The sequence below is a fragment of the Antechinus flavipes genome, chromosome 1 (genome assembly GCF_016432865.1).
Source record: "Antechinus flavipes isolate AdamAnt ecotype Samford, QLD, Australia chromosome 1, AdamAnt_v2, whole genome shotgun sequence".
Classification (NCBI taxonomy): Eukaryota; Metazoa; Chordata; class Mammalia; order Dasyuromorphia; family Dasyuridae; genus Antechinus; species Antechinus flavipes.
In genome coordinates, this window is record NC_067398.1 from 562,856,763 (window position 1) to 562,928,851 (window position 72,089).

At 35.8% G+C, this 72,089-nt stretch overlaps 1 protein-coding gene across 4 annotated transcripts; it reads left to right on the plus strand.

Annotated features, from left to right (window-relative positions):
* Positions 1 to 12,613: 12,613 nt before the first annotated feature.
* Positions 12,614 to 47,975, plus strand: ECI2 (enoyl-CoA delta isomerase 2). Of its 4 annotated transcripts, none has more exons than XM_051970744.1 (10): positions 12,614 to 12,994; positions 25,589 to 25,751; positions 28,100 to 28,198; positions 28,430 to 28,609; positions 31,422 to 31,491; positions 36,951 to 37,053; positions 38,288 to 38,408; positions 45,311 to 45,400; positions 46,431 to 46,574; positions 47,678 to 47,975. In XM_051970744.1, the coding sequence occupies exons 2-10, from the start codon at positions 25,638 to 25,640 to the stop codon at positions 47,831 to 47,833; spliced, it is 1,077 nt and encodes a 358-aa protein (XP_051826704.1). In that variant the 5' UTR covers positions 12,614 to 12,994; positions 25,589 to 25,637; the 3' UTR covers positions 47,834 to 47,975. The 4 variants fall into 4 exon arrangements, with proteins under 4 accessions (XP_051826704.1, XP_051826703.1, XP_051826706.1 ...); XM_051970743.1 differs by lacking the exon at positions 12,614 to 12,994 and adding an exon at positions 13,001 to 13,132; XM_051970746.1 differs by lacking the exon at positions 12,614 to 12,994 and adding an exon at positions 13,174 to 13,189.
* Positions 47,976 to 72,089: the final 24,114 nt, after the last annotated feature.

Below are 72,089 nucleotides of genomic sequence, written 5' to 3' on the forward strand. Positions count from 1 at the left end.
GGTAAAATCATACCAAAAACAGGCAAGGTACATGCATTTTTATTAATAAACAAATCAACAAATAGCAAAATAATAGGAAAACAATCACACATTTATTAGTGTGAATGCAAACCTCCCCTCTCATTCTTAAGTATTTATGAAACAAGCTTCTCTAACATTCATAGCCAATGTGGAGTTAACTATCCTTCAGTACAGAAAGCCTTGCCACAGTGGCTTGAAAATTGAATTGGACTGTTGTCTCCTCCCTTTATCATGTTCCATATCTCTGTGGTTCTCAGGTTGGCTACCCATTACCCTACTCTCAGTCATCCCAATTTCTTTCTCTTCCCTTAACATCTATATACTATGTGTAGAGAGCTACATAGAGAGTGAATCAGTGGTATTTTAATAGTCTTGATATGCTGTGGTGACCAGTTTTCTTGGAGTTAAAAAGCCTGGGATCTCAGGCAAAAGCTTCTTGCTTCTTAAACCAAGAGGCTTAAGACCCCACACCTGAAACTCAGATATCTCTAATCCGTCTTCCACATCACTCCTCCAGTGACATCATGAGCCTTAGGGGACAGTGTGTCCTGTTAACTCTGCTAATAGACTAATAGCTCACAGACACATCCAAATTGTCCTTAGGCTAGAAGCCAAAATTTGGTGAGAGCTCTGCTTTAGCCAAACCTTACAGAATCAGGAGCAGCTGGGACCCGAGAAGAAGCAGATTTAGACTTGATATAAAGGGAAAAATCTCCCTAACAAAGATAGTTATCCAAAAGTAGAATGAGCACCCTTGGATGATTTCTTCTTCCTGAATTTCTTTAAGTAATAGAGACTGTAGAGAAACTTCTTGTTCAGGAGCTAAAAGAACAGAGTAGTTTCTGAATGTCTTAATGGGAGATTCTGGATGTGATTAGGATTGTGGAATTTTAATGTGTTCATGTTCCTCTTGGTTTAACCAGCAGGTGTCACTGTAGAACAAAGTTGGCTGAACACATCCTTTTATTTCCACTCCCAAGGAGAAAAGGGGATGGAGATGAATTCTTCCCAGACCAGGACTTTTTCTCCATAGTGGCTCTCCCAGGAGTGTAACTTTCCCTTGAGTCACCATCTCTACCTCACCACCTTGTCTTCAAGGCTGGAGTTAGGCTTCAAATACCTGGGATCCAAGCACCCTAACCTGGCTACAATAATGAGCTCATTTTAGACTCTATGTATAATGGGAGATACCCAGACAGGCATCCAAAGACTCATTGGTTCCATGCACTTAGAGGTACAGTTGAGGAAGCAGAAATACACACTCTAAATAGGCATGTATACAGTTACACCAGCAAAGGAACATCTTCTGAGAATGTGGCCCTTGCCTAATCAAGAGCTGGACTGGGGAGAGAAGCAGATCCTGGAAGCCCAGAAGATGAAAGCTACAAACTGATAACAAACCTCTAAGCCCTACAGTGCCAGACTTGTGAGGTACCACATGTAATCTATACGTTTGTCCCACCTTAGTGTCTGATCCCATGCTGGCTATGGAAGCTGTGAGCCCCAGGTATATGGGGGAAATGTTTTATTTTTGTAGGTTATATATTTTCATATGTGTGTAATATATATAATATGTGACAGATACCATCTGGGTAATTTTTTAAAATTCTGATATTTATGTCTGTATTGATTGATTTTGCTAAAGGCTAATTGTATTTAAGACAGCTAGGTAATGCAGTGGATAGAACATTGAATCTGGAATCAGTGAGACTCAACATCATGAGTTCAAATGCTGCCTCAGATACTTACTAGCTGTACGATCCTGAGCAAGTCGCTTAACACAGTTTGCCTCAATTTTTTCATCTGTAAAATGAGCTGGAGAAGGAAATGGCAGACCATTCCAGGATCTTTGCCAAGAAAACCCCAAATGGGATCTCAAAGACTCTGGATAGGACTGAATTGACTGAACAACAATTGTTTCTGCTGATTAGTAATGGAAAGCACAAAGAGTTTACAGACTATAACATTAGGAATGTAGAACTACAGAATTAACTGTAGAGTCCAAGATAATAGCCACCCTATGGTGCAAGAGAAAGTTGAAGGAATAATCTCAAGTAGAGGGCTACATAGATGAAATATGTACATAAATAACCATAATACAAAGTAGAAAATAACAGCATAGAAAAGTACCAACAAAGTACTATAAGAACCTTAAGGGAAAAGAGATAGCATCCAGTTATATAGAGCTGTAAAGAGAAAGTATCTCCAGAGTATTAGAGAAGGTAACATTTGAACTGAGTCCTAAATAGATTGAATGTAATTTTAATGAATGAAGAGTAGAGATAAATGTATTCCAAGTATACAGAAAAATATGAACAAAGACAAAAGTGGGAAAGCTTAGGATAGATTTGTGAAATGATGTTAAATTCAATTTGATTAAAGTATAAAATTCAAGAATGGAATAATTTGAGAAGACCAGAAAGCTAGCCTGGAATCAGGTAATATAAGGACTTTAATGCTAGGATAGAATTTAGACTTTATCCTACAAATACCAAAGAACCACTGATTTTTTTAAACATGAAGTAAAGTGATTAGATCAGTGAAAAGGATTAGCTTTGTGTACATAGCTATAGAATACATTATAGGTATTATGGTTTCTATGTGTATGATATATTATAGAGAGAGGAAAACTAGAGGCAAAGGTAGTCTAGCAATAGTCTAGGGAAAATGTAAAATCAGAGACACCAACAAAGGTCCATATAGTCAAAGCTATGATTTTTCTAGTAGCAATGTGTAGCTGTGAGAGTTGGGCCATAAGGAAAGCTGAACATTGCAGAATCAATGCTTCTGAATTGTGGTGCTGGAGAAGATTTTTGAGAGTCTCTTGGGCAGCAAGAAAATCAAATCAGTCGATACTTAAAGAAATTAACTCAAACTGTTCGCTGAAAGGATAAATACACATAATGAAATGATGGGGACTCATTGGAAAAGATCCTGACATTAGGAATGATTGAGGGGGGAAAGGAAAAAATGGGATTGCAGAGGATAAGATGGATAAGTGGTACCATGGAAACAATGAAATTGAATTTAGACTTCAAAAGATAGTGGAGGATAAAAGGGCTTGATCCATGGGTTCACAAAAAGTCAGAAAAACTGAACAACTGAACAACAACAAAAAAATGTAATTAGGAGCCAGTCAAGAGTGGTTTTCATTTGGATATGACTCTTTGTGGGGGTTTTTAGCAAAGACACTGGAGTGGTTTGCCATCTCCTTCTCCAGTTCATTTTACCGATGAGGAAATTGAGACAAAGTTAAGTGACCTGCCTAGAGTGACATAGTAAGTGTCTAACGCCAGATCTGAAGTCATAAAGAAAAGTCTTCCTGACTTTAGGCCTAGTGTTCTATCTCCATTTTGCTTAGCTGCCTTTATTCAAGTAAAAGAAAAGAATAATCAGAAACAGATATAGTGAAGAGACCAGGATAAGGATTGATGACACAAGGTTAGCTCGTGAGCTAGAAGCAAACCAGTCAGATGAGTTTTGGTGAATGACTTGAGGCAATATATTTGGTCTGCAAAGATTGGTATTTACACAATGTCAAATATTTTCAGAGTGTTCATGAATGACAAAAATGCTAAAGTATTGAAGTGCATGTTGGTGTTTTAAAAACTGCCTCTCTTGCTTCAAATTTTGGCTAAGAAATCTAGAGAGATCACGACCTGAGTAAGCTGGAAGCAATATTTTTTAAATTACAAGATAACACAATTGAACATAGCTGGAAAATAATATTTACTGTTCTTGTTTAACTGCCAAATGTTTGTACATTTGGTTCATGGTTTCTTTCCATATTGCCTAATCTTTCTGGTTTGTTCATTCCTTGATTTTAATCCTAACTTTTAAAAAGCTTAAAATTTGTTAAGACAGGAGCTGATTCATTCACCCCATCATTATAATTTTAGATTACTTTGTTAAGGAGGACATATTTTAAAACAACTTTTTGAGGTTCATAAAATACTTTAAATATGTTATTTCTTTTGATGCTTGTGATGACCACGTATTTAAAATCAGCTGGAGTCAGGAATTCAGGTTAAGGGAAAAATCTTCAATTTTTATTGAAGTGAAGAGGTGAAAAAGGATTGTGATAGCAATATGGGCAAGAAGGATTGCAATAGCAATATGGGCACCTGCGACAGGAAGCCAGCTAGCAGAGGGGGATTGGAGATGAAGAATTGCCGCGATAGCAATGCGAGCAGCTGTGACAAGACACCAGCCAGCAGTCTCTCCTTCCCCTTCCCTTTCCACCCCCTTGCCTCCACCCATCAAAAACATCATTTCCTATACAACACATCAGGACTTGCACAAAGAGTGGGTGGGAGCCATTCTTTCTTCAAGCATATATATAAATAGAGTATGATCCAATTACTATTTAGCCTCACATGCTTAGGACCTCAGTGCATCAACTCAAGCCTCAGCCCATTACATCTCCCGCTTTCTTTTGTTTGAGAACACAGGTGGTCATGCCATCCCTGACTCCTCAGGGAGGTCAGAGCCCCAAGGGGAGGTAATCACACCCTTCCTGACTTCTCAAGAAAGGAGGTGAAAGCACCAAAAAGGAGGTGATCACGACCCCCCTGACTTCTCAGGAAGGGAGGTGAAAGCACTAAAATCACGCCCTCCCTGACATCTCAGGAAGGGAGATGAAAAGCACCAAAGAGAAGTGGGTGTTGCTAGTGAGTCTCTGGGCTGAAGGGTCTTATTAGAAACAGGTATGCACAAACCCATCAGCATGGGAGGTATTACACAAGCACATAGCAATAATGCAGAGGCTATTAGTGATGACTCTCTCCACAGTCAGTGCAGGCTTGATGTAGTGTAACAAACATGAATTGTACACCCAAGTAATGGTATAACAAACAATATAAATCAACATTGTGTTGTAAAAGATTGCCAGAAGTCCTAGAAGGAGAGTATGTAAACAGTAGTCACACATACACCTTCTTCAGCAGCCAAGAGGTAGTCCAAAACCAATCTATTGTCCATTGCTTCACATATCAGGGAATCCAATGATCCCCCCAAGTTTTTGAAGTCCTGCAAAAGTTCTTTTTATGTCTTAGGGAATCCAATGATTCCAGCAGATTTTGAAGTCCTATAACAGTCTTATCATTTCTCAGAAAAGCCAATGATTCCTGAGGGCTTTCAAGCCTTATGTCTCAAAGAATCCGATGATTCCTGAGGGATTTAAAGTCCTACAACAATCTTATGTCTCAGAGAATCCAATGATTCCTGAAGGTTTTGAAGTCCAACGATTTTCTATGTCCATGAGTCAAACGCCATAACTGCCACACTCTTCCAATGGTGAGCACAATCAGCAACAGAACACCTGATGTTTCTTGGGTCTTTTCCTTCGTTTCAAGGGTCTGCTCCGTCTCTCTGCGATGGACAAGGTGAATACGGCTCGTTGGCACCCATCTGATTCCTTCTCCACCTGTAGAGATACAAGCAAACCCTCTCCCCCAAGCAGTTAGCCTATCTGGTCCCTTCCATTCACCACTTTCTGGGTCTCCACATCACCTGATGATTCTCTAAAGATAGTGGAGCTGTTTGCACTGGACATTGCCCTTCTGGTGGGTTATAAAACCTGTCTGCCGGAGCTAGTGCATCTTTGTCAAAAATCAAGAAGTTAATAGTATAAAGGGTTAGATTTAGTAGTTCTCTAGATTACCTGTGGCTCCCCCTTTCTTTTGTTTTTGGAGCAGCACCTTAATGTCTGTTTCTCCTCTCTACTATTGCCTGTCCTTGAGGATTAAAGGGTATGCCAATGGTGTGTAAAATCTTATACTATGCACAAAAGTGTGCAAAATGTCTGGAGGTGTATGCAGGACCATTGTCTGTTTTTATTGCTTGTGGCACACCCATAATTGCGAATGCTTGCGTGAGGAATTCAGTGACCACTCGGGCTGTCTCTTTTGCTGCTGGTATGGCAAAAGTGAATCCTGAAAAGGTGTCTACCACAACATGGATAAAAGACAGATGACCAAAAGATTTATAATGGGTCACATCCATTTGCCAGATTTCATTGGGTCTCAAACCATGAGGGTTCTTCCCTGGAGGCAGTGTAGGAGCGTGGAAAGGAAGACAAGCTGTACAGCTTTTTACTATGCTCCTAGCTTCCTCTTTTGTTATCCCAAATTGTAAATGCAAAGCTCGAGCAGCCTGATGGTATTTAGAATGGGATTCCTGGGCCTCCTGAAATAAAGGCGTACTGGCTAATATAGTTAAAAGGCTATCTGCCTTTGAATTCCCATCAAAAATAGGACCTGGGAGTCCACTATGTGAGTGAACATGCAAGATATAAATCTTACCTGGATGTTTTCTCACTTGCTCCTGAAGTTCCTTAAAGAGCTGATATATATTAGAAGCTGCAAATTTTATTTGGGCTGTGGCAATTCTTTGTACCACACCTACTGAATAGGCTGAATCAGATATTATATTTATGTCTCCTGGGTAATAAATGAGAGCTAGCATGATCACATATAATTAGTTCTGCTGAGTGGACTGAAAAGGAGTTCTGACTACTCTCTTTATAGTTAAGTCATGAGATTATACAGCACAAATACTGTGTTTGGATGCATTTTTAAAGATAGTTGGTCCTTTAAGAGAAACTTTAGAAACTTTTTCTTCAAGAATCCATCGCCAATTATGTAGAAGTCTGGTTATCTTTAATGGAGACCCATGTGTAAAATTTGGAGCCATGGCTAATAAAATTTGCCACTCTGGGATGGTCTCACAGCACACATTTATTTGTGTATTGGTGTAAAAGGTGTATATCTTATCAGGTCTTATCCCAAATAATTGTACTGCTCTCTTAATGGCCTTTAATAAAATTCTAGCCACAAGCACTGGGTAAGGAGTAAGGCTTTGTTCTGGTTGTGCTGGGAGGTTCACCCACTCTATCACACTGTCTCCTTGATGAAGGACTGCTGTGGGTGCCTCTTGTGTGGCAAAAACTGATATTTCCAATGCTTTTTGAGTGACTCCTTCAACCACATTGGATAAAGCCAGTTCAACTTCTCTCAAAGCCTCTTGAGTTTCTTTTGTAAGCTGGCGTGGTGAATTTAAAGCACTGTCTCCCCTTAAAATGTCATATAATGGTTGTAACTGATAGGTAGTCAAGCCTGACACTGGTCGCATTCATTGGATATCTCCTATCAATTTCTGAAAATCATTTAAGGTGTTTAGCTTCTCTGTTCTTAAGGACAGTTTTTGTACTGTAAGCACCTTAGTGTTAGCATCTTTACAAACTGCTAACTCTTTAGAGTTGATAGATTATTGATCTGATCTTACAAGAAGATGTTTTAGGTCAGAACCTGAAATAAGGTACTAAGTAGAACTAATTGATACAATGCTTGTGTTTACACCTTTAGTCACTGGAGTTCACAAGTATGTGAGATTCACAAAGTAAACTGTAACTTTGTGAATTCACACCTCCCTTGAAGCTCTTAGGGCCAGAGAGCACTATGGGAGAAAACCCATAATCCCTCTCTCTCGTATCTCACAATTCCTCTCTCGTATAAAAGAAACAGACAGAGGTTCTCGGACAGAATTCAGCCAAATTACATGAAGAGAAGAGCATCAAGTCAAAAGAAGCCCCGAGTGAGAGCTGAGTTGAAGATTGAGAAGACGCTCTCAGAGGCACAACCAGATTCATCTTCATCTCACACCACTATGGTGGCTGGGCTCCTGCACTTCCCTCACTGAGACCAAGCTGGTCTGAAAGACTTGCCAGAAAGCTAGCCGAGCCCCAAGTGAAGGAGACAAGAGATTCATTCCATCTTTGTGCTGGCTGGAGGCAGAAGAAAGCAGAGGCAGAGGCTGAAGGACAAATCTTTGGATTTGGAGACATTCGAAGGGAGTTCTTGGACCCGAGCAGAAAGATAGACCTCAATTAACCAGGCTACTTTGGAAGGAGAAAATAAACGTTTGTATTTTTACCAGCTGGCTACATTTGGGGTAATTATTGATCTGAACTGATACTAAGGCTGCCTCCAAGAAAACCTCCCCCAAGAAACCTGACCCTCTCCCCCAGAGAGAACCATTATATTATATTTAAAAGAAGAAATTCACCACATTTTGGCGCCGTATCCTAAATATTGAAAAGGAGCATGTCTTTGAATTTTTTTCTTCAGCTATGTACAATTTGTAGTATCTTAGTGTTTCTATGGTCTTTTGTAGACATGCTTCTAGCATTTGTTCCTCAGATGCACATCCCAATATATCATCCATATAATGTAATAGCATAACTTTTGGAAATGCTTTTCTTACTGGAGCAAGAGCAGCAGCAACAGATGCTCATAACAACACTGTGGAGCAGATGATATTATTATTATCATTTTAATGACAAGGAAACTGAGGGTGAGAGTGATTTCATTTGTCCAGGATCACACAACCAATGAATGTCTGGGGCAGAATTTGAACTCAAATTTTCCTGTCAAGTGAAGTAGGAAGTGCATAGGACCTAGAGTCAAAAAGATCTGAGTTCAAATCCAGATCCAGACAATCACCATCTATGTGACTCTGGGTTTGATTCAGTTTCTTCGAATGTAAAATGGGAATGATAATAGCACTTACCTCCCAGAGTTGTTGTAAGGACCAAGTGAAATGATTGTAAAGTGTCTGGCACAAAGAAAATGCATAATGAATGCTTATTTCCTTTCTCTCTCTAAGTTCAGCACTCTAGCTATTGTTATCATTTAACTACCTCAAACCAGTCTTAACTAAAGATGATAAGAAAAGATATGAGATAGTGCTATACAAAAGGCTAGACCTATGTGGAATTTGTCTTATTCTTTGTACAAAGGGTTCTCGGTCTTCTTTTTGTCAGGTATATATTAAATGAATTTTATTTTGCACTTGATACTTTCCTCTTTACTTACAAGTAAAGATAGTTTTCAACATTCATCTTTGTATGATTTTGAGTTCCAAAGTTTTCTCCCTTCCTTCTCTGCTCCCTCCCCAAGACAGAAAGCAATCAGATTTAGGCTATATATGTACAAATCATGTTAAACATTTCCATACTAGTCATGTTATGAAAAAAGATCACAAGAAAGAATAAACAAAAAACAAATTTTTAAAAGTGAAAATAGTATATTTCAATCTGCATTCAGATTCTATAGTTCTTTTTCTCTATGTGGATGGCATTTTTCATCACAAGTCTTTTAGAATTGTCTTGGGCCACTGTATTACTAAAATCTAAGTCTTTCACAATTGATTATCCCATAATGTTGCTGTTACTATATACAATATTATCTTGCTTCTATTCACTTTACCCAATATCAATTCACAATACCCAATATCAAGTCTTTGCAGGTTTTTTTCTGAAATCTATCTGCTCTTCATTTCTTATAACACAATAGAATTCCATTATATTTGTGTCAGTAATTCCCCATATAGTTTTCCACTTTGATTTCTATATGATTTTTCATATAGAATTTTTCTTCCTCTCTCTCTTCCTTCCCCAAGATAGACAGTAATCTAAGTTATACATGTACAATCATATGAAATATATGTCCACATTAAGTTGGTTGTGAAAAAAATCAAAACACAAGGGGAAAGCCATAAAAAACAAAAAACAAAATGTGAAAATAGTATGCTTTGATCTACATGCAGACTACATAGTTCTTTCTCTGGATATGGGATGACAGTTTCCATCTCAAGTTAAAGAGAGGCAGTTCTTATTAATTTGTGTGCAAACCCTTCTCCTTGAGATACACTGAGAAAAGAATACCAGTTCTAGGGATTCTGCTCAAGATAAGAAAGTTAAGTGAAGCAGAACAGCTCACTCAGCTCTTAGAAGTGCTGAATAACAATCAAGAAATCTAAGAAAGCAAAGTAAGTATAATTTGCCAGCCTGGTTCTGGACAAAGAGACAACCACAAGCTGGCAACAACTAGGAAAGGGATCCAGAATGGGAATGTAACATATGGAAACGCCTTTTAATTGATCATATAAATGTAGCTTTCTATGTTTCTCTGGGCACTTGTTTAAACTTCAAAGTTCCTACTCAACTCTGGTCTTCTAATCAGAAATGTTAAAAAAATCTTTGGCCAATGGTATCAAAATCAGAGACTTAAGGCGCAAGCAGCATAGGGACTTAGAAAATGTGTGTTCTATTTTCACTTTATTAAGCATTTCTCAACTATATTTTAATCTATACACCATTAAAGATCCTCTTTTTCCCCTGTAATTTATATTTAGTTTTGTAATTTATATATTACCTTTATAGGGTAAATTATTCTTAGTTCTAAGCCTACACTTTTTCCGATGATAACTCATTTTTAGGAAAAAAAAAAACTGCCCAGTCTTGTGAGATTCTGATAGTGATATCTTGCCAAGGGAATTACTTCTTTTCAGAGGCTTAGAACTTTTTTTTTTTTTTTGCCATATGAGCTTCATATTTTGTTGATAACATTCCTGAGACTTTTTCTTTTTGGAGTATTTTTAAGGGAACAACCAGTGGATTCTATCTTTACTCTTTGGATTTGATAGATGTGGGAAGTTTTCATTTATGATAGCTTAAAATATATTATCCAGACTTTTAAAAAATCATGCTTTTTTCATAGTCGGTGATTTTTAAACTATCTCTTCTTGCCTATTCAGTTGTTTTTGATCATCTAATAGCTTAATTTTCTTCTGTTTTAAAAATCTATTGATTTTATTCTAATGTATCTTGCTGTCTCAGAGAATCATGGATATCTGTTTGTCCTTTCCTATTTTTAGGGAGTTCATTTCTAAATTTAGTAAATTTTATCATCTTCATTTCAAGCTACTTATTTTCTCCAATCTTTTCCTCTAAAACTTTTGTTTCCTTTCTTATCTTTTGATTCACTTCTTTTTACGTATTTATGTAATCTATTAGAAAAATATTTTTTAACTGCTTGTAGTTGTTGCTGAGTCGCTTATTCTTTCTTTTAGGAGATATTTATCATCAAAATAATCTTTTTTATACTGGTTTGTGTTTTCTTTGATTTATTTCTGTCTCTAACTTTTAAATAGTTTTGGAGTTTTGTTCCATCCTAAGTCTGCTTCCCTTGCTGAGTTTCTAGGTGGAGTGGTCTCCCGGAGAGTCCCCTGCATTTCAGAGAAATCCTTTGGCTCTTGGACTTAGGTTCCCCTAGATCTTTGAATTTTAGAAAGCTGGGTCTTCAGGGCCCTCTCTGGCATCTCAGACCAAAGTGGTAGGGACTTCAGAACTCCTGGGCCTGTGTCCTGTTTCAAGCCACTCCCACTCTGGTTAAGGTACCAAGTCATTCCCAGGCTGGTTAGGCCTGCTTTCAGAGGCTCCAAGGTCCTGGGTGTGAAGGTTTTTATTCACTGTGAATCTTTTTCTTTATCCTGGGGCTTTTTCAGGGAAATCCTTCACTCTTGCTGCTCAGAGAGGAGGAAACTGAGGCAAACAGGATTAAGTAACTTGCCCAGGGTGTCACAGCAAGTGTCTGAGGCAGAATTTGAACTTATGTCTTTCTCATTCCAGGCACCTGCACCACCTAGCTGCCCACATGTGTTCATAGCTTGGGCCAAATACAAAACACGACAGAAATATAGATAAAAAATTAAGTAGGGAAATATTAATTACTTATAGCTAAAGTGGGCCTAAATCTCCAAAATGACAATACTATCCCAATTAATTTACATGTTCAATGTCATACAAATCAAATTACTGACATATTACTCTGTAGAGTTAGAAAAATAATAGCACGATTCATTGAAGGAACAAAAGGTCAAGATTCTGCACTGAAAAAGGGGAGGGGGAGGGCGAGAGAGGTGGGAAGGAACGGAACCTAGCACTGCCGGGTTCAAGCTGCACTACAAAGTAATGAAACAGACTGCCACCGTGCCAACCAGAATTTTTCTGCCTTCACTAGTACACATGTCTCCTGCCGTTACAAAATAAGTACCTGCAGGCACTTGGAGTGAAATTATTCGGAGTTTTAAAAAACAGTACAGTTTTTTCAGCGCTCCCCTCTGTTACTGTACATCGGCCGGGGGGCTGCCTACCGTGCTGACCCCCCTTCTTGGCTCTGAAAGGGAAGAGGGTGAGCTCCCCTCCCTCCCCCCACCAAAAAAAAAAAAAAAAAAAAAAAAGCTACAAAAGAAAATCTCTCTGATCGGACATGTAAGAAGTCACGGGCGATTCCGGAAGGGGGAGTTTGAATGTAGCGCTCCCAGGCAATGCGAGCTCATTGAGGGCAGGCACGGTGTTTTTGCCATTCTTTGTATCCCCAGCCTGGCTCACATAGCAAGCGATATGCATGCTTGTTGACTAACAGGGATGTAGAAGGCTGGAAAGTGGGGAGACGACCTTGACCTGGGCACTGATCACGTTAATGTGACAACTATTTGCGGCACCCTTTTTCCCGCCCCTCCCCCTAAGCCACTCACCAGGTTGGCAAAAGAGAGGACTTTGATCACAAACACACACACAGACTTCCTCTCGACTCTGCGCTCCTAACAGCAGCTTATCGTGTTGATAGAAACAAGCAATGTTCACAAAAGTATTTGCAGTATCCCCCCAACCTTCCTAAACCACTCACCAGGACGGCAAAGGAAAGGACTTTGATCACACACACACACACACACACACACACACACACACACACACACACACACACGAGACTTCCTCTCGACTACGCGGCCCTAACAGCAGCTTACAAGCACAGACTCGCTGGCTCGGGGGGACCCGCTGCAAAGAATTCTTTGCACTAAATTCGCCTCCCGCCATTCCTTTCCCGAACTCTCCTCTAGCCCCGAAAGCCCCAGGCTTAATCCTTGTTTTAAATCCGGATCGTGGCCAGCTAAAAGGCCTTCTCGCCCACGGCTCGGGGGGCCATCTCTGGGCCAACAGGCAATAGCTGGGGAACCCGAAACTCCTTGGAGCGCCTCTGCGGCTCCTCCTGCCTGTCCCTCTCCCCAATCCCGGACCGTGTCCGGGGCGGTGCAGTCGCTGCTGCTGGCAGAGGAGGAGCCCCCTCGGAGGGTAAGTGAAGCCGCACGCGCGGCCCTTTACTCTCGGTTAACCTATGGCTGCTGCTTCTTCCCGGCTCCGCGGCATGATCTCGGCCGTGACTCTGCTAGCGTGTAGACGGCCGCCTCTTCCGGGGAGTCTCTGGAAGAGGTAAGCATGGGGAGACGCGGCTGCCCCGGGACCCGCAGGAAAGGGCCAGAGAGTCAGGTACTGAAAGTTATGGCCGGGGGTCAGTCCCAAGCCTTTGAACCGCTGACATTGCCTCGCCGGCCTGGGAGTCGCCATCCTCCCGTTCTCGCCTTCCCATCTTCTCGACATGTTTTGGTGGATATTAACAGAAGCCACTTGCTTCTGACTGTCTCTACTACCCTGCCCCATTCGCTCTTCCTCTTATTCTCCGTCCTTCTCTTTTTTTTTTCTCTCTTTCCCTCCCCTTACTCCTTCCCTTTCTTTTCTCCTATCCCTGTCACTGTCTCCTCACCCTTAATAGTTACCCTTGCTTACTCTTACTAACCTGCAGAAAGATTTGGTTGATACTGAGTTATCTAGAAGATTATTTTATGGAACAACGATCATATCTTTGGTTTGGTCTCAGAAGGCAGGAATAGAAACCAAACCAGAATGTTACAAGGAAATAGATTTCAGCTCCCAGGAAAAGAATTCCTAATAAGTAGAGTTTTGGGTAATGGAATGCTCTGAATTTTGTAGGAAATGTTATGAAGTGCAATTTGGTTCAGATACAACTTGAATTAAATGGCTTCTGAGATCTCTTTCAGTCTTTGAAATTCTGTCACTTATTAATTATGCAACCATTTAATTCACCTGGCCTCAGTTTTTTCAGCAAAATATTTCTCCATCCTTTTCCCACTTGCTCCAGTCAGGAAAATCCCATACTGAGCTGCTTTTTAGCTCAAAGACTGACCCAGGGCTTTTGACAGTACCAGTCAAGGGGCTAACCGGATTTCACCCAACTGAAAGGGGGCCTGACCATCAGAAACAGTTAGCCCACAAGGGGCTGGCCAAACTCAAAGAAAAGTTGCCGATCCAGTTGAATTGAGGAAGGTATCTGAAGTGGGCTGACCACAGCATGGTTAGGACAGAACTGAATAACTGCTGTGTCAGAGATTCAGCCCTCCTTTTCCCCCCACCCCCAACACACGCCCTCACATCTGAAACCCCTAGCAGAGTAACTAGGGCTGGGAGTTCTTACCCTTCACTTAAAGAGATTGGGACCAATAGCAGTTTACTGGAGCTCTACCAAGACTATGTCTGTAGTTGTATCATTAATACCCAAATGAAGGTAAGAAATTTGCACTATTCAAACAAGGAAAGCAGAAATCAGAATTTCTTTTAATTGTTATTTGTTTTTTGTTGTATTTTGAGTTCTGAATTGTCTCCTTCCCTTCCTCCCCACTCCACATTTGGAAAGGCCAGCATTTCATATAGATATATATGGAACCATACAATACATACTTAGGTAGAGCAGTTCTTTCTATGGAAATGCATAACATTTTTTAAAATTTTATTTTCCCTATTTATATGTAAAAACAACGTTTAACATTTATTTTAAAACTTTGAGTTCCACCAGGAGAACATTGTATACAGTAACAGCAAGACCTTGTGATTATCAACTATGATAGACTTAGCTCTTCTCAGCAGTACAATGATCTAAGACAATTCCAATAGAGTTGGGATAGAAAATGCCATTCGCATCCATTAATGTAAATTAATTTAAACTACAGAGACTGAATGCAGGTAGAAGCATACTATTTCTACCTTTTTTGTGTGTGTTTGCTTTTTTTTGTTTGTTTTGTGGTTTTTTCTTTTTTGTTCGGATTTATTTTATAACATAACAAATATATATATATATGTTTAAAATTATTGTACATGTAACCTGTATCAGGTTGCTTGCTGTCTTGGGGAGGAAGGGAAGGAGTAAGAAAAAAAAATTAGAACTCAAAATCTTATTAAAAATGAATATTAAAAACATGTTTTACAAGTCATTTACATGAAAACCATTTACAAGTAAATGAAAAAATAAAATATTATTGAAATAATAAAAAAATTGCATTCTAGATTCTCTCCTTTCTTCCCTCCCTAACACCCACTCATTGATAGTGTAAGCAATTCGATATAGGTTAGACGGGTATAGTCATGTAAAACAGGTAGATAGCATTTTCCTTCATAAGTCCTTTATAGTTGATTTGAATTATCATATTCTCAGAATAGCTTAGTCATTTACAATTACCTTGAATAATATAGTTGTTACTATATGCACCTTTCTCTCTACTATATGCATTATTTTTTATTCTAAAACCAACCTGTTCATCACTTCTTTCAGTATAGTTTTCCATCACAGTCATATACCAAAACTTATTCAAACATTCTGCAATTGATGGGCAAACTCTAACTTTCCAATTCTTTGCCACCCCAAAAAGAACTGCTATAAATATTATAGATACTTTTTCTTTTTCCCCAAAAAGAGATCTAATAGTTTTGTAATTCTTTGGCAGAATTCCAATTTGCTCTTTATAATGTTTGGATGAGTTCACAATTCTACCAAAAAAATTATGTGTCCTAGTTTTTCCACATACTTTCCAACATTTATAATTTCCTCTTCTGTCATTTTAGCCAATTTGATAGATGTGAGATGGTATCTCCGAGTTGTAATTTGCATTTCTCCAATCAATAGTGATTTAGAGAATTTTGTATATATGGTTCTGATTTCTTCTCCTGAATACTGCCTGTTCATATCCTTTGACAATTTATCAATTAAGGAATGACTCATATTCTTATGAATTTGATTCCATTTTCTATTTATTTGTAATTAATCCCTTTATCTGAGAAACTAGTTATAAAATTATTCTTCCCCTGAATTTTCAGCTTTCCTTCTAATCTTTGCTACATTGGTCTTATTTGTACAAAACCTTTTTAATTTAATATAATCAAAATTATCTATTTTATATGCCACAGTACTCTCATTTCTTATTTATTCAAAAATTCTTCTCATCCATAAATCTGATAGGTAATATCTTCCATATTCATCCAGTTTACTTAATAGTGTATGAGAAGTTGAGGGAAAATTAGCACTTCTTGTGTAAGGCCTTGCTGAGACCTTTTTGAGAGCTATTCATTCACTTTTGGTGTCCATCTTCACCCAAGACCCACATGTGCTTCCAAGAAGCTTTAGTTGCCCAACCTCTCAGATGGCTTAATCTAGGTTAAGAGTCACCCAATGGATTTCACACCTGTGAGTCAGGGGAATGGCTCCCCAAGCATATGACTTTCACCTATCAAGGGACAAATGAAAGCAGTTTGTTCCAGTGGCCATGAAGGTGGCTGAAGCAGGTGCTGCGGAGGGCTAAGAACCTGGTCAGCGTTAGATGTTGAGGTCATCCACTCTATCCTAGGCCAATGCCGGATGAATTGACTTCTGACTTGCCACAGGACTTTAAAGGCTCTGGAAAGGGGAAGTGAGACTGACAATTTTATGCAACTCTGCCTCATTTCAATCTAATTCACTTGAAAATCAAGACATCGCCCCCTTGATATGAATGGTCCTCTTTGAAAATGGAAAATGAACAATAGCAATTTACTATTTTTTTTTTTTTGCAATTTACTCCCTTTATGTCTAGATCCCTTAATCATTTTATTATTTATCTTGGTAAATGTAAAAGATACTGCTCATACCTAGTTTTTGCCAGACTGCCTTCTATTTTTCCTAGCAATTTTTACCAAATGGTGAGTTCTTGTCCCAAAGCTAGGTTACTATAATATTTACTACTACATATTGTATGCCTTTTTAATTCCATTGATCCACCATTCTTTTTCTTAGCCATTACTAGATAGTTTTGATAATTACCCCCCTTAAAATACAGTTTAAAATCAGATACTACTAGGCCTCTTTCCTTTATATTTTAAAATTAAAATTCCTTTGATATTCTTGACCTATTGTTCTTCCAAATGAATTTTGTTACTATTTATTCTAGCTACAAAAAATAATTTTTGGTAGTTTAATTGAGATGAAACAGAATAAGTAGATTCATTTAGGTAAAATTGTCACTTTTATTATATTGGCTTGGCCCATCCATGTACAATTAATTTGTTACTATTTATTCTAGCTCCTAAAATTTTTTTGGTAGTTTAAATGAGATGAAACAGAATAAGCAGATTCTTTTAGAGAAAACTGTCACTTTTATTATATTGGTTTGGCCCATCCATGAGCAATTAATTTGTTATTATTTATTTTAGCTCCAAAAAAAATTTTTTTTCGGTAGTTTAAATGAGATGAAACAGAATAAGCAAATTCTTTTAGGTAAAATTGTCACTTTTATTATATTGGTTTGGCCCATCCATGAACAATTAATTTGTTACTATTTATTCTAGCTCCAAAAAAATTTTTTTGGTAGTTTAATTGAGATGAAACAGAATAAACAGATTCATTTAGGTAAAATTGTCATTTTTATTATATTGGTTTGGCCTATCTATGAACAATTAATATTTCTGCAGTTATTTAAATTTCACTTTATTTGTATAAACAGTATTTTATAATCATGCTTATTACATTTTTAAAAAATTATGTTTAGATAGTTCCTGAGTTTGTCTTGGATAGTATCCTGCCAGGTATTATTTCAGTCATTTTATCTATATGTAGCTATTGTTTCAGTTATTTATTTATTCATTTGTTTATTTATTGCTGAGGCAATTGGGTTTAAGTGACTTGCCCAGGGTCACACAGCCAAGTGTCTGAGAACAGATTTGAACTCAGGTCCTCCTGACTTCAGGGTTGGTGCTGTAGCTAATGGGCCACCTGGCTGCCCCTTGTTTTAGTTATTTTAAATGAAATCTTTTTTTCTATTTTTTCTTGAATTGTTGTCTTGGTGATAATGTAGACATGCTGATAATATATATGGGTTTATTTTATATTCTACTACCTTAACTAAAATAATTATTTGTTTCAACTAGTTTTTTAGTTGAATCTCTAGGATTTTTATATCCCACACACTTAAGTAAATTAGAGAGTATTGAACATATAATCTATCAGATTTATGGATAAGTGAAGAATTTATGAATAAACAAGAGATAACATTATGGCATGTAAAATAAATAATTTTGATTACATTAAATTAAAAAAAATTGTACAAATAAAACCAATGTAACAAATATTAGATGGAAAGCAAAAAATTGGGGAAAGGAAATTTTTTAACTAGTTTCTCAAATAAAGAGCTTAATCACAAAAATAAAGAGAACAACTGAGTCAAATTCATAAGAATATGAATCATTCCTTAATTTATAAATTGTCAAAGACTATGAACAGGCAGTTTTCAGAAGAAGAAATCAAGGCCTTAGTTTTATTTCTTCATTGCCCATTCTGATTGCTTCAATTTCCTTTCCTTCTTTTATTGTTATTGCTAGCATTTCTAGTGCATTATTGAATAATTGTGGTGATAACGTGCATATGTTTCACTCCTGACTTATTAGGAAAGTTTCTAGTTTATCCTTGTTAACAGATAAGGCTTCTTGTCATTTTAAGGAAAAATTCATTTATACCTTTGCTTTCAAGGGTTTTTAATAGAAATAATTGTTGCATTTTATCAAAAACTTTTCCTGCAACTATTGATATTGATAAGAATCAGTCAGGATAGTTGGCGTATCAGTAAAAGAATTTCAAGGAACAAGTTTGTGCTCAGTCAAGGCAGATTTTATTGTGAACAAAGGACCTGACTTGGTCCTTAAGGGACTGGCAATAAACTAGGATAAGATCTCACATTTATACAAATTTTGGGGCTATGTGTCATGGGCTGAATTAATTCTTACGTGGGCAGTTAACCACAAGGAACAGAACAAGAGGTGTTTGCCCATCCATCCAAGTGCAGGAGACTTGGCTCCATTACCCAAAGGTAATTGTTTTCTAACTGAAATTCTGGGGTTCTGTAAGTCATATCTAGGGGATTTCTTTGCCTAAGTAGGGTCCTTGAAGGTAGAGATCATATACTCCACACAGTTTTTCTTAGAATAAGTAGCTCTAGTTCTTTAGCCTCCTCCCTATATTAGTTATTCTCTCTTGATTTCTGCTGTTTTCTCAATGAGGCTGGATTTCAATTCAGGTCTTCCTGATTCCAGGTCCAGCACTCTATCCACTGTACCACTCATGTTGTGAAAAAGAACCCATTTTCTACCTGAATAGACTTCCAACTCTAATTGAAGACTTGTTGCAAAAGGAGCCCACTATCTCTTGAGTCAACCCATAATGCTTTTGGACATTTCTAATTGTTGTATTTATTGCACTTTAAAATTTGAAAAACTCTTTTATATACTTTATCTCATTTGATCCTTAGAGCAACTATATGAAGTTATTGATGGTTCTTGTGAGTACTATTCAATTCAAAATAATTTTTTTTTATCAAATGCCAATTATTATGCTAAGCAAAAGCAAAAAACAAAAACAGTCTCTTCCTTAAAGAGCTTACACTTGATGAGAAAGGATTGTGTTCATTTTATAGATAAAGAGCAAAAGCAAAAAACAAAAACAGTCTCTTCCTTAAAGGGCTTACACTTGACGAGAAAGGATTGTGTTCATTTTATAGATAAAGAACTTGAAACTCAGAAAAGTTGTAACATATTCAATATCATGCACTAGTAAAAAAAAAAAATTAGTCTTAGGTGGGAGTCAAATCCAAATCTCTTCGGACTTGTAAGACTAGTTTTTTCCACTATTTTTTTTTTATTCTTTTTTTTTTAAACCTAAAACAAATCTATTTCTCTCCAGCTTACACACTGTGGATAAGTTCATTTACCTTGGCAGTATATTTTCCATATATATATACGTTAATAATGACACCTGCATTGCCAAGAGTTAGTTCAGTGTTTGAGAGGCTCCCAAGAAAAGTGTGGGAGAGGAGAGGGATTAGACCAAGCTGAAAGCCTACAGAGCCATTGTGCTGACTCATTCTTGTACACCAGCACCATGCCAGCAAACTGGACCAATTCCCTTTGATTTATCTTAGAAAAATTCTGAAGATCACCCGGCAGGATAAGATATGAGACAATGGGGCCCTTTCTCAAACTGCCAGTTGTTGGGCTGGCCACATTGTTCGAATGCCAAATGTATGCTTGCCAAAAACATGGTTTTATAGAAAATTCACACAGGGCAGGCGCTCACAAGGTGGTCAGAAAAAGTGATACAAGAACATTCTCATTGTCTCTCTTAAGAACTGGAATTGACAGTTTCAATTGCTCAAGGATGGACAGAAGCAGCTACACCCAAAGAAAGAACACTGGGAAATGAATATAAACTGCTTGCATTTTTGTTTTTCTTCGCGGGTTATTTATACCGTCTAAATCCAATTCTCCCTGTGTAACAAGAAAACTGTTGTTTTCTGCACACATATATTGTATCTAGGATATACTGTAACCTATTTAACATGTAAAGGACTGCTTGACATCTGGGGGAGGGGGTAAAGGGAAGGAGGGGAAAAATCGGAACAGAAGTGAGTGCAAGGGATAATGCTCTAAAAAATTACCCTGGCATGGGTTCTTCAATAAAAAGTTAAAAAAAAAAAAAAAGAACTAGAATTGAGGAGTAGCCAAGTAGCGCAGTGGATAGAGCACCAGCCCTGAAGTCAGGAGGACCTGAGTTTAGATCTGGCATCAGACACTTAACACTTCCTAGCTGGGCAAGTCACTTAACCCCAATTACCTCAGGGAAAAAAAAGGATTAGAATTGATTGTATAACATAGGAGACATTGGCACAGAATCACCCAGCAGGCTAGCCCTTGCCCGAGAAGATGCTGTGTAATATGAGCAAAGCAAAGTTGAATTAGCTCAGAAGAAAGTTAGAATTCACCCTAAATGTTCATAAGAACTCTTTGTGTCTGACCTGTGGCAGAGCCTTCCAAGCTCATATGAGTCTGACCAGTCACAGTTGGACACTAACTCTAACATAAACTAAATCCCACTATCAAATAACATCCCTTAAGATGCCTGAAGATGGCTTCTGTCATGGCTGTTACACTTTGCATGTACCCCAGTTTTCCCTGTCCTTCCTAAAATGTGAGTATCCTAAATCTAGAGAGAGAGCTTTCTTCTAAATGGCTAGTTTGTTTATTTTTTTGTTCTGAGGAAATTCAGTTCTGTTCAGCCCAGCTGCCTTAGAAAGAACACCTCCTCTCACTTGCATCTTCCGACACAAAATATAATGTCTTCTTTGCCTCTTTAATGAGGTTTCTACACTGATACCGATAGTTCACCAGGTGCTACAGGGAAGGAGGAAAAAAGATGTCTAGAAAGAACTGGTTGGATTGAGAGGAAGGATTTTGCACCTAAGTACAGGATTGTTCTGCTATAACATGACTTTACATTCCTGTCCTTCATCAGTGACATTTTAATAAAAGATAAGAACTTCATAAAAAAGGTAGCACCATTTTATGCATGTTACATGGTTAAGAAATCCACAAATGTCATAATGAATAATGATGGTTTCTACATCCTCAAGCAGCTGCTTGGCTTTTGTCCTGAAGGCCACAGGCTCCATGCAGGTGAAATCAATTTATCACAGGAACAAAAGCCAGGTCCTGGTCCTGAAAGACTATGAAAGAGAGAGTAAAGGTGTTTCACTCCTATTCAGCAGACAGCTCCTACTGCACCAAAAGATGTACAACAAGTATCCTGAAAAAGGAACTGAAATTTGCTTGTGGATATAGGCGATGGAAGGATTGAAGCTAGTGAATTGCAGTTCTCTGTGGACTGTTGCTTGCAGGCTGTGCATAAAGCAAACACAAAATTCACCTCAAATCATTCCCTAACATACTAATCTTGAAAAAATTCATATTTTTTAAAGAAAACTTTTATTTTTGCCAATTTCATGTAAAAATAGTTTTTAACATTCATATTTTTACAATTTTGAGCTTCACATTTTTCTCTTTCCTTCCCTTCCCTTTCCCTTTCCAAGATGGTAAACAATCTGATAAAGGTTATACGCTTACAATCATGTTAAAACATTTCCACATTAGTCATATTATGAAAGAAGAATCAGGAAAAAAAGGGGAAAACCAAAACTAAAAAAATCAAAATAGTATGCTTTGATCTACAGTCAGACAGTTCTATCCCTGGATGTGGTCAGCATTTTCCATCATGAGTTTTTTGGAATTATCTTGAATCATTGCAGTGCTGAGAAGAGTCAAGTCTACCTAATTGATCATTACACACAATTGCTCTCACTATGTACAATATATACAGTGTCCTCACTTCACTCAGTATTAATTCATATAAGTCTTAACAGGTTTTTCTGATATCTGTCTGTTCATCGTTTCTTATAGCACAGTAGTATTCCATTACATACACGTACCACAACTTGTTCAGCCATTCCCCAAGTAACAATTTCTAATTCTTTTCCAGCACAAAAAGTTGCAAAATATTTTTGTATAGGTAGTCCTTTCCCTTTTTTATGGTCTCTTTGGGATATAGACCCAGTAGAAACACTGATGGATCACAAAATATGCACAGTTTTATAGCTCTTTGGGTATAGTTCTAAATTACTCTCCAGAATGGTTGGATCAGTCCATAATGTATTGCTCTACCAGCAATACATTAGTGTTCCAATTCTCCTGCATCGTCTCCATCATTTATTATTTTCCTTTTCTGTCATATTAGCCAATCTTATAGATGTGAAGTGATACCACAGAGTTATTTTACAAGTTCACATTTTCAAAACAAGCATTATAGAAGAATTGATTATGCTCAATTCCCTGGAGAAACAAGGACAAGAATCAGGGAATATCTGCAGAAACCACAGAGACATAAATGTTAGTAGCAGAAGAGAAACAGTGATAGAGCAATCAGGATTTCCTTAATCAAGCTAAGAATCTACTTTGAGCCTAAGAATCACTGGAATTAAAAAACATAGGATCATGTCCAAAATGAAACTCATTATCTTTTCTTCAGACCTTCCTTACTTCCCAACTTCCCTATTTCTGTAGTGGGTACCAGCATCCTTCTAGTCACCTAGGTTAGAACTTTTAGTCACCTATAACTTTTCTCATCTTATGCTTCCCATAATCTCAGCTACCAAGTCTTGTCCCTTATATACTTTTATCTATGCGTATTTTATTCACAGAGCCACCATTCTTATTTAGGTCTTCATCATCTCTGTCTTGAACTATCACAGTAGCCTCCTAACGGGTCTCCCTGCCTTCACTTTCTCCTCATTATCTCATCAATTTTGAAAAAGATCTTCCTAAAGCACTACTCTGACAGTGCTACTTACTTTTTAAATAAATTCTCATGGCTCCCTCTTTTCCCTGTGACAAAACAAAAAATTCTATATTTGGCTTTTAAAGTTATTCACGATCTGACTTGAACCAACCTCTCCAGATTTTTCTTTATTCACTTCACATAGTCTGTGTTCTTGCCAGATACCCTGCTTGCTGGCTACCTCCCATATCCTCATCTTTGCGTCTCTGTTACCTGAAATGCCCTCCCACTTCACTTCACCATCACAGAATCCCCTGAATTCCCAGTTCTCTGCTTAGATACCATCTCTTTCATTTGTCTATCCTGATCCCATTTCCCATTCCCCATCCTTCAGAGCCAACCAAACCATGTGTCTAGAGGCAGCCCTTGCACCCAAATACTGCATCATCATGACCCTAGATTACGCAGGAGTTTCCAGTCAATAAAACATTTATTAAATATCCACAATGTGTCAGATGTGGTGTTAAATATCTAGGATGCAAAAAAGAGGCAAAACCTGGGTACGTGCTCCTTGATATGTGCTTATAAACTAGTTCAGCCTCCACTACATGAAGTCTTGAATTATCCACTAAATCACTTGATCAAGGCAAAAATGTAATTAAATGCTTGTTCTCTCTGTGCTATGGTTGGGCAAAGATCCAGTAAGCCTTGGAAATATCAAGGAAGCAGACTTCTGGCTTTTTAGTGGAATAGTGGGGAATCTAGGGTTAAGCCTTCTGCCTCCTTATTCACGGACTCTTCAAAAAGGACAAACTGTGTAAATTCTAATGTCAAAAGACTCCTGGGTCCCAAGCAATAGGTTACTGCCCCAGAAATGCTATGGCTCTTACAGTTGAGAACATTTCATTGTCAATCTTAATTTAATAAGCATTAATCATTTTAATAAGCCATTCATTTACTATGTGAACCCATGCAAGTCATTTAATTTTTCTAGGCCTGTTTGTTCAACTAGAAATTGAGGGAGGTCCCCTAGGTGGGCAGCTAGGAAGGCTCATCTTTGTGAGTTTAGATGTAGCCTCAGATACTTACCAAATGTGTGGTCCTGGGCAAGTCACTTAATCCCATTTGCCTAGTTTCCTTATCTGTAAAATGAGCTGGAGAAGGAAAAGGCAAACCATTCCAGTGTCTTTGCCAAGAAAAATCCAAGTAGGATCACAAAGAGTTGGACAACTGGAAAAAAAAATTCTAGGTGAACTCCAACGCCTCCCTTCTACAGGGCAGCAAGGAAGCACAGTAGATAGAGCATAGACCTGGAGAACAAAACACAAGAGTTCAAGTCTAGCTTCGGACACATAATATTTGTATGACCCGGAACAAGTCATTAACTTCTCTCCATTTTAATTTCTTCAAATACAAAATGGGGATAATAATAGCACCTACATCTTAATGTTGTGAAGGTGAAATGAAGTAATATTCTTATTATTTAACATACTTCTTGGCATTTTTTGATAAGTATTTATTTACTTCTAGCTCTACGGTATGTGGTAAGATTGATTTGCCCTATTGCATGTACATGCTAAAGTTGTACATCTATTATTCTCGATCCTCCTGAATATTTTACTACTTTTGTTGAAAGACTATGTTTGGGTGGTTTTAAACACATTGAAAAGATGAAGCATTTTAAGGATGGCAAAGGAAAAAGCTTCATCACTGCTGCATTTAGAATACAAAGGCCTTGGATCCAATATGGTCTCTGCTATCTAGCTCTTTTGTGGCTCAAGGCAGGCCCCTTCCCATTTTTAAGCTTCTTGTTCCTTAGCCATAATATGAGGACATTGGACATCTAAGTTCTAACTTGGATGGATTAGAAAGCATCATTGTGGTCTGAGTGAAGTTCCTTACTCTGTTCAAAGAGCATAAAATATAATTGGTTTTATGCTGACAAATAGCTGCCTGTAATTTGGTTTAAGGTCACGGCCCAATCCTCAAGTTTGCTGTTATGGTGGTAGTAGTATATTTGTTCCCTTAGCCTGTGCCCAGAGTTTGTCTCCCCATCTCACCATTGGTATTTTGTTTTCCTTTCTCTGCAAAGATTTACTAGTAAATTGTGGTTCCTATTTTGCTTTGAAGCCTTTATTTCTCTTTCCACTCAAAATGCTTCCTGAGTTGAGATGAATGTCTGTAAGATTGCACAGAGATGGTTTTTCCTTGTATTTTAGATTACTGTGATTGACTTCTTCCCATTGATTCTTTATTGGAAAAAAATAACAAAAACCCCAAACTGTTGTTCACTGTTAGCACATTGGAGGAAACATTTACAGTATAGCAAAGGGGTCAGTCAATATTGCTTTGGAGGGTTATCAGGGGTCATTAAAAATCATTCTACAAATTGTCACATCCTTGAATGTTTGTAGGCAACTTCCAGCTGTGGGTTTTCCAGCACTTCAGTTTCACACGACAAATATGGCTCTGAGAGCCAGTCAAGAAGACTTTGAAAGGGCCAAGGGGCAAATAAAGCTCTTGAAGGAGGATCCAGGAAATGAAGTGAAGTTAAAACTCTATGCGCTGTTTAAACAGGTAAACAAAGTATGTTCTTTTTTGGGGGTGGGAGAGGTGGTAATTGAAGGTAGTTTTTTCTTTTTGCTAATAAACTTTTTTATAATTTATTATTATTTTTCCCAATTATGTGGAAAAATAATTTCTCTTCCTCCCTTGAGAAGACTAACAATTTGACATAAGTTATCCATGGGCAATCATTCAAAAGATATTTCTATATTAGTCATATTGTGAAAGAAAACACAGACCAAAAACAAAACAAAACAAGAAATATAAAGTTAAAAAGCATAATTGGAGATCATCAAATGTAAGTAGTCAAATCAATAAGCATTTATGAAATGTTTATCCCATACTATGTCTCCAATCCAGACATTTCCCCTGGCTCTCCCATTCCAGGAATGCTCTCCTTTCTCATCTTTGTTTTCTACCTTCCTTCAAGCCTCAGCTTAAATCCCATCTACTACTGGAAACTTTTTCTAAAATCTCTTATTTCTACTGCCTTCCCTCTCACACTTCCTAGGTGTCCTTTGTTTATTGCTTGTTCACTGAATAAGTGTGTTGCCTCAGAGAAAGTGAGACCTGGAAAAGACTTTAGCTGCCTCTTGACACTTAGTAGGTGTTTGGTAAAAGTTTATTGACTAACTGATTGACTGTTGGGTGCTGCATTACAGGCACCCAAAAAGAAAATTTTTTTTAAAAAACCTAGTCCTTCCCTTTAAGGAGCTCATAATATAATAGGGGAGAGTATCTACTTTCCTAAAATTTGAGTTAAGAGTTCAACTTCCTATGATAAAGAATTTGGTTTCCTTATAAAACAATTATTTTCAATGAAAATATAGTCACAAATATTTTTGGAATATTTTCATATGTGACTAATTATAATAAATTATTTATATATTAATTATCCCTAAATTGTTTGATTATGCTTTATATCAACTTATCCAAATCCTTTGTTTTTCTTGTTTTCCCTCTCAGAAAAGCATGATGATGTAGTAGCAATTATCTCTGACACCTAGAGCTATGAGATCCTTCCAAAAAACAATTCATCTTCTGAAATCAGTTTACTCATTGTACTATATTTGCTCTCTTTACTTGTCTCAGAGGGATTTTAGTAAGGAAAGTGTTTTGTGAACTCCATATTTGTGACCCCTTTTCACCTGAGAAATTTTTGTATGACTCCCGGGATATAGGTATGTAAAATACGTATACAAATCAAACATTTGTTGATAATAAATCATAATTTCATAACTCCACATTCAGTTGCATCACCTCATATAGGGTTGTTACCCATAGTTTAAGAAACATTGCTTTAAGGAAGACATTCAAGCACCATGATTAGAAAGTAGGCTTTGACAAGGAGAGGTGAATTTCAGGTTAGGATTAAGAGGGCATTTAGGTGGCACAGTAGAGTGCCAGTCCGAGTTAAGAAGTCAGCTTCCTGAGTTCAAATCCAGTTTCTGACACTTAATAGCCTGGACAACTCACTTAACCTTGTTTGCTTGCTGGAGAAGCAAATGGCAAACCATTCCAATATCTTTGTCAGGAAAACCCCAATAAGAGTCACAAATATAACTGTCAGGATATAACTAAAAATAGCTCAACAATAACAACAAAAGTTTAAGATTAACCACTTATTGTTCTTGTTCTTCTGAGCCCTGGATCACCATCACCATCCACCTCTTCTTCCCTCCTTTTCTCCAAAACTCCCAAACAATGCTAGTCATGAAATCAAATCAACTGGGAACATACTCCAAATTAATGCTTCTCAATTCAATTTCGCTCCCCCTGCTACCCTTTTATTCATCTAGTTTACTTTCTGTCATATTCTCCTCACCAATCATTCCAAACCTTCCTCTTTCCCCCCAAACCCCCAGTCAGTTCTGCCTCCAAAATGTAGTCTTTCATCAGATAAGCTCACTTCCTATTTTATTTAGAAAATTCATCCTCCTAATGAGTGTCCTATTTCAGATGCCGCCTTTCTTTGTGCCATCCTTCACATACTACCAAAATAGTCTTTCTAATAATCTTGGATATGTCATTCCCTTGTTTAAACTTTCTTTTTTTATTGTTTTTTTTCCTGGTTATACATATGCATTTTTAACACATTTCCTTATGAATCATGTTGGGAGAGAAAAATCAGAACAAAAAGGGAAAACCACAAGAAGAAAAAAAACAGAAAAAACATATTTTGATTTATATAGTTCTCTCCCTGTGTGCAGATGGAGTTCCTTGTTCAAACTTTCAATTGCTCCTCTTAACTCTTGGAAGATCCCCACTATCTAGCCCCAGCTTGCCTTTCTAGTTTGTCTAGCTCCAATATACACTTGTAATTGAGGGCTGACACTGAATTTTTCCTGCACTTCTTATAGGCTACTGAGGGGCCATGTACCTCACCAAAGCCTGGGATGCTTGACTTTGTCAACAAGGCAAAATGGGATGCGTGGAATGCTCTTGGCAGCTTGTCTAAGGTGAGTGTCACAGTCAGTGCTACTGTCAGTCCTTTCCCTTCTATACTAAAAGATCATTTCTCCATGACGTTTGCCCTTCAAGCTGCCTGAGCTCCGTGTTCCCAGTTCTTCAGCGAGGTCCCCATCCACAGTCTCCTTTGCTGCTCTATATGATGTATTCCTTAATTAACAGAATTGTTATTTCTCCTAAACTGTCAGGCCATATTTATCTATTTGTCATCTTTCTTCTAGGACAGTGCCAGACAAAATTACGTGGATTTAGTAGCAAGTCTGGTTTCTTCTCAATCCTTAAGCCAAGAGACTTCTATTGATAAGAAATCTGAATATGAAACCCTAGTAGTCACCAGGGAAGACAATATTACAAAGATCATGTTAAACCGCCCAGCCAAGAAAAATGCTATCAATAATAAGGTAAGGAGATTAATTTTACTTAAATAGCACTTTTATTATTGTTCATTTATTCCAGTCATGTCTGACTTTTCATGACCCTACCTGGAGTTTTCTTAGCAAAGATACTAGAGTGATTTACTATTTCCTTCTCCAGCCCATTTTACACATGAGGAAACTGAGGCAAACAGGATTAAATGACTTGCCCAGAATCACATAGTTCGTAAGTGCCTAAGTCCAAATTTGAATTCAGGAAGATGAGTCTTCCAGACACCAGGCCCGGCACTCTATCTGTTATACCACCTGGCTGCCCTTTAACTCTTACTGCTAGTGTCTGACCCTTCACTGAATCCATTGGGAGTTTTCATGGCAAAGACACTGGAATAGTTCACTTTTTCCTTCTCCAGCCCATTTTATAGTTGAGACAAACAGTTAAGTGACTTGCCTAAAGTCAAACAGCTAGTTTGCCCTTTACCTTTTTTTTTCCCCAAAAACCTCTCATTTAAGTATTGTGGACTTTCAGAATAGTCAGTGTTTTTCAGATAATCCTCTGTGATCTGTAAAATACCATTCAGTTAGAGAGGGAAGTCTTTTCTTCCTCTTCAAATAGACTTCTTGCAAATAGAGAAGTAGTCACTAAATACTGAGTCAGCACTTAGAACTTGTGAGTTCCCAAAGATTCAGAATGTTAATTTTGCTTTTTAATAAACCATTCCACATGGTACAGTAGGAAGAGTGCTGATGCTGGAATCAAAGGACCCGCGTTCAGATATGATGTCTGATACTACTAGCCTTTAGACAAGTCATTTAACTCCCTTTATCCATAAAATTAAGGTGTTAGACTAGATGGCCAGTATGATCCCTTCTAGCTCTATCTCCTATGACCTGCCAGGGAGAAGGAAGATGCTCTGAGACCTCAAAGATACCCTTTAAAGTCAAGCAGAGATCCTAATTATTAGTATTTTTATTTCTGAGCCCAAATTGAACTGCTTCCTGAAGCTATCCATCCTTCATCTTTGGTTTTCCCATCATTTAATTATTTAAATTATACAAAAAAATCTCCATAGCATAGGGATAACCTAGTGTGGGATGTCTTTCTCCCAAAAAAGATTATAATTAGTCTTTGACTTAATACATTAGTCCTAGGAAGGTACCTCATACATAGTAACCAGGTTAGAATCCCGTAGGTAGTAAGTACTCTAAGCAGTATTTGAACTTAAGTTTTCCTGACCCCAGGCCTACCACTCCATCCACTCTGCCTCCCTACTTCTGCACCATTGAATTTAAATCCCGCCCCCCCCTCCCCATTTAAAAAATAGAGCCCTCAAGTCAGAAAGAACTGAGTTCAAATCTGGTCTCAGACACTTACCACTTCCTAGCTTAGTGACTCTGGGCAAGTCACTTAACTCCAATTGCCTCAGCAAAAAAAAAAAAAAGAAAAGAAAAGAAAAGAAACAGATTGAGCAGTTAGTTGTCATCAATATTTATATACTAGAATGAGACATGGTTGCAAGCCTTGTCCATTGGATTCATACTCTACAGTATCATAAACACATGACACTACTAAGAGAATACTTACAAAGTCTAGATAAAATCAGATAAAATCATTTATTTAAATGTCTTAATTCTCAACATGTTATCTCTGTTTTTCCCAACACTGCTGTGTATAACTGTATTAGTCCTTCTTATTTCCCCATCCCTGAGAATAGTATTGTCAAATCCAAATAGAAACAAGGGTTAAGGATCCTTACATAAACATCCCTGTAGGCAACACATTGACATAGAAAACCACATATTCATATTTTCTACATTCTGTTTATTTTTATTTGGTTAAATATTTTACAATTACATTTTAATAGGAGTGTTGGGAGCCATGGGTCATGTGCAAGGATCAACATATTGATCCTTGATCACATATTATATCTCACTCATGTTGTTTATGAAAGACAGCATGGTAGAGCATAAAAAGAACAGAGCTTGGAATTGCAAGACTTTTGAGCTCACTTCATGTCTGCATGATCTTGGGAAACACTTAGGATTTACTGTCCTCCTCTGTAAAATGAAGGGAAGATGGCCCCTGGAGTCCTTTTCTTCCAGTACAGGACCATTGTCCTCCCAAGTCATTTTTCTGTCAAGTCATATATAAATATCAGTGATATCAGTAAATTAGGATGTTGCTGTTAAGTCATTTCAATCTTCTTTAGCTCAATTTACAGATGAAACAACTGAGACAAAGAGTGTTAAGTACTTGCCCAGATTATAGAGGTAGTTAGTATCTGAGCTGGCTCTGAACTCATGTCCTCCTGACTCTAGGGACAGCACTCTGACCCCTAAGCCACCTAACTACTAAACCAAGAGTTTATGTGGAGCTAAAAAAAACCTAGAAAATGAACAAATTAAAGACACCCCCGCCCCAGTTAAGTACCAGATTAGAATTCTGAAATTCAAAGCAAGATTAGCAAAATTGAAAATAAGAAAACTATTGAATAAATAAAACTAAGTGTTGGTTTTAGGAAAAACTCAACAAAACAGATACACCTTTGGTTAATTTGATTTTTAAAAAAAGGGGAGGGGGGGGAGAAGAAAAACAAATTGCCACTTATATAAAATGAAAAGGGTGAGTTTAACATCAACAAAGAGGAAATTAAAGCAATAATTAGGCATTATTTTGCCCAATTGTATGCCAATAAATCTGATGTTTAAGTGAAATGGGTGAATATTCAAACTAAGAGAGTTTAGCCCTCCTCATCAACTTGCCAACAGAGAGGCCTTTAATAAAGCCATTGATTGATGATTCTTCTCATAATTCTTCCCTTCTGTCTCCCAATTCCTATAGATGTATAATGAACTTATACTAGCCCTAGAAGCTGCGGACAAGGATGACTCGTCCCTAACCGTTCTCACAGGTATTCTGTTTTGTGGGACATTTTGCTCCTATATTTGGATAGTTCCCTGACCTGTGTGGGAGGTTGAATTATAAGACCTCAAGGGTTCTTTCCAACTGTAAAAATTCTATGGTTCTCATCCACTGATGCTAAGGAAATAATTTTCTTTCCACATTTCATGTTGAAATTCTCTGTATTTTGGCTTTCAAACTTGAATACTTATAGTATCTGTGATAACTGCGTATTTAAAATCAGCCGGAGTCAGGAATTCAGGTTAGGGGAAAATCGTTGATCTTTATTCTTAGTGAAGGTGACAAAGGTGAAAGGGGGATTGGAGGTAAAGGGAGGGGTCGTGATAGCAATGTGAGCAGCTGTGTCAAGAAGCCAGCCAGCAGTCTCTCTTTCAGCTTCCCTTTCCACCGCCCCCCCCCCCCTCCACCCACCAAAAACATCATTTCCTATACAACACATCAGGACTTGCACAGAGTGGGCGGGGCCATTCTTTCTCCAAGCATATATATATTATTAGAGTATGGTCCAATTACTATTTAGCCTCACGTGCTTGGGACCTCAGTGCATCAACTCAAGCCTCAGCCCATTACAGGTATCTATAAAGGGAACATAAAAATAAGACTGTTGCCTCCTCACTACCAAATCAGCACCCTTTGAACCTAGACAAATGGATTGCTATTTGTGTACTTGGGTTTTAGAGAAGTCACTTAACTTTTTCTCTGCTTCATTCCTTCAAATCTGATGTGAAAAAATATATATGACAGGCTCTATCTAGGTGTGAGATTATGTGGGCCACATATAGGAAAGCCTAACCAATTTTTAAAATCTTTTAAGCCAGTCAACTTTATTTCCCTCCCCCACTTTGTCTGATAGTAATCTTTCATACAATCTAGTAACATAATATTGAAGCATGTAATTATAGGTAGAGTCAAGTAGTTTAAAGATTAAAATTTTCATTAGCATTAGTGTCTGAAGTTGTATTTTCCATTTTTTTTTGTTAATTCTACTGGGTTGCCCTTGAGTCCAGGGCTGATTTCTTTAAGACCTGCCGTTTAATTTTAATAATTTATTAGGGAGTCTTCAATATAATGTATTGAAGTGCCTAATTACAGAAATAATTGTTTTACACATAAAAGGATGTTAGTATTAGCATGGCCATCAACTTTATCTGTTTTTATTCAGTAATAGTTACTCATATTTATATAGCAGTTCAAGGATATTGAATGTTTTCCTCGTGTCCCTACTTTATAAATGAGAAAAATGAACCTCCAAAGGGTTAAGGGACTATTCCAGAGTGACACAGTAAGTTTCAACAATCAGGATTTGCATCCTGATTTCCATACTTCCTTGATGCATCATGCCATTATAGACAACTTCATGAATTTCTGTTGCTAAAAAATAAAATAAAACTAAGTTAATTCTAAACTACTAATGATTAAAGGATTTTGAAAAATCTATTAATATCTATTTTTTCAAGAATTGAAAGAAAACTCAGAATTTGGAGATTGTAGACCATCTACCCCATCTATTAATAAGACAAATACTTTGCATTTGCTTTGTTGAATAGACCAAGCTGAATGCCAAAGGAGATAAAAAGGAATTAAGCTCTTCAAGAAGCTTACAGTTTAATAGGGGAAATGAGGCATAAAGATAGATAACATAACATGCTATTTATATTATGTATATACATACTAACTTAACTAAATACACTTTAATTATGTACCATAAGAGTGGAACTCTGGAGAAAGGAGGGAGAGAGATATAGATAAAAATGTAAGTGAGATGGATACTAATAAAAAATGCATTCCAAAACAAAATGTGTTGGCACCAGATAAATTAGAAATGTCTGCTAATGGGGAGAAGTCTTTGAGCCAAGCCTTGAGAAATGGGCGACATTTAGTTAGGAGAAACCCTGGGAAAATAGCCTGTAGCAAGCAGAAGGAGAGTAGGATAAAAAGTACAAGAAGGCCCGGGGCAAGTTTAGGGCATGACTGGTATGTTGAGTGTTCAGAGAATAGATAATATTGGGAGATAAAACTAGAAAATGAAGATGGGACCAGGTTATAGCAATATCAGGCTCAAGAATCTGGACTATTATTTAATGAGCAGTGAAAAACCAGTAAATGTTTGTAAATGAAACCACAAAATATTGTTAGAAAAAAAAATCATATGACAGAAGTATACAAGGTAAATGGGAGGCTATTGTTGCCTTAGTTTAAGTATGTTGTAACATGAACATAAATCTAAGTAAAAACTCTAGGGACGAAAAGAAGGGGGTGGAAAAGAGAAACAAAGAGGAATTGTCAGGACTTGAAACTTATTTGTCTAGGGAAAAAAAGGGAAAGGGAAGTCAAAAATGATTATAGTATTGAACCTGGTAGCTAGAAGAATGAAGGTTCCATTGACAGAAATATGAAGTAGTTTTTCTTTGGGAATACAGACGGTATTGATAGTGATAGATAGTGATAGGAGGAAAGAAAATAAGGTCAGTTTTAGACCTTTTATTTTTGAGATGCTAAACTGGAATTTAGAAAAGAAAACTGGATAAAGACAAATTTGAAAATGATACATGTGGCAGTAGTATTTGAAGTATGGGAGTGGATTGGATCACTAAGAGAGAGTAGAGAAAGGAAAAAAACTAAGAACAGGATTTTTAGAAATTTCTACATTTAAGGGTTAGGCAAAGGAAAAAGATACAGCAAAGAAAACAACAGAATCAGAAGATCATGCAGTGTCATAGGAAAAAAAGGGCAAAGATTTAGGAGAAGGTGATCAACAATATCCAATACTATAATGTTTAATTTCTCTTTATATAATGCCACTTTAATTTGCATAGTGTAATAGAACATAGTATTTGGTCCATTTTTAAAAATCTTTTTAGAGCAAGTTATGGTATGTTATTGTGGTGAAATACTATTATGCTATAAAAAAAATGATGAACAAGATGCTTTCAGAAACCTGGAAAAACATACATCAACTGATAGAAAGTAAAATGAACAGAACCAGGAGAACATTGCACACAATAACTTGTAAGATTGTACAATGATCAACTATGAATGACTTAGCTATTCTTAGTGATGCAGTGATCCTAGACAATTCTGAAGGATTTAGGATGAAAAATGCCATCCACCTCCAAAGAAAGAACTGATAAATCTGAATGCAGATCAAAGCATACTTTATTTCACTTTATTTTTCTTATTTTTGGTCTGTGTTTTCTTTCCCAACATGACTAATATGGAAATATGTTTATATATATATATATATATATATATATATATTATATATATATATACACACACACATACACACATATATAAAATATGTGTGTGTATGTATATACACATATATAACCTGCATATAACCTATATAAAATTGCTTACCTTCTAAATGAGAGAGGAGGGAAAGGAGAGAGAATTTGGAACTCAAAATTTTCAAAAATGGATGTCAAAGGGTGGCTACAGGCACAGTGGATGGAGCACCAGCCCTAAAGTCAGGACGACCTGAATTCAAATTTGGGTTCAGACACTTAACACTTACTGGCTATGTGATGCTGGGCAAGTCACTTTTCCTCAATTGCCTAACCAAAAAAAAAAAAAAGAGAGAGAGGCAGCTAGGTGGTGCAGTAGTATGGAGCACCAGCACTGGAGTTAGGAGGACCTCAGTTCAAATCCAATCTCAGACACTTGACACTTATGAATTGTGTGACCCTGGACAAGTCAGGGACCCTCCCCCCCCCAAAAAAAAAAGAATGTCACAAAATGTTTTTACATGGGGAAAATAAAATATTAAATTTAAAAAATTTAAAGCAAACCAATTAAAATATATCCCCCCCAAAAGCAACTATATTTATTAGAAGTCCCGTAACTTTTAGTAATCATAGTCTGAGATTTTGCTAGAATATAGACTCTTATGCAAATAATGATTTAGAATAGATTGCTAATCAAAGAAGAATATGTTAGACTTTGGGAGAGGTTCTTAAAGTGGGAGAACCAAGTCCTGTTTTCTCCAATTTACCCTCTGACTTCTAGATATACTTCATATAAATGGATAGAAGATCCTGTTTGTGCATAGGTAGATGGATTTCCAGTGCTCAGCCCCCTGCTAAGTTTAGCCTGAGAGTAAATATTTAGCCTACTGAATAATAAGTGCCCTCAGAAGCTTTGCTCACTGGGCCTTCTGCTCCCCAGCAAATTGTTTGGTTGGTTGTATGTGGTTCGCTCCTGAAGAGGACCAGAATGACGTCACTGTGCTGGAGTTGAGTTACGGTCCATCTGTGGCTCATCAGACCAATACAAACTCAGAATGCTCTGCCACAGGTCAAACACAAACAGTCCATATGAATATTTGGGGTGAAATCTCTAATTTTGTGCCTTTGTTTGGGGCTAATTCAATCCTGCTTTGCTCATGGAGCACACCTTCTCCCTATAGAGGAATTGGAACTTGAAGTCAAGAGGATCTGAGTTCAAATTTAGCAGCTAAATGCTAGCAGTCAAATCCTAGGCAAGTAACTTAACTCCTGCCTCTATTTCCCCACCTGTAAAATGGAGAAAGCAATAGCATTTACTACTAAGGATTGTTGTGAAGATCAAATGAGATATTTCTAAAGTACTTGGCAAACCTCAAAGTGCTATGTAAATCCTATTTATTATTTCAAGGAGTCTATGAACTTGAATAAGAAAAAAATACTCTTGTTTTCATAAATCTCTAACTAAAACTTAGAATTTCCTTCAATTACTTAAAAACTTTCTTCTTAGGAGTCTCAAAGATTCACCAGAATGTCAAGAGATCCATGATGCAAGTTTAACAGTGCCTGACTTAAAATCATATCACAATATAAGTAACCCACAACTTACAATCAGATGTCACTGTTAATATTGTTCACCTAATGCTATGTTAATTTTGATTTGCAAATAAGATAAAAATCACACTGTGCTGCATATCTCCTAACCATTTCAATCGCTTGTCTCTCAAGAATAAGCCATTCCATTTTTTTCTCTTCCTCTAGACATGTAGACTAACTTAACTACACAATATATTTTTTTAATTTCCTTATTTCCCCAAATCAGGGACATATACTCCCTCTCTCCTAAATATTTTTTAAAATCTGGCTTATTTTCCTAGATCTCCACAAGAACTTTAGTCTTCTATTCTTTGGTCTCCCATCATCTTCATACTAGGTAATGTTAGTGTCCCTTAACTATCTGATAATGAAAGTCACCCTTCCTTTGAAGTTTTGATTCACAGGATCTATATGTTCAACTTTGGAACTTCTTACATATTTTTATCAATCCCCGTTATTAATATCTTATAGTTCAGTTCAGGCTATTAGGAAGAAAAATATGTCAAGATATATGACCAAAAGCAAATGTAATCCTATAATTTATCATTGTATTTTAAAAGCACAATTCTCTGTTGCATTTTTTCTTCTGAAAATTTTTTATGGTGATGTTGATTTTTGTTGGTTTTAGGAAATGGTGATTATTACTCCAGTGGGAATGACTTGAGTGAAGCTGCAAAAGTTCCACCAGACGACATTGAAAAGAAAATTAAAGAAAGCTTTGAGTTACTAAGGTAAGAATGACATTTACTTGGTTCAAAAGAACCTTCTTTTTCATCAGAATTGCTCTTTTGTGAGCAGAAATAAAAAAAAGTCTTCCTTATATATCTATTAAGAAGACTTAGTAAGCAAACTAGCATAGTTCTTTATTTTTTAATTATATTTTTATTCTTAAATATTCTTCAATTACATTTTTGAACTTTTAATAATAATTTTTTTAATGTTGAGTTCCAAATTCTCTTCTTCTCTCTTGCTCCTTTTTCCCTCATGGAGAAGGCAAGCAATAGATATCATTTATACATGCAAAGTCATACAAAACATATTTCCCTTGCAAACACGCACACAAAAGCAAGAAAAATAATGTTTAAAAAGTAAAACATAGTTCTTTAAACTGCTCCCATGTATTATTTGATGTTCCTATTTTTTACAATTTAGCCACATAAATTTGATTAAGAATCAATTGAAATACTTCTTGAGGTAACAAGCAGCAGATTTTAACTGCATTCAATACCCTCTTACCCTGAGGAATTCATGACTAGAACTACTTAGAATGATCAAGTCTTCTACTTGGGTCCCATTTTATTTTCATAAAAGTTTTTAATAATATCTTTAATAATAGTGTTAATACTCATAAATAATATTAGTAATTAAAATGATAACTGCTAATGTAACTAATAATATTGTCTTTTAATAATAACTTTTAATAATTTTTTTGAACATTTCAATGGGAGAAGGGGGCCCATGTTTTCCTTCTAGGGTCTCAAATTCCCACTAGTGGGACACGGTAGCTTGATACTTAAAAAATAATTCTTAGCTAATCGGTCACAGTCTCTTTATTGACCATTGGGTCAATATTACTCTTGACATTAAAATTTTGGAATCTTGAATTTTGTGGAATACACACAGACACAAACACACATACACACACACACACACACACACACACACACACACACGGCTTTGTATGTCAAAATTGTAATGGAAAACCTAAGATTTACAATGTCAGATTTTTCAGATACCTTAACATTATGTAGATAACTGTCTAAAACGAATACAATGGGAGACCAAAGAATATTTTAAATCAATGTAAAGAAATAGGCTGTTGTATTTCATCTTTTCATCTGATCACAGCCATTAACTCAGACTTAGAAATATTTCTGCTATATTATATAGCTTCATTATTAATGTTCTGGGAGAGGGGGGAATGTAGATTATTATGTCCATTGTTTTTCTTTCTTTGTCTTCTAGGACATTTGTTGATCATTTTATAGATTTCTCCAAGCCCTTAGTTGCTGTAGTAAATGGCCCAGCTGTAGGAATCTCAGTTACACTTCTTGGGCTATGTGACATCGTATATGCAACTGACAGGGTAAATTATCTTTTCATTTCTGTTTTAAATTATCATTATTATTAATATAATACTTTGTCACAGTGGTATAGTTACTGAATAAATTGCACAGAATTTTGATGGCTACATTTAGATTTCCAGAGTCTATTTGATTGTAATAAAAGCAGCTTTTTGTTTAGAAAATGAGTGATTATCCTCCTCTTTTTTTTCATGAAAATTAGCTGATTTGTTCTTAATGAGGCATGCTGTTCAATATATTAGCAGCCTATATTATTCATTCTTCAGTTCTAAGAATACTTTATAAAAATATTGCCTAATAATAATACAAGATTTATCATAAAAATTATGAATGAATATAATGAATCCACTTCTCTCAAGTATATACAAATCTTAGAACCATAAGATGTTAGTGCTATAATCAACTTTAAAAGTTATGTAATCAAATCAAATGAGATAAGAGAAAATAGGCATTGGAATAAACATATATAACACCTATTATGTGCCAAGCACTATTAAGTCCTTTTTTAAACAAATATGATCTTATTTGCTTTTCATAATGATGCTCTGAGATAAGCAAGATATATATATAATTTATGTTTTTACAGCTAACATTTGTATTAAACCTTAACTACATGCCAGACAACTTGTTAAGCACTTTACAAATATTATCTTATTTGATCCTCACAACCGTGAAGTGCATGTTACCATTATTCTCATTTTACAGTTGAGGAAACTCAGATCAGTGCCTTACTTTATCTTATTTATTTACTACTTACAGAAGGCTAGTTTCTGATGTCAGATTTGAACTTGGATTTTCCTGACTCTAAATCCAATCTTTTAACCACTGTACTATCTTCTGCCTTTGATAACATATATAAAGTGATTTGCAGACCCTAAATTACTAAATGGTAGTATACTGTTTTTTATTATACATACTCAAGCCTCATCATTTTATTGAGAAGGAAACAGTTCCAAAAAGTAAGAAGTTTATTGAAATTCACATAGCCAGTGAGAAACTTTATGTTCTCAAAAATTCTATATATTTTTGTTGTATTATTTCTTGGTCTCTTATAACTTCCATGGCTTTACTTTGCCCAACTCTATTTATCATTTTTAAGATTCTGGGTCTCCTTTTCTAATTGATTCACTATCTTTTCATAATCTTCTTGGATTGCTCTTTTTTTTTCTTTAAAGTTTTTTCTCAATCTCTCTCATTTCACGTTTAAAATCTGTTTACACTTCACACTGGCCAAACTTTCTGGGAGTCTTTCTTGGGGATTCTCTGATTGTCCCAGGAGAAGCCCCATTCTACCCCAATTTTATTTGTTTTTCACTGGTCTGGATTCACCATGAAGCACAATTTTTTTTTGTTTCTGGGGGAAATTTGAAGTGTTTGGGGTTTTCTGACTTATCCAGCCATCTTCCCAGATAGTTTCTTTTCCAGAGCTTCTTTTATTGTAATAAAGCTGGAAAATTATAGAAGCTTGTGAACCTTGTTGGGATGAATGAAATAGGTCATTTGACTAGAGGTTAAGCTTAGGTATATCCTAGATTTGGGTTTATAAGCATTTTGAAAGTGAAAGGGGGCATTTCAGAGAAGGCACATTCAAGAGGCTATTTAATCTTAGTAATTATTTCTAATTATTAAAAATAATAATTAATCAAGATACCACATCAGTCAGTCTGTCCATCAAGGGAGTTGTAGTTTTGTGCTCCCTTCTTGAAGGACTTAATTAGGAATTATTTCTCTCAATACCCTTTGACTTAGCAATACCATTATTATATCTTTATCCCAAAGAGATTTTAAAAAGAAAAAGGACCTATATGTATAAATATATTTATATATTTATAGCAGCTCTTTTTGTGGTGGCAAAGAATAGGCAATTAATGGGATGCCCATCAATTGGAGAATGACTACACAAATTGTGATATGTGATTGTGGTGAAATATTATTGTACTGTGAGACATGGCAATCAGGATGGTTTCAGGAAAAACGTGGGGAGATATATACATTTATACATATAGGTCCTCTTTCCTTTTTAAAATACATTATATACATACTTATATACACTGATACAAAGTAAAGTGAGAAGAACCAGTAGAATGTTTCATAAGTAACAGCAATATTGTATAATCATCAACTTTGAAATGAATTAACTTTTCTCAATACAGTGAGCCCAAGACAATTCCAAAGGAACCATGATGAAAAATGGTACCCACCTCCAAAGAAATGATGAAATCGGGATGCAAACTGAAGAATACTTTTTTCCTTTATTTATTTTTTAGGGATGGAATAGGAGGATTGGTCTGTGTTTTCTTTAAAAACATGACTAATATGGAAATGTTTTGCATGATTGCATACATATGTCCTATATCAACTTGCTTTTCTTCTCAAGGAGAGAAGAAGGAAGAGAAAAAGAGAATTTGGATCTCAAAAAATTTTTAAATATATTTCAAAATGTCTTTACAATTAGAAAAAAGTCCCTGCCCTCATGGGGTTTACATTCTAATAGCACAAGCAAGATAATACGTGAATTGGTATGTACACGACAAACACATAGTAGAGATTGTAAGCTGGTCTTAAATAGGTAGAAAACACTGCTAGTGTTAGGGATACCGGGACTAAAAAAAAAATCCTGTCCCCACTGTTTTACAAGAGGGAAACTAGAAAAACACAATAAGAAATAAATAAATAGAACATAATCTGAGAATAACTACTAGATTTTATATAGGATTTGCAAAGCACTTTATACATGTCATCTCATTTGATCCTCACAACCACGTTATGGTTTATGTGCTGTTATTATTTCAATCCTACAGATGGAGAAACTGAGGTAGGCAAAAGCTAAATGAAATACACAAAGTGGCCACACAGTGACATAACTGTCCAGGGCTGGATTAAAAGTTAGATCTTCCTGACTCCAGATCCAGGATTTTATCCACTGCACCACCAAGCTGCTAGATAAAAAGGGAGAAAATATTTAGATGTTTAAATTTAGGAAAGACTCCCATAGGAAAGAATATCTAAGCTACTGGAAGAAGAGATCTCAGAAACAGAGAGGCAGTGATATTATAGAGGACAAATTATAAGGCTATTGAAGTAGAATATGAAAAGACAGAGTTCTGAAGACAAGAAGTTGGGCAATTTGACTGGAGCATAAAAGAGAACAAGGTGAGCCAAAGCTGGCACCAGGTTGTAGGACTTTATGTCTCCTTTAGAATTAAAAAAAAATCTAGCCATAGAAACATTTGTCCTGCCCCAATTTTTATTGTTTTTCAGCTGTTTTAGAATTTAGGATGAGAAAAAGGTGATTTTGTCAAAGGATTTTGCCCAACAGTATTATAAATAAAAGTGGGAGAATACCCCTTTTCCTTGACATAAAAATAAATAAAACATTTTTTCCCTATCAAACAAGCCACCGTTGATGAAAGGGCACTCCACATAAGTTAAATGAAGCATCAGTTATTGATTAGTAAAGAAAAGGAAAGAGTTTTGGACTGGGAATCCAGACTCCAGTACCAACCAACTCCATTACTGATTCAATACTTAATATCATCACCTTGCTAGAACAGATTCTATCATCTATATAGTGAAGGGGTTGATCTAGAGATCCTCAAAGGACTCTTCCAACTCTGAAATTCTATGCAGCAGGAGCAGCATATACAAACTGCAGAACACACACAGGAAGCACTGCTCCCTTCCCCAAGCTGAGGACCTCACCTCTTATTTTATTGAGAAAATTGAGTCTTTGTACCAGGAATTCCCTCTTCTCCCCTCCTCATCATCTCAGAAGTTCTGACTCTTATCTCCTTTAATTTCTAATTATGAGACAAGGCTTCTCCTTGCGACAACTAAGTCCTTTGCATGTGCCCTTGATTCCATCTCCTCCTCCTTCTCTAACAGATTATACCTTTAATTATCCCCTCTCATTCTTTAATCTTTTTTTCTCATGCAAAATATATTTCTGTATTAACTATATCACAAAAAGATAAAGGAAGTGAAACAATTATGTTTTAATATATGCTAAGTTCCTCAGTTTTCTCTCTGGAAATGGATAGAAAGTTTATTTTTAAATTTCATTAAATATTTCTCAATGTAAAAAAATTTTAAATCATTTTTTTCTTTTTTAAAATTTTGAGTTTTAAGTTCTCTCCCTTCCTCCTGGAACTCCCCCCTCCTTGAGAAGCCAAGCAATTTATTATCAATTATACATATGAAATCATGCAAAATATATTTCCAAATTAACCCATTTTGTAAAAGAAAACAGATAAACCCAAGAAAAATAAAGATAACTATGATTCAACCTGTATTACATATTCATCAATTCTCTCTCTGGAGATATATAGCATTATTTTGCCATGGATTCTTTGGTTTTATCTTAAATAATTTTTTTGATTAGGATAACTAAGTCACAGTTTATCATCATACAATATTGCTGTTACTGTGTAAAACGTTCTACTGGTTTTTCTCTATCCATTTTGCAGAAACTGAAACTATTGGGTTCATCATTTCTTATAGCATAATAGTATTCTATCACAATCACATGCCACAACTTGTTCAGCCATTTCCCGATTGATAGGCATCCCTTAAATTTCCAATTTTCTGCTACCACAAAAAGAGATGCAATATATATACATATAGTGTGTATGGGTGCTTTTCCTTTTTTCTTTATTTAATTATTTTGTGATACAGACCTAATAATGGTACTGTTGGGTCAAAGAGCATTTGCAGTTTTATACTCCTTTGGGCATAGTTCCAAATTATTCTTCAGAATGGTTAGACCAGTTCACAACTCTACCAGCAGTGCATCAGTGTACCTATTTTTCCATATCCCTTTCATCATCTGTCATTTTTCTTTTCTGTCATGTTAGTCAATCTGATAGGTGTAAGGCAGTATCTCAGAGCTGTTTTAATTTTCATTTCTTTTATCAGTGATGATTTATAATAGTTTTTTCCTATGACTGTTGATAGTTTTGATTTCTTTTGAAAAATGCCTCTTCGTATCCTTTGATCATTAACCAATTGAGGAATGGCTTTTATTTTTACAAATTTGGATCACTTCCTGATATGCTTAAAGAATGAGACCTTTATCAGAGAAACTGACTGTAAAACTTTACCCCCCCCCCAATTTTTTTTTTTAACTTTCTTTCTAATCTTGGCTTCATTGAATTTTTTTGCGCAAAAACTTTTTAATTTCATGTAATGAGAATCATCCATTTTATTTCCTGTAATTCTTTCTATCTCTTGTTTATTCATAAACATTTTCATTGTCTATGGACAATGTGTTATTCTCTAATCTTAATCTTTCCCTATCTACTGGTTCCTTCTTTACTGCCTTCAAATGTGCCTGTCTTCTTATCCCTATTTTAGTTTACTTATTTTTATTTTACATACTTATCCTTATTTTACAATCCACTTCCTATATTGTTCCTATTTTTCTCAATTTAATTCCTAGGGAAAAAAAAACTATGTTTACATGCTCTGTAGTTCCTGTCGTTACTCAACCCTTTACAGTGACTTCCATTTTTTCATCACTAAACTAAAATTGCTCTTTCTAAAAATTATCAGACTTCTATTAATTGCTAAATTTGAAAATCTTTTCTCAATTCTTACCCTTCTTGACCTCTTAACACTTTGACACTTGACCATTTTCTCCATTTAGAACCTCTTTCTTTTTTGGGGCTTCATGATACTGCAGTCTCCTGATTCTCCTGTCTGATAAGTCTCTTTTGTTGACTCATCATCTGTATCATACCCTCTAAGTATGAGTATTCTTCAGTATTCATATTTGCTTTGGGACGTTTTCTTTGTTTTATCTGCATTCTTTCTTTTTCCTTCAAAACCCCTCTTTCAATTGTCAAAATTTTCAACATTCTTTGTTCAGTTTGTTCTATCTTGAAAACTCCATAATTCTAAGACTTTCCTTTTCTTCCATGTGAGAAAAAGGCATATTTCTCTGCTTTTTCTTTCCTACATATTAAAAAAGTCATATAATAAATACATCCCTTCCCCCCAAATCAATCTTTGAAGCCAATTCCTCTCCAAGATATGCTCCATATATATCTATTACTATTTTAATAGTATATTTAATATAATAATATACCTAATCAATATCGATTTCTGATCTTTCCATAATAGCTGAGATAATCTGTTTATATGCTTCTTTTTGCAATTGTGTCTGCTTTATTTAATCAAAGAGCATTTTTTAAAGATAAGATCTCATCTCAAAAACGAATGGGAAGATTTAAAATGCTCTTGATTTCTTTCTTGCTCGTTGATTCAACTATAATTTTTTTAAGCACTTGTAAAAATCTTGAGGGAAAAAAAAATCAGCCCTAGTATCTCATAATAGTCTAAATGAAATCTAAACTTTCAGTTTAAACTATAATTGTAAATTAATTCTCTTCCATCAAAAATTCTTGAAGACTTTTATTTTTTCTGAAGCACAGAAAAAAAATTCAAAACCTGAGGAAAAATTAAGAATGTCCATGTTTTGGGCAGTTTTCAAGTTAACTAAAAATCATTTTAAACTAACTGATTTTCATTTAAAACCAAACTGGGCGTGGTGATGGCACATATGTGTAATCCCTGCTATTGAGAAAGATCCGCCTTCTTTTGAGTTCAGGAGTTTAAGCTATAATAGGACTTAAACTGATCAGGTAACCCTATTAAATCCTCCACCAATGTGATTAAACCTTCCCTCCCCACCTCCAGAAGCCACACAAACCAGCCTATGTCATAGAACAGGTCAAAAGGTTGGTGCCAGTCAATGGTAACAGCAAGTCCCATTGCATTTGCAGCCAAAGCAAAATAGGAAGATCTGGTCCTCCTCCCAAAAATAAAATTTTAGATTATATGGATGAATAGGGCCAATTGAGAAGTCATCACAAAAGAGCTTTTGTTTGTTTATTTGTTCAAACAGGCAACATTTCACACACCATTTATTCAGCTGGGCCAGAGTCCAGAGGCATGCTCCTCTTATACCTTTCCAAAGATAATGGGTCCAATCAAGGTAAAATCATTGAAATAGTGGTGGGTAGCATGGGGAGAATGAGGCCAATGGGTTACATACCACCTTCTTTTAACATTTTGTTCATTGTTTTAAATATATTGCCGTCCAGGGGAAGGTGAGGGGAAGGAAGGAAAAAATTTAGAACACAAGGTTTTAGGGTGAATGTTGAAAATTATACATGTATATACTTTGAAAATGAAAAGCTTTAATTAAAAAAATTTTTAAAAATCATCTTAAGTAGAAAAGAACACTGTATATTGTTTTGAAGAATTGTACAAAGCTAACTCGTGGGCATTTGCCTAGTAAGCTGTGGGGTTTACTAAAGAGAGATTGGTTGCTGGGAAAAAATGATGGCTCACTGAATTTGAGTTTAGCTTTTATATAAAGGTTCCTCCCAGTTAATCAAGATCTGACTGCTCCAGGACCAAACTCTGATTAAGTAGGCTGACCCTTGAGGCTGAATTCCCAGGGTCAGGGAGCAGACCATCTAGATGGACAGCCCCATAAGGAAGGACTGAGATGCTGAAGAAAGCAGCAGTCCATAACAGCGTGGTGGATTGAGGATCTTACTTACAGGGCAGTTCTTGGGTAGTGATCAGCCCTGGCCAAAAGTCATATAGGAACAGAACAAAAAAGACTTAGTATTGAAAAATGGCCCATGTTCACAAGGGTGATTATGTGAGTTTTTACAAGTTTTTAATAGAGCTATTACTGTTGTATAATCATGCTACCCAGATGTAAAATATACTGAGGTAGTATCTTGCTTCCCCTTCCGTACTCAGGGGCTGTCTGTGGAGATGGCCTCCTAGGAGCTGTTGGCATTTTATATGAAATCTTTTGGGGTAGAAACTAGCATGCAGGGAAGACTAAGCTTTGTATTTTCCCACCCCTGCTTGTCACCCTTCTCTCTCTTTCCAGAGAGGTACAAATTACACTAAACAACTGTCCCAGTGCCCACAGAGCATCGATCAGCCCCAGGCTACCTTATCTTTATTTCATCAAGTTAACATCTTCCCCTTGTTCAATTTAGGCAACTGAGATGCTTATTTTTGGAAGGAAGTTGACTGCCCAAGAAGCTTATGCTCAAGGACTTATTACTGAAGTTTTTCCTGATAGCACTTTTCAGAGAGAAGTTTGGACCAGGTTGAAGGCATATGCGCAACTGCCCCCAAAGGTAAATATTCATGTTTTCACATATTAGATTTATGGAAATAACTTTATGAGAGAGGAGGAAATTTGCCTTAAAGGAATGAGTTAGAAAAGAAAAATAGGAATTGGAATGGCATCTTGGTTTCTAAAATTTTCATTTCAGAAATCTTGATATATGATATTTACCTTTGAAAGTTCTACCTTTGGTCATTTAAACACTGTGTTAAATCTTGAAGCCAATGACTTGCAATATATTTTTTCAAAAAACCTAAAGCTCTTAGGATGAGAAAGACCTTAATACATGTTATTGGTCACTAGCTGAAGTCTGAGTTTAAAAAACAATCTTTTTCCTTCCTTTCTCCACTTTAGTTTCTATAAACATACTCCAATTCAGCAAAATGAAGAAAATCATGTTTATCTTGTCATTTGCAAGGCAGTTAATAGGCTAGAATTTTTCCATCAGAATAGCCCTGATGGAGTCTTGAAAACTCTGTGAGTTGATATGTGTGCATTTATATAAGCTGGAGCAGATTTGTGATACAAGGGCCTTCTCAGACTATTCAGCTCCATCGATTTATCATAGATGGAATTAGAGGAAGGCCACAGAGATAACACATGGAGACATATTCCTACGAGAAAGTGAACAAAAGACAAAAGGGCCGTAACTGGTGACTTCTAAGCTGATAATACAAGTACCTAAAGTGACTGCCTTGTAGATTTATTAACTGTACCATTTGCTTTTTTAATATAGTAGCTAGATCACTCATTGTTCATTTATACAAACTTTACCTAAAGGTTTTTATAGAATAAGGTATTGGAACATTCATTGGAGGGAAACAACTTTGATATAGTATTTAAAACACACTACTTTTTACTGCAGTGATGTATGTGTATATATGCATATATACATATATATGTGTATATATTCACTATGAGTATGTGTATGAAGTCTCTAATTAAATCTCAAGGCCCTTGAGGACATGGACTATAATTGATACTTCTTTATATACTTTATAGCATTTGGCTCAGGACCTTGCATGTATGGGTACTCAACATGAAACGTTTTTTCTTGAATAAGTGAAGGAATAACTTTATATTTATCCTATTTTTGTCTCCTTTTTTCTATAGGCTATGATGTTTTCAAAACAGCTAATTCGAAGTTTTGAAAAAGAGACACTGCATAAAGTTAATTTTGAAGAATGTACTTTACTTTGTGAAAGATGGGTCTCTGATGAATTCATGAATGCCGTTGTCAACTTCATAAACAGAAAGTCAAAACTCTGAAGATTTTGAAAATGAAGATCAAACATTTCTGAAGCCAAAATTAATCTTCTCTTGTTTAAGATAGACTAAACTCAGGATGCCTTTTGTCATTATCAAGCTACTGTTCTGATGACTATATTTTGCTGTGGAGCCACATAATCATGTTAATTGGCCTTCAGAATTGCATTTCTGCAACTTCTTATACTTTTATTTTTTGACATGAATTTATGGAACCAATAACACTGTATGTTTCTGCCCAATCTATCAGTAGAAAAAGCAGACACTGCTCTACAAGCTGAAATTATGTTCTCATATATAATTAGAGCACTTTGTTTTCCCAAAGTAGTCATTGATTCAATAGGGCCAAATACTAACATCTCTTCAGTAACTGATTCTTGATCCAATGGTGGTTTCGTACTTCTTCTCAGCCATCTAACATGATGAAAGGAGAAAATGTTACCAAAAAATTTAGCTTAGCTATACTCATTCATAGTGTAATAAAGATAATAAAAGAAAAACCAGTCCCTGTGATTAATAACAATTATCTTATTTAATACATGATGCTTACTATATCCTATTTGAATTTGGTATTATATGAATAAGATAACTGAAAGATGCTTTTGTTTTCTGTCCAACTACCTGTTTGCATTTACTACAAGATAAAGACTAGATATGGGAACACAGCCTCTGGAAATCATTCATAAATAATTTTGGCATCTGAATCACAGAATCTCAAAATTAAAGGGACTTCAAGGCATCTGATCCAGGCATTGAGGGAGGCAAAACCATCATGACAGAGTAACAGAGATCAGTGCAGCAAGCTGCCCCTCCCCACAAAACTTCTCCAGACAGATCTAGAAAATGCACCACATAGAACACTAATGGAGAAATACAAGAAAAGGTCATAGTGAGTCATTTTTCTGGCTGGAAATAGAATTGTGGACTCTAGGAACAAGTAAAGCCAGAGGCAGCTGGCTGCCCTCCAACACACACAGAGGCTGTGCACTAAGACAAGAAAAGACCTAAGAAATATACTGAGGCAACACAGGATTTGCAGTTTTGCCAGTCCTCAGTTCTGGAGCGTTCACTTAAGGGGCTCTGCACTCAGGGTTGGTATTCTCTGATGTGAAACAGCAATAGTCCCTAGCCTGAGAAGAACGAGTCCAGAAGCCAACAGCAGCAGTTGTGACTAACCCCAGGAGAAAAATAGGGTTTCAGTTTTAATTTACAGCCTAATCTGAAGCCAAAAGAGGAAGAGCCAGGGCAGAAATCAGACCAAACAGCAGTCTACAATTCTGTGCATCAGAAGTAGCAGAACTTCCTAACTGATGGTGGCAGTTTACTCTTATTCCCAGGTAAGGAATCTAAAGAGCTTAAACCAGTGAATTAGCACTTTGTGAATTTGTCCTTTGTGATTTTGTCCTGAATCAGACCATTTTGGGAGCACTGAAAGCTTATAGGCTCTCAACCTCAGCTGTCTCAGAGATCCTAGAATAATACAATGTTCAATACTCCAAAAAGACCCCAAGACCAGCTGAGATCTTTCTTCCAGAAGCAACTGAACCTAATAAGTAAAATGCAGAGGAAGTAGGCTAGAAAAATGAACAAGGAAAAAAAAAATCTCTCCATAAAAAGCTATAATGAGAAGTCTACCCAAGACAAAAAAAAAAAAAAATCCTAAAGAGAATTACTTCAAACCATCTACAAGCAAAGAAAAACACAGCTTGGGCACAACTTCAACTAAAATTCCTGGAAGAGATGAAGCAAGTATGTTTTAAAAGAGTTCTAGAATTTTTTTAATGAATGAAATGGGAAGACTAAAGGGGAATGATGGGGGAAAAATGAGTTGTGGAAAATTTGGAAAGGGAATTAATAGCTTGGCACAAAAGGTAAAAACCTTACCCAAGCAACAAATTTCCTGCAAATGAATTGACTCAAATAGAAGCCACTAACTATGAGACAACAACAAAAAAATATTAAAGCCAAAGATTGGAAAAATAGGAGATATAACATATAAGCAAAAAACAACTTAGAAAACAGATGGAGGAAAATATAATTTAAGAAATGCTAGACTACATGAACACTATGACAAACAACAACAAAAATCTAGACACAATGTTCAAGAAATTTTAAAAGAAAACTGCCCAGATCTTCTAGAATCAGAGGATAAAAAAATAGACTCCACTGGTCACCTCCTAGGGGGAAAAAAGGACACTTCCAGGGATGTTGTAGCCAAAACCCAGAGCTTCCACTAATTATCCATCATCTAATTAAAAATATTGTGATCTTTAAAAAGAAAGAATCATATACCAAGGAGTCACATTCAGCATCACACATAATTTAGTAGTCACCACTTAAAAAGAACAAAGAGCTTGGAATATAATATTATAGAAGCAAAGAATATAGGTTTACAATCCAAAATAATTTATCCAGCAACACCCAGGGGAAAATGTATCTTTAATGACATAGAAGATTTCTCGGCATTCCTGATGAAAAGGTCAGAGCTGCATAGAAATTTTGAAGTTCAACATGAGAAACAAAAAGGTAACATAAATGAATAATTATAAAGAACTAAACAAGGATAAATTGCTGATGTTCAAATATGAGGAGACAATACACTTGTCCCTTCTGAGCCCTTTAATCAATAGAATTCATAGTTCTAATTGGAGAAGACTGAGAATGGTTCTTTTATGTTAATGACCTAAAGAGATGAAAAGGAGAATGGGCAGGGAGGAGGTAAGGTTAAAAAAGAAAAAAATTCATACACAGAATTGGGTATGGATATGCATTTCACTCATTGAAAAAATAAAAAAGGAAAGGGAAGAAGAAATTAGAAGGAAGGTAGATTAAGGGAGAGATTAATCTTATGCAAAGCAAAGTAAGGATATACAAAAGTTTAGCTTTCTTTAAGGTGGCAAAGAATAGAAATCTGATGAGATTTACAAAAGTTGGGGAACAGATGAATAATTTGTAGTAGATAAAGTGATGGAATGCTGTTGGACTCTAAGAAATGATTAAAGGAGATGGTTTCAAAAAGCCTAGGAAAACTTGTGTGAACAGATTCAGAGTGAATTGAACAGAATCTGAACAATTTACACAAGGGCAACAGTATGGTAAAAACAAACAACTTTGAAAGCCTTAGCAATAATGATCAACCACAATTCCAAAAAACTAATGATGAAACATGCTACTCACCTCCTGATAAAGAGGTGAAGGTCTCAGAATGCAGAATGAGACATAGATAGATGATAGAAAGATAGAGATATATAAAATATGTTCTTCGTGAGGGATTGTGATGGAGAGAAGTTGAAGTGGCAGAAAGAGGAGGTAGAGTTTTGCTATTTGAAAAAAAAAAAACTACAATTTACAATTAACAAAAATCTTTTCCATAACTATACCCAAATAGTAATCAGCTTCTGCTTGTAAACTTCCAATGAAAAAGACACCATTGCATCCTGAGGCAGCCCATTCAATTTTTGGACAGTCCCAATAGTTAAAGAAGTTTTTTTTTTTTCTTATGATATTTAAATTAGCTTCTCCTGAACTTGTAATCCATGAATTGCTTCTAGTATCAGTCTTCCAGAGCCAAGGAAAAGGGGTCTCCATATTCATATTCTTTAAAGACAATGATCATATTCCCCTCAATCCTCAAGTCCTCTCTACTTCCTTCCCTTCATAGCATTCAGCTTTTCATCATACTACTTGCCCTGTCCATACTAAAAGACAATGAAAGAACTTCTTCATCCCATTCTTGTGACTTTTAATATCCATGTTGATAATTCTTTGGAACCTGACTTTACAATTCTGGTCTTCTTAATTCGTTTGGTCCCCGTACATTAGATTAATTCAGAACATGTGAGTGAAAGGTATAGTTTATGCAAAATTGTGACATAAAGTACAATTTGCTTGTTCTTTGGAGTACCGCTATCTATTAGGGGCAAACATTTCAATTAAACACGTATTTGAAAGTCCTTAGGAAGTCTGTAACCTCCTTTTAACATTTTCTGTATCCTTATTTGTAAAAATGAATGAGTTTAACTGATTTTTAAGGTCTCTCCCAGTTCTAAATCCATGAGTCTTTTAAGGAAATATATAAACAATGATATTCTATGTTTATGGTAACTGCACAATTCTCCTTGAAGTTATGTGACATAAGATGAGCTTTTAGACCTACTTTTTGCCCTTACTGAACTCCCCCATTGCTCAGACAATTCTCTTGGACCCAATCATTGGCCCTTTCCCAAAAGCATGAGACTTAGGGAGTATTCTGTGGTCATCCGCTTCAGTGTTGGCCCATTACTTCTTGTGAATGGGACCAGATGAAAATTTCTCAAAAAGTCGATGAGATGGAGTGGGTCAGATTTTAGGCCTACAGGCCTATCATGTGCTCCCTATTCCCAGAGGTCTGCAGGGCAGGAAGGTCAGGCTTTAGGCCCAAGTTGCAGGAAGTCACATGCTCTCTAGGCCTAGAGGTCTGTAGGGCAAGAAAGGTCAGACCTTAGGTCCCAGCTTCAGGAAGTGACAGGAAGTGACATTGCTGACCATTGGTCAATACTGGTTACTTCCTTTTTAGTCCATCCAATGGAAAGACCTGGCTCTTTTGCTATTTAACTAGACTCATTATTTCTGGCTCCCTAGGCCAGGCATATGTGGGGAGATGGGAGCTGAGAGGCTCTATGTGTGCTCAGGGGTGCTTGGGCCTCTCCTCACAAGGTACTAATAAGTGCTTCTTCTTTGAATCTGAAGATGTCTCTGAGAAGTCAGTTTGGGTAAGCACCCGATCCACCCATTGCCATTTCCCTTGATTCCCCCCCTGGGCTTGCCTTGGCAGCCTCTATCACTCCGGGCTTGTCCCTTCTCTCTCCATTATCTTCAGACCAAATCACCTCTTCTCTTCTGCTTTCCGACATCTGTGGACCCCTGTTTATCTTCTTTAATAGTCGTGCTTACATTATTTTCTTAGGAAACCTTTTCTTCTTAATTAGTGCAAAGATAAAGGACAGTTTAGTCCATTCAGAACAAAACAGAGTCAGAATTGTTGGTGTGCCTATACCCAGCTGGAGTCAAGAAGAGCGGAGTTTGAAGCTGGCCTCAGACACTTATTATCAGTATGACCCTGAGCAAGTCACTTAATCCTGTTTGCCTCAATTTCCTCACTTGTAAAATTAGTTGGAGAAGGAAAAGGCAAAATGCTCCAGCGTCTCTGCCAAGAAAACCCTGAAAAGGGTCATGAAGACAAAAAGCGTTAAACAACCAACTATCAATAAGGCTTTTAGTTTGCAAATAGCCAGTGCCAAGTGACAAGTATATGTTAACACACTGATCAGCTAAGATGACTAGAAAAACAGAGAAGAAAAAGGGGCAAAATTCTAGTGGAAGAACAGATCTGAATGGATTCTGGGAAAGTGTCCAAATAGGGCAGAACATTTCAGGCTATCCAAACTTAACAAACAAAGACAAAACATCACCTCAAGGAAAATAAAAAATAATCAGGGTAAAACAGATGTCTTCCTAAAAGAACTTAAGAAAACCTCAGGAAAGACTTGTCCTCCAGGAGGAAAAGTTTGATCTGAATGAAGTACAAACATCTCAGAACAATCTCCACTGGGCCAAGAAACAAGTCCTAGAGGCAGTTGGTTTGGAGATAGCCAGGAGCTTAGGAACTTTCACTTCCCTGGGAGTGTGTGATTTGGTTGCTAAGTAAGGGAAGATTGGAAAGCCCTCCTTTGTCCTCCTTTGCCAGACCCAACTGTGCAGACTGGACACAGCCCCAGACTGCAGCTATGGGCAAGAGAGAGTAAACACACACCTGGTGAGTGTAGTATCAGAGGGGAAATTGCAGGAGAGCAGAGTTCTTGGTTTTGGTTCCAAAGCTGAATAGCTAAAGTTGGCAGCTGTGGAAGAAAGCAAGAGCAGTTATGCGACAACTATCTGGGAGTCCCCTCAGGGTGGCCTAGAGGTTGGGTCCCCAAATAGAGCTCAGAAAATTAGAGTAAGATGAACCTGAGCCTGGGGCACCATTTCCCACACCTCAAGACTAGAATCTGATTACAATAGTAAACTGCCAAAAATAAAATAAAACAAAATAAAAATGAGTAAGCAAAGAAGAAAGAACTCAACCCTGGACAGTTATCATAAGGACAGAGAAGACCTGAGTTCATGTTAAAGGAAAAGAATGAAGTTTAAAAAGTCACTCTTACTTCAAAGAAAAACATCAAATTGTCATAAGCAGAGAAAGAATTCTTGGAAGCACTTAAAAAGGATTTTAAAAATCAAATAAGAGAAATTAAGAAAAAGTTAGGGGGAAAAATAACAGCAGCAAGCAAATCAAGAAAATTATGAAAAAAGTTAACCAATTGGGAAATGATATTCAAAAACTTAAAAAAATAATTCCTTGAAAACAAGAACTGGGCAAGGAAAAGCTAATGACATTATAAGATATCAATAATAAAACAAAATCAAAAGAACCAAAAAAGTAGAAGAGAATTTTTAAAAATCTCAAAGAACAACTGATATAGCCCAAAGGACTACAAAACTCTGCATATTCTTTGACCCAAGTGCCACTACAGGGCCTGTATCCTAAGGAAATAAAGGAGGGAAAAGGATGCACATATGCAAAAATGTTTATAATAGTTCTTTTTTGTGGTAATAAAGAATTGGAAAATGAGTAGATGTCCATCAGTGGGGAATGGCTGAACAAATTATGGTAGATGAAGGTAATGAAATATTATTGTTCTATAAAAAAATGATGAATGACTTGATTTTAGAAAGATCTGGAAAGATTTACATGAACTATTGCTGCATGAAAAAAAACTAGCAATCTAATAACAGCAAGAATGTGCGATGAGCAACTGTGAAAGCCTTGGTTCTTCTCAGTAGTTCAATGATTCAAAGAAATCCCAATAGATTTGGAACAGAAAATGCCATCTGCATCCAAAAAAAAAAAAAGAACCAAGGAGACTGAATGTAAATCAACACATCCTATGTTCACTTTTTTTTTTCTCTCCCCCATGATTTTTCTTTTTTGCTCTGATTTTTCTCTCCCATCATGACTCATAAAGCAATGTGTATTAAAAATAAATAAATTTACTAGAAAAAAAAGGGAATGTACATTGAGGAGGTAGTGTTTAGAAGTAAATCAGATAAATAGAGAAAGAAAAAAGAAAGGCTAAGGATAATAGTGAGGGAAAAAGAGAATGAATGGTAATAAACAAAAAATAATTAACTTTAAATGTGAATGGGATGAACACACCCATAAAATAGAAACAGATAGCAGAATGGATTGAAAATCAGAATCTGACAATATGTTGCTTTCAAGAAACATTCTAACACGAGTGCTGCATACAGAGTTAAAATAAAGGGTTGGAATCAAATTTATTATGCTTCAGTTGATACAAAAAAAAGAAAAGCAGGGGTAGCAATCATGATCTTGGACAAAGATAAAGCTAAAATAGATTTAATTAAAAGAGATAAACAGGGAAACTGTAAGTATCTCCAACAATGAAGCAATATAATTACTAAACAGATGCACTAGATACTAGAATATCTAAATTTTTAAAGGAAAAGTTAAATGTCACAGATAGAAATAGCAGTATTATATTATAATAAATAACAATTATTAATAGGGACTTTAATCTTCCCCTCCCAGAATTAGATGAATCTAACCAAAAAATGAATACAAAAAAGTCAAGATAGTGAATAGAATTTTAGATAAGCTAGATAAAGATAGATATTTAGAGAGAATTGAATGAAAAGAGAAAATAATAAACCTTTTTCTTAGTGATAGATGTTATCTTTACAAAGGCTGACCATATAATAAAGCATAAAAATTTTATAGTTAGAAGCAGAAACATTAAATGCATTTTTCAGATCAATAGAAAAATTATGTTTAATAAAAAATCACAGAAAATAACAAATCACAGAAACAATAATTTCTTTAAGAGAATAACAATAATGAGACATGTCAAAACCTATCAGATACAGCATACTAAAGACACTTGAAAGAATAAGTGTAAATGTATTTTTTTTTACTTAAATGGAGAAACATTTACCTAAAAAATATTATTTCCCATGAGACTAAGCTATACCCTTTTCCCAGTAAGACCAGGTGTGAAACAAAGATATACACTATCATCATTTGTACTGAAAATCCAAGCAATTACAATGAGAAGAAAAAGAAATAAAAGGAATCAGAATGGACAATGATATAAAATGGGCAGAAATTAGGTATAGACTGTTATCTTACATCATTTACACCAAAATAAGGTCAAAATGGACACATGACCTAGACATACAGAAAAATATAACAAGAAAATTAAAACAATATGGAACATATTTATTAGACTTATGGATAAGCAATTTATGAATAAAAAAGAGATAAAGAGTGTTGTGAGGCATAAAATGGATAATTTTGATTACATTAAAGTAAAAAGATTTTGTATAAATAAAACCAATATAACCATGATCAGAAGGAAAGCAGAAAATTGGGGCAGGAGTGAGTTTTAAAGAAAGTTTATCAGATAAGGTCTCATAAAGTAAATACATTAAAAAACTTGGTAAAAATCTTTAAGAATATGAGTCATTCCCCTGTTGATAAATGGTCAAAGAATATGAATAAGCAATTTTCTCATGAAGAAAGCAAAACAATTTATAATCATCTGAAGGATGCTCTAGATCATTATTCATTAGAAAAATGCAAATTAAAGCAACCTTGAGATAACACTTTATACCTATCAAATTGGTTAAAATGATAGAAGGGGAAAGCAAAAAAAATGTTTGCAGGGTTGTGGAAAAATTGGGGCACTAATTCACTGTTGGTGGAACCATGAACTAATTCAGCCTTTTTGGAAAACAATCTGGAATTATATCTAAAGAGTTATTACACTGCCTATACCCACTAATACCACAATTAGGTTTGTTTCCCAAAGTGATTAGGGAAAAAGGAAAAGAGTCTATATGTTCTAAAATATTTATAGCAGCTCTTTTTGTGAAGGCAAGGAACTGGACACATTGCAAGGATATCCATCAATTGGAGAATTACTAAAGTTGTGATATATGGTTGTAATGAAATACTATTACACGATTAGAAATGAACTCATTTTTAGGAATACATAGACATAAATGAAATGAGAGAGAAAAATGAGCAGAATCAAGAAAATGCTATATACAGTAACAGCAATATTATTTTAAGAACAATTTTGAATTACTTAGTTACTTTGGGTATCCAAAGTAACTACAAAGGACCTATGAAGGAAGATACTATCTACCTTCAGATAAAGAACTGATAAATAGCTATATAGTATGGTCTTACATATTTGCATAACCATTTGTGTCTAATGGTAGCCATGTCTAAAATAGAAGGGGGAGGAGAAAAATATAAAAGGAACACAGTAATGAGTAAAAGAAAATGTAGAAAGAATCATAGAAAGCAGAGTAACTTTGGTAATGACATACTTATTATATAGTTTTTTCAAAAATAGGTGAGAAACAAATTATAAATTCATGATTTTACAGTGAAACCTCTTTTAATATTTTAGTAGTTTTTAAATTTTTTCCAAATACATGGAAAGATAGTTTTCAACATTCATGTTTGTAAAATCTTTGTTCCAAATTTTTCTCCTTCTTTCCACTGCACTCCCTCCTATAGACATCAAGCAATTCAATGTAGGTTAAACATGTGCAATTCTTCTAAATATATTTCTATATTCATCATGCTATGCAAGAAAAATCAGATCAAAATATGAAAGAAAAAAATTAAGAGAAAAAAAGCAAACAAACAACAACTACAAAAAAAGGTGAGAATACTATGTTTTCATCTACATTCAATTTTCATAGTTCTCTTTTTGGATGCAGATGGTTCTTTCCATCACAAGTGTATTGGAATTGCCTTGAATCATTTCATTGTTGAAAAGAGCCAAGTCCACCACAGCTGATCATCACATAATCTTGTTGTTGCTATGTACAATGCTCTCTTGGTTCTACTCACTTCACTTCCTTCAGTTCATGTAAGTCTTTCCAGGGTTTTCTGAAATCAGCATGTTCAGCATTTTTTATAGAACAATAATATTCCATTATATTCATATACCATAATTTATTCAGCCATTCCCCAACTGATGCACATTCACTCAATTTCTAATTTCTTGCCACTACAAAAAGGACTGCTACAAACATTTTTATACATGTGGGTCCTTTTCTCTCCTTTATGATCTCTTTGGGATACAGACCCAGGAGAAATACTGCTGGATCAAAGGGTATGTAAAATTTGATATCCCTTTGGGCACAGTTCCAAATTGTTCTCCAGAATGGCTGCATCATTTCACAACTCCACCAACAAGGCATTAATGTTCCATTTTTCTTGTATACCCTCCAATGTTTATCATTATTTTTTCCTGTCATCTTAGTCAATCTGACAGGTGTGAAGTGGTAGCTCAGAGTTGTCTTAATTTGCATTTCTCTAATCAATAGTGATTTAGAGCATTTTTTCATATGACTAGAAATGGCTATAATTTCTTCAATTGAATCCTTTCATTATCAATTAGAGAATGGCTTGCAGTGAATCCTCCTTTTAGGTTGTGCTATGTATCTAGAAAAAATTCTTTATGTATTTAAATTCAAAATGAATGATTTAAAAACAAAGAAATAATCTGCACACTGGAGTACTAAGTGATCAATCTTTGCCATTATCTATGTGACTGGTTAAGTCATTTGGCCTTTGAAAGCCTGACAGGGGTCCTCAAACTTTTTAAATAGGGGGCCAGTTCACTGTCCCTCAGACTGTTGGAGAGCCGGACTATAGTAAAAACAAAAACTTTGTTTTGTGGGTCTTTAAATAAAGAAACTTTATAGTTCTGGGTGAGGGGGATAAACATCCTCAGCTGCTGCATCTGGCCTGCGGGCCATAGTTTGAGGACCCCTTAGAAAGTGGATTTCTGGGAATGAAGGTGGCCTACCTGTACCTGATCTAAAACTATATTATAAAGCAGCAGTCACCAAAACCATTTGATATTGGCTAAGAAATAGATTAGTTGATCAGTGGAATAGGTTAGGTTCACAAGACAAAATAGTCAACTATAGCAATCTAGTGTTTGACAAACCCAAAGATCCTAACTTTTGGGATAAGAATTCATTATTTGACAAAAACTGCTGGAATAACTAGAAATTAGTATGGCAGAAATTAGGCATGGACCCACACTTAACACCATATACCAAGATAAGATCAAAATGGGTCCATGATTTAGGTATAAAGAATGAGATTATAAATAAATTGGAGGAACATAGGATAGTTTATCTCTCAGACTTGTGGAGGAGGAAAAATTTTGTGACCAAAGATGAATTAGAGACCATTATTGATCACAAAATAGAAAATTTTGATTACATCAAATTAAAAAGCCTTTGTACAAATAATACTAACGCAAACAAGTTTAGAAGGGAAGCAACAAACTGGGAAAACAACTTCACAGTTAAAGGTTCTGATAAAGGCCTCATTTCCAAAATATATAGAGAATTGACTCAAATTTATAAGAAATCAAGTCATTCTCCAATTGATAAATGATCAAAGGATATGAATAGACAATTTTCAGAGGATGAAATTGAAACTATTACCACTCATATGAAAGAGTGTTCCAAATCACTATTGATCAGAGAAATGCAAATTAAGACAACTCTGAGATACCACTACACACCTGTCAGATTGTCTAAGATGACAGGAAAAAATAATGATCAATGTTGGAGGGGATGCGGGAAAACTGGGACACTGATGCATTATTGATGGAGTTGTGAACGAATCCAACCATTCTGGAGAGCAATCTGGAATTATGCCCAAAAAATTATCAAATTGTGCATACCCTTTGATCCAGCAGTGCTATTTCTGGGCTTATATCCCAAAGAGATACTAAAGAAGGGAAAGGGACCTGTATGTGCCAAAATGTTTGTGGCAGTCCTGTTTGTAGTGGCTAGAAACTGGAAATTGAACGGATGCCCATCAATTGGAGAATGGTTGGGTAAATTGTGGTATATAAATGTCATGGAATATTATTGTTCTGTAAGAAATGACCAACAGGATGAATACAGAGAGGACTGGCGAGACTTACATGAACTGATGCTGAGTGAAATAAGCAGAACCAGGAGATCATTATACACCTCAACAACAATACTATATGAGGATGTATTCTGATGGAAGTGGATTTCTTCAACAAAGAGAGGCTCTAACTCAGTTTCAATTGATCAATGATGGACAGAAGCAGCTACACCCAAAGAAAGAACACTGGGAAATGAATATAAACTGTTTGCATTTTTGTTTTTCTTCCCAGGTTATTTTTACCTTCTGAATCCAATTCTTCCTGTACAACAAGAGAACTGTTTGGTTCTGCACACATATATTGTATTTAGGATGTACTGTAACCTATTTAACATATAAAGGACTGCTTGCCATCTGGGGGAAGGGGTAAAGGGAGGGAGGGGGAAAATCGGAACAGAAGTGAGTGCAAAGGATAATGTTGTAAAAAAGTACCCTGGCATGGATTCTATCAATAAAAAATTATAATTATTAAAAAAAAAAAAAGAAAGAAAGTGGATTTGTAGGTCAGCTAGGTAGTACAGTGGATAGAGCTCTGTCAGGAGGACCTGAGTTCAAATCTGACCTCAGACACTTAATATTCCCCAGCTGTGTGACTCTGGACAAGTCACTTAACCCCAATTGCCTCAGCAAAAAAGAAAAAAAAGGGAAAAATGTGTTTAAAAACAGGAGGATAGAATTGAATGACCTTTTAAGTTGTTTTTTCTAGTTCTAATAGTGAACATTTAGTGAATAGTTTTTTTCTAATTTTTCTAATTCTAATAATGAACAAAACCTGGGACTTGAAGGTAGAAGACAGGTTTGTGTAATGACCGCGTATTTAAAATCAGCTGGAGTCAGGAATTCAGGTTAAGGGAAAAATCTTCAATCTTTATTGAAGTGAAGAGGTGAATAAGGATTGTGATAGCAATATGGGCAAGAAGGATTCCGTTAGCAATATGGGCAGCTGCGACAGGAAGCCAGCCAGCAGAGAGAGACCTGAGCTGAAAGGCCATCGCAATGGCAATGCGAGCAGTCTCTCCTTCCCCTTCCTTTTCCACTCCCCTGCCTCCACTCACCAAAATCATCATTTCCTATACAACACATCAGGACTTGCACAAAGAGTGGGCGGGGGCCATTCTTTCTCCAAGCTTATATATTAATAGAGTATGGTCCAATTACTATTTAGTCTCATGTGCTTGGGACCTCAGGGCATCAACCCGAGCCTCAGCCCATTACAGGTTTGAGCCCAGACTCTGCCACTTACCTACTATTCCTGTGACTTATGGCAAGTGACTTTCAGAGCTTCTATCTCCATATCTGAAAAGCGGTTTTACCTTACAAGGTTTTGTTAATAAAGATTTTGTAGCTAATGTTAATGTTCTAGAAACCTGGTTGTGGTGAGCCTTAGGGTGAAAATGTAGGGAACATTTCGTTTTCTATGCCCAAGAGTAGAGGTATCAAACCCACAATTCCCACGCATAGCCCCAAACAGTTTAAAATATGTCATTGGGAAATGGTTAACAAAGAATTTAAAATATAATATTAATTTGTGGTTTTCTAAGTCAATCATGTGACATACTATTTGAGTTTGTCATCACTGCTAAAAGAGATGTTTAACCAGAATGACCCTCTTCAGTAACCAGCAATGGAATGTTAATCATTTATGATTTACATACACTAACAAAAATTAAACTAAAAACCTCTTGACTACTGAAATGGGAGGAGCAAGGGACAAAGTAAGCAAGGACATAAATGAACCTATTAAACCTTCACAATGAGCTAGAATCCTGTGGTAAGCTGTCCCTTGCCTTTTCCAGTTCAATTTCTGAGTTTTAAACTTTCAAAAACAACCTGAATTATCAACATAATCAATAAATATAATTTATAAGTAATTGTTTTTTGTATGCGATGTTGATATTTGTCCTTTGTTTTTGATATGGACCAATGACATCACAAAGGTGATGTTTTGATTTGTATGCATCATCAAGCAAAGATTTGTAATAGTTTAAAAAGTTGAAAGTTGGTCTTCTGCTAAGTTCTAAAGCAGTAATAACATCTGTAGCAGTACATCTTCAGAAAATGTATTAAAGACATGATTTGGAGATGTTTAGTTTGGGCATATGGCGAGTAACTGACAGAATTTTGAGAAGAATTATCCAAGTTAGTGCACCTCTTTTTTGCTACAGCATCCCTAATGTTAACTCTTGTAAAATATGAAAAAGGCCTCCCAGTGAGGCATGGGAGGGATACATAAAGCAAGCCTAAGAAATATTCTGCTCTTTAATGATGACACAACTCTGGAGTGAAGGTGGCCCTAACTTCTCAACAGCTATGTGTTCAAGCATTGACAGGTCCTAATTGGAAAGGTTTCAAGTATGGGTACAGTAATAAATTCAATTGGCAGTTAAGTGGTACAACTGGTTGAGTTGGCCCTGAGAGCAGGAAGATTTCATCTTTATGAGTTCACATCTGGCCTTAGACAATTACTGTGTGATCCTAGGCAAATTGTTTTACCTTATTTGCCCCAGTTCCCTCATCTATAAAACAATCTGTAGAAAGAAATGGCAAACCACTCAGTATCTGCCAAGAAACCCCTTAATAGGATTTTTTAAAAAGATGAAGTTATTCTAACACAACTAAAAAAGCAATAACAACAAATGACTAAATAACAACAAAAATTTGAGTCTGCTATCCAACTTAACTAAATACAGGAAAGGCTCATCACCAGTAGTCTAGACACTTAAGGGATGAATTTTTTGGCCATGGGAATTCATTTTTCTTTAAAAAAGAAAAATACAAAATGGTCTTCTGTTCTGTGTGGTTCTCCTGTGCTTTAATGTTAAAGGCAGAATGGTGGCAAATAGGTTTTATGGAGGGCCAAAATCAGAGTTTTTTAGACCATCAGGATTCAAATGTCATTTCAGACACTTACTAATTCTGTGTCTTTGGGGAAGTTATTTACTTTCCCTGCTTTTCCTTATTTTATCTGTAAAACCAGAGAATTAGATTTAATGGTCCCTAAAGATTCCTTTACCTTCGAAACCAAAACATGGTATAAATCAAGGCTCGGGTTATTGTTTTATTGATTGTCTCAATTTATTTAAGAAAGTAGTGGAGAAAATATTAAGAATCAAGATTAAATTCAAAAGTATGCTATGTATTTTCAGATAATCCATTGTTAAATATTTACCAGCACATCCTTTCAAGAGCTCCAACAAAGCAACATCAATCTGATTTATCAAGACTCCAATGATTCCTGTCTTCTTTTCATGTGGCCAAAGTATTTATATCACTCCCTTATATTCTATAATTAACCTAAGGATATTCACTTAGGAACCTAGTAGGTGAACAATGATGAGGAAAAATGGAAAATATTTGTCAAGTATTTTCTATAATGATTTATTTTTAGTATCAATGACAGTCAAACTTTAGGACTAAAAATAAATCCATTTTCTATGCATTATAGAAGGAAGTAGAAATGATAGTCAGGAAAACCATTTTTAAAGAGCTGTTCTAGGCCAATTAAAAAGAGCAGAAAATCTGCTGAAAGCAACAAGATCTTGAAAGAATTGAGAGCTCATTGTATAAGATATCTAAAGGAAATAAAAGTTACCCAAAGATGGGGAAAGGGGAAAGAGAATCACAAACAATACCATAAATAAAAAAGTTACATTATAGAGGCTTCAATGACTGCTGAAGACATGTTCATTTCTGATGTTTGTAAAACATGAAAATGACCTTTAAGTGAATTTAGGGGACCCTTGCTCAAAATATAAGAAAAGATTAGGCAAGCTTTTATTGTCTATAGTATATTACATCTTTAGAACCACACAACTTGTATAAAGGTCTTCTCTGTTCAAATGATTCAGTCTTTCCACTGAGCTTCAGCCTTATGTCACCAATTATTTAATGGACATTGCAAACTGGCTAACCCAAAAATATCTCAAATTCAAGACCTCTAAAACAGAACTCATTATCCCTCCCAATCAAATTCACTCCTCCTCCAAACCATTATCTTCAACTCTTTTCTCTCATTTCACATTTCCACAATTTCTTCTTTCATTTTCCACAAAATATCTCAAATCTCTCTCTTCACAGAATTGATGGGAGTGAACCCTGAAACTATGTCCCCTTTAGTCTGTAAAAGAAGGGAGATTCAGGATCTCAGGCTCCCCTGGGAGAAGCATACCTTTCCCTGACAATGTTCGGTTAAGTGGTCTCATTCAGTTGGATATCTTGGCCTGATATTCCTATTGAGTGACTTGAAACTCCAAGATAAATAATCTCTTTTCAACTGGAAATCTAAGCCCTGGGAGGTGACAATATTGAAGGAATCTCATTCAATTTTGAAAAGCCCGAGCCTCAGACTGTTAATAAAAGACAATTCTGAACTTCAAATTTTTGCAGAAGTCAGAAACAGGATTATGCTTTGCCAAGGAAGCTCTTTTCTTGGTAAAGCTGCCTGCCCGTACTCTTGCCCACTATGAAAATATTCTTCTCAGAATACCCTTGCCATTTTCTCTAACAGGACTTTTTGCCACTAAGAAGTCTGTCTTCCTAACAGGCTGGCTCTTAGTGAACAATAAACTTCCCTTTTTTGCCACTCAGACTTTATGAGTTTGCGAATTCAGCAAATTAGCTGCCTTGACCAGTGGGTATTCCCCTCCTCAATTCTCACACCTCTATACTACCACTAGCACCGCATCATTTTGGTTCTCTGACCGGGAATCCCCAAGAATCTGGATGAAATAAAGCCTTTTCTTGTTGTTTATTCTATAGCTAAGGGCAATCCAAATTCCCAGGAAAAATTGGATTGTTGGAGCTCAACACTTGAATAGAATTCTCTCAGAGATGCCTGAATGGGAATTCCTGTATTTTCTGACAAGAGTCCCCTTAATCAGGGAGCATTTTGTCATCTCTCCATCTCTAGAGACATGTAGAGAAGAACACGGAGCTATAGAATCAGGGAAACTAAGGCTTGTGGCAAAATGGGACAAAACACCTCTTTTTCTAAGGACAAACAGATTTTGGGTTTGCAAATTCTTTTGCACTGGACCTGCGCCACCCAAGAGGATATCCCATTCCAATTTTTGATCACTAGCCTCATCATTTGCATCGCATCAGAATCACCACCTTAATTCAGTCCCTCTTTACTGACCTTGCTTCAATTCTCTTCCTCTGCCCAAAGCTGCCAAAATGATTTTCCTTAAGTACAGAACTGACCCTGTCACTCAGTAAACTATCTTGACTCCCTAATGTCTTAACAATCAAATGTAAATTCTTCTGGCGTTTCAAACCCTTTGGAAATTGTTTCCAATCTATCTTTTCAACTTCAGTAATAATAACTAGCATAGCCTACTATAGGCTAGGCACTGTACTAAATACTTAACAAATATCTCATTTGATCCTCTCAGTAATTCTGGGAAGAAGTAAGTATTATGATTATTCCCATTTTACTGCTGTGGAAACTGAGGCAAACGAGGAGTGACATATCCAGAGTCACACTGTATCTGAGACTAAATTGGAACTAAATTGGAACCCCAAAATTATTCACTATTCTAATCAACAGTTAACCAAAAATATCTATTAAAATTATTTACTATAAGCCAGGCATCATGAGATGTTGTTTAGTCATTTTCAGATCTGTCTGACTCTTCATGATCCCATTTGGGTTTGGGGGGAGTTGGGGGGGGAGGAAGGGGGAGTTTGGCAAAGATAACTGGAGTGGTTTGCCATTTCCTTCTCCAGCTCATTTTATAGATGAGGAACAGTCAGACTAAAGTAGGCAGAGAAAGAGCCAAGATCTCAAAGATAACAGGAAGAAATAAAGTTTAGCTCCCTAATATAAGATTTACAAAATGCATCGGACTACATCCTCATTAACAAATTCAGGAAAACAAAACAAAACAAACAGGAATAAAGCGAGTCATATTTTCAGCCCTGGTGAGCATAGGGAGATGACCAATATATATGTGGTTGCTAAGTATAGAGATAAAGCCAGAATGGGACATTGTAGCACATGGCAAATGAAAAAGTGAAATAAAAATACAGGCATCATGTGAAATGATAATATGAAATAGATTTGGGAGGGGTAGTGATTAGTGACATGAAACAACTGTGATTTAGACATCTGCTACAGATTATAAAGGTTTGCCATTCATTGTGTGAAATAACTTACAGACAGTCAACTATGAATAAGAAAGGCAGAGTCAGGTGATTAGGCAACTTGCTTTTAGGAGGAAACAACTTTTAAAATCTCAGGTAATCCAAGGAGGTATCAGGATCTAAGGAATAAAAGAAGGAATCTGATTCTTGGTGGAAGACTGGGTGGATGAATTAACAATAGACTCTGACTTCACATCATTCTATGCAAACAGAACAGCCTAGGAGAAATGACTTGATTATGATTAATAATAGGAACAAAATGGGCTTGTTTTTCTGAGTACCATCTGGCTGAGTTCACAAGCTGGCTTAGAGTTCCCATCAACATGATTAAGGTTGTACAACAGGGCAAGAAGAGATCCTTGACTTTATGCAGGTTTCAGGAATGGCTGCCAACTAGTACTATCATTCACTACCCAATTCCAAGTAAAACATCCAGATTGACCTGAGGGGGAAACCTGAACCTAGATATGGTTTCTAGATTAAGTCAGTCAATAAGTATTTATTAAGTACCTACTATATATCAAGCACTGTGATAAGCACAGGGGATAAAAAAGAAAGGAAAAGGACAATCCTTATTCTCTGTGGAGGGCATTAGGAGTTCACAATCTAATAAGAAGTAGTCACTGGCCCTAAGCTTCCTGAAAATTAGAATGTATTAAATAGAAGTCAATAATTCCATGAGGCATTAAGAAATATTAAAAGAAAATTTAAAAGACTGCAAAACCCCCAAATATGGAAAGTATCTCTAGATTATGTGAAAACTGTGGCCAAAAAACAAAACAAAACAAAACAAAACAAAAAACAAAACAAAAAAAAAAAAAAAACTTAAACATCAAGGAAGGAAAAGAAAAAACTTAGATTTTGAGGAATCATAAAACTTCCCAAATCTCTTCGAACCAGAAGGCAAAATAGAAATAGAAAGAATTCACCAATTTCTTACCAGTTTCCTTCTAGGAAAAAAATACAAAATGAAAACTCCCAAAATATTAAAGGCAAAATTCAGAGCTTCCAGGTTTAAGGAAAAATATTGCAAGTAGTCAAAAAGAAAGAATTCATATACTGAGAAGCTACATTCAGGATCACATAGGATTAAGCAATCATCACTATAAAATAGCAGAGATATTAGAATATTATATTCCAGAAGGCAAAAATAACTTGCCAAGAGAAGCTAAGTATAATCATCCAGTAAAGGAAAATAGATATTTAATGAAGTAGGATGTTTTCAAACATTCCTGATGATAAAATCAGAAATGCATAACGTTGAAATAACTTTTGACATAGCAGTCAAAAGAAATATAGAAATATAGGAAAATATAGGCAATCATAAGGAGCTAAATAAGGATGAACTGTTTACATTCTAATATGGAGAGTTGTTACATGTAGCCTATCAGGGAGAGAGGCTATCAGAGAGGAAATTTAATTAGAGGGCCTGGAAGTGGTTATATATAATGTTTTGATGACTTTAAGGGAAGAATAAAAAAAGTATGGAAAGAGGAAGACTGTTTAGGGAAGTCTATTATTATTATATTATTATATAATATATATAATATAATATATATATAATATTAATTATATATATTATATAATATATATTATATTAATACATATAATATTAATGCATAACATTATTGTATAATATATTATATTAATATATAATATGTTATATTAATATAATATTAATATACAATATTAATATGTAATATTAATATATTATATTAATATAATATTATTATATAATATATATTATATATAATATACATATTATATTATTATATATTATATATATTAGTCTATGAAGAAAGGAAAAACCAGAAAGTTTTTCTCATATTACTGGAAACTAAAATGTGCTAATCTTCTGCATAAAAGTATATATAGAATTCTAGCTTCCTTCTCCTCCTCTTTCCTACTTCCTTCTCTACATATTGGGAGGGTGTTACCATATTGTGTCTCTCTGAATATGTAGAGGTGGTATTTGCCAACACATATCTGCTACCTTCTTGATGGGGAGACAATGAGGTTAGCAAACAGCAAAGATAGATTTGACATCTTTGAATTGATTAAGTGGCCATTTTACAGTATGGCTTCTTCTTTGGCATGTTTATTTGTGATGTGTAATACTCTTTCAGTTTAAAATGATGGATTTTAAAATAAAATTTTCTCCTAATAAGACCTTTGAGTCCTGTCACTTAGAGGAGAATCAGCAGAATTTGCAGGATCCTATTTGGAGATGGTAGGCAATATTATAATTTGTTTTCATTTATTTTGAATTTTTTCTTTTGTTTCACTGGAAAGGAAAGTTCCTTGGTTTTGAATAAAAATTACTTTTGTCTGCCTACATGCACAAGATCCCTGAATGGATTTCAGATTTAAAGGCAGGTCACAATAGTTGTGACCCTTTCCCCTCTGTGGTCCCTATATGATCTCCAATATCCTTTCCTTATCTAAATTTATGGTCCTACAGTCCTCTGGTTTCTTTCTTCAAGAAAACCTGATAGTTCTGCACATGGAGAACACCAACCAAACAAACACTAAAAAGTGGAGGGAAGAATTTGATTATGTTATATTTTAACAAATAGAAAATGACCAATTATCAATGTGGGAATCATTTCCAAACTAGTCATCTTTGTACAGTCAAATCAGCTACTTGTTAAAAGAAAAGAAAAATCAATGCACCAAATTCAAAGAAAGGATAAAGATAAAGAGATATAAAATATAATTAAAATAGCTCCAACCAGACTATTCAAGCAAGCTTTTAAAAAGAGAGGGGAATACATAATATATGCCAACAATGTTTAATTAACAATCCTCTTGTTCTGTTTTAATTTGTATATGGGAATTCTCATTTTATTTGAAGTTGGTTAAAATTAGAGAAAAAAAGAACAACTGAAAAAATAAACCATGCAAAGAAGTTTTTTCAAACTTAAAGCTGTATATAAATTTGTTGTTCAGTAATTTCAGTTGTATCCAACTCTTCATGACTCCATTTGGGATTTTTTTGACAAAGACATTGAAGTGGTTTGCCATTTCCTTCTCCAGATCATTTTAGAGATGAGGAAATTGCGGAAAACAAAATTAAGTGGATTGCCAAGGATCATACAGCTAATAATTGTCTGAAGTTGAATTCGAACTCAGGAAGATGAGGCTTCCTCATTCTATTCACTGTGCTATTGATATGTTATAAAAATATCACCTATTATTATTATTACTACAACATCCCCCTAATCTACTAATAACCTATTCAAAAAAGGGAAATAGATTTGTCTAACATGAAACTAAAATCATACTTCTAGTGATCATAGATTGCCTTTCTAATATATGCTCACGATGCATATATTTTGTAATATGTCACAGAATTTTGCCCAGAATTAGTCAAGCTCCTCAGGTTATGATCTATAGACTTGACCTTCTTCTCTTCTCTATAAAGTGGGAAAATATTGGCCATTTTCCAGCCCTGAAATACCTTGTATTCTATAGAATATCTCAAAGATCACTGAAAGAAGATCTGCATTCACACCTGAAAGTTCTGTAGGAAATAGATCATTAGTCTCACGGAATTGAAATCTTTAATGGAAGATATATGCAATATATTAGCGTTAGTCAAAACTTGGCTCAATGGATACATCTTCACATCCCAGCTTCTTAAATTGTGGGTCATGAGCCCATTTAGGGTCTTGTAATTGAATGTGGGGGACACAAAAATGTGATTTATTATCAGTAAATGTTTGATTTGTATACCTGTTTTATATACCTGGGATCATGTAAAATTTTCTCATATGAAAAGGGATTAAGAGTTGTAAAAATTTATACCTAACAAGCTGTGATTAATCACCAATTTTTTTTTTTTAAAGCTATAAGAACTCTTTATTCTTCCTTTTTCACTCAGACTATGGTTTTTGCTCTTAGTTCCTTTCTGCTCTTACAGCCCTGTCTTTACCTTTGAGCTTTGGAGCTAGCAACAGACAATAGCAAGGAGTGTTAAGAATCAGCTCAAGATCCATTTCACACAATAATAAGAGGCCCAGGAAAAATGGGCAGATATTATGAAAAAGCCTAGAGAAGTTTGCACATAAGAACCCCAGTTTAGCTGAAAACAGAAATGCTATCAAAAGAAGCTGACCCCCTCAGTAATAGAAGCCTTCCTTAGAAGCACAGTGAAGAGCACCTTGGGCCTGAAATCAGGAAAATTTGGTTTCAAATCCATCCCCGGACATTTAACCAGCTCTGTGATCCTGGGCAAGTCATTTAATTTCTATCTGCCTAACAGCTACCTCCAAGGGTTGTAAAGATCAAATAAGATAATTTGTAGAGCACTTAGTCTAATGACTGAGACATAGCAAGTGTTTATAAAAAATAAAAGCTTATTCACTTCTCCCTTTTCATTGTCCCATCTAGGATGCCTTTTATCCATATTTATTCACTCTGTCTCACCAATAATTTTTCCCAGACTCACAAAGCAAGCTGGACCTACACTCACTATATATGCACCTACCCTCAATGTTGAGGAATTTCTGGTGAAAGAAAACCATTACTCCTGTAAACAATGCAGACATCTTCAAAATTTGCTAGGGGCAAGAATGCAACAGAGGGGATGACCTAGGAGCCAACTTTTCATCTTGATATCCCTGAATTGATGAAGACCTTTCACCAATGTCAAATCACTGCCTTAGCTTTGGGAACCAAAAGACCCTCTGGAATAGTGTCTCCTTATAATTGACATGTTTACATAAAAATGCACAAAAAGTCCTCCAGCTGACTCAGGTGTGAGCATATCTACTTCTATGTAATAGTACATAGTACTACTTTTAGAACATAAATAAGCACTGTGAAAGCAAAATGATTTCTGCAGCTTATGGAAGTTAAAAAGGGAAGGTAGGGTTGGGAGAATGGAGGAAAGCTGCTACATAGAGGAATTTAAAACTCATATATGCCCTGAAATTTACAAAAAAAAAAAAAAAATTACATTCACATTCCTCATCTAAATCTTGACAAAATCTTGACCATTTCCTGGCATCAAATGTGGTAGCCGGAAATCTTGTTAACTCCTCTCTTGAATCTTGTTGGGAATCTCTGCTTCTGTTTTTGAGACCAACTCCTCTGACTTTTTTCAACTAATTAACCAGTTCACCTGGATCCTGGTATTGGAAGATTGTTCTCCATTCCTGAATTTTGTTTGACTTTGTCACTTCCCATTATCCTCCTTATCTTGGGACAAGACAGGACCCAAATTATGAACCTTTGCCCTGATATGATCTTGACTAGTGTGGGAACAAACTTATTGGGTTAGTCCCAATTTTGATAGAAATACTGGAAGGTAACAGTAGTTTTGAAGATTATTTTTCTTCTTTGTTTTAAAAATGTTTTCTTAATGGCTTTTGTTTTTATATCACACTCATTTCTGTTTTTCTCATTTCTATATTGCCCTGCCCTTGGCAAAAATAACCCTTCTTGTAACAAAGAAAAAAATTAAACAAAAACAATTTGTAATTATTGAAACTGAAAATATATGGAATGTTTTTCCTGGTATGGTTTCTCATCACTCTGCTAGGAGGAGAGATATCCACTTCATTATCTGTTCTTTGAAATCAATATTAATTTTTACAATTACTTAGAATTTTGCTTCCTTTTAGTATGCTATTCATTTGTATTGTTCTCTTGATTCTCCTTTCTTTACTTTGTATTACTTCATGCAAATCTTCTCATGTTTTTCAGAATTCCTCAAATTTGTTTCTTTATGGCCCAGTAACATTTCATTACCTTATATACCAGAGTTTGTTCATCCATTCTTCAACTGATGTTCACACGCTTTTTTATTTGCTACCATAAAAAGTGCTACCATAAATCATTTAGCATTTACTGGATCTTTCTATTTTTGTCCTTTAGATCAATGCTACAGAGTAGGAATATGAGTTCAGATTTTATACAGTTTAGTAAATTTTTTGCTACAAGTATAAATTGTTTTATTTTTTAAATGTTTTATTAATTATTATATTTTAATTTTTAAATTTTTATTATAACTTTTTTCCAACAGCTTCCTCTTCAACAATACAACTCTCCCTT

What these genes read in the sequence shown, in the direction of transcription:
- ECI2 (XM_051970743.1), top strand. Translation starts at nt 13,038, where the DNA reads ATGGCTGCTGCTTCTTCCCGGCTCCGCGGCATGATCTCGGCCGTGACT. An exon ending in GAAAGCTTTGAGTTACTAAG is followed by an intron (nt 37,054 to 38,287) that starts GTAAGAATGACA and finishes TTTGTCTTCTAG; the next exon opens with GACATTTGTTGATCATTTTA. An exon ending in AGATAATGGGTCCAATCAAG is followed by an intron (nt 45,401 to 46,430) that starts GTAAAATCATTG and finishes TGTTCAATTTAG; the next exon opens with GCAACTGAGATGCTTATTTT.